This window comes from Haliotis rufescens, unplaced genomic scaffold, assembly GCF_023055435.1.
Source record: "Haliotis rufescens isolate VD_foot unplaced genomic scaffold, xgHalRufe1.0.p SCAF_25, whole genome shotgun sequence".
Taxonomy (NCBI): domain Eukaryota; kingdom Metazoa; phylum Mollusca; class Gastropoda; order Lepetellida; family Haliotidae; genus Haliotis; species Haliotis rufescens.
In genome coordinates this window covers 5,934,265-5,995,212 of record NW_025963946.1, presented here as the reverse complement: position 1 = coordinate 5,995,212, position 60,948 = coordinate 5,934,265, and the positions used below count along the sequence as shown (strand labels likewise).

General features: G+C 40.1%; 2 protein-coding genes across 3 annotated transcripts; both read right to left on the bottom strand.

Moving 5' to 3' along the window:
• Positions 1–3,346: 3,346 nt before the first annotated feature.
• LOC124123171 lies at positions 3,347–13,507 on the bottom strand. Of its 2 annotated transcripts, XM_046486446.2 has the most exons (7): positions 13,416–13,507; positions 12,784–12,949; positions 12,281–12,369; positions 11,608–11,682; positions 6,640–6,833; positions 5,255–5,318; positions 3,347–3,901 (listed from the first exon to the last, which is right to left on the bottom strand). In XM_046486446.2, the coding sequence occupies exons 3-7, from the start codon at positions 12,360–12,362 to the stop codon at positions 3,816–3,818; spliced, it is 501 nt and encodes a 166-aa protein (XP_046342402.2). In that variant the 5' UTR covers positions 12,363–12,369; positions 12,784–12,949; positions 13,416–13,507; the 3' UTR covers positions 3,347–3,815. The 2 variants fall into 2 exon arrangements, with proteins under 2 accessions (XP_046342402.2, XP_048258128.1); XM_048402171.1 differs by lacking the exon at positions 12,784–12,949.
• Positions 13,508–27,327: 13,820 nt separating this feature from the next.
• LOC124123168 lies at positions 27,328–42,047 on the bottom strand. Its single transcript, XM_048402289.1, has 6 exons — positions 41,953–42,047; positions 36,202–36,433; positions 34,530–34,646; positions 30,906–31,126; positions 28,458–28,521; positions 27,328–27,692 (listed from the first exon to the last, which is right to left on the bottom strand). Exons 2-6 carry the CDS (start codon positions 36,410–36,412, stop codon positions 27,547–27,549), a joined length of 759 nt encoding a protein of 252 aa, XP_048258246.1. The 5' UTR covers positions 36,413–36,433; positions 41,953–42,047; the 3' UTR covers positions 27,328–27,546.
• Between the last annotated feature and the right edge of the window lie 18,901 nt (positions 42,048–60,948).

Sequence of the window (60,948 nt, the reverse complement as noted above, 5' to 3'; positions counted from 1 at the left end):
CTACCATCTGGATAGAATAGCCTACAATAGAGGCTGGTACTTTGATCCCTACCATCTAGGTAGCATAGCCTACAATAGAGGCTGGTACTTTGATCCCTACCATCCGGGTAGAATAGCCTACAATAGGGTCTGGTAGCATTGATCCCTACCATCTGGGTAGCATAGCGCACAATAGGGGCTGGTAGCTTTGATCCCTACCATCTAGGTAGCATAGCCCACAATAGGGGCTGGAACTGGTAGCTTTGATCCCTACCATCTGGGTAGCATAGCCCACAATAGGGGCTGGTAGCTTTGATCCCTACCATCTTGGTAGCATAGCCCACAATAGGGGCTGGAACTGGTAGCTTTGATCCCTACCATCAGGGTAGCATAGCCTACAATGGGGTCTGGTACTTTGATCCCTACCATCTAGGTAACATAGCCCACAATAGAGGCTGACCTTTTTTTTCATCCAAGGAATAATACAAAGAATTTTTAATATCTTGAAAAAGTGTGTACAAAATAATGATTCTTCTCCAATCAATAATATCACATTTTAACAAAACAAAATACTCAAAATAGTTGCATATGGTTTCATTCATGATGGACATCATGAGCATTGATCCAGGCAATTGGGACAACATGTATCAACCACGACAGCAGTTGGGATAAGATGACATGCATCAACCAAGCTTGTGACCCTGACCACCCGATCCCGTAAGTCGTCTCTTACGACATGCTGAAGCCTATATACATGATCTATAAAACCTGCTGAAAAATAACAATAAATAATAAAGGAATGAAGATGCACAACAGGGATAGAGCATCAATATTGCAGAAAACATAAAATGTGTTCAGAACACTCTTACTAAATGTAAAATGTCATTATGATGTCGTTGAGCAATGGCAAAAATCGTCACAGCACCAGTGAGAATATGGCATTCAAACAGCTGATTCACGCATGTTTTACATCTGCATCACCTCCAACTAAAGCACATTTTGGAACCTCACCATATGTAAACAATACTGAATTGACGCTGATGTTGGTGTTGATACATCTTGAAAGCAGACATGGATAAAATGTGATATCTTTCTTAAAAAAATGTTTGATTTGTTAAACATGATGTTCTCTTGGGTCTTTGATAGGCATTTAGAAGTTGGGAGAACGTAAAGCCATGAGACATTATACTCAACCATAGGTGAGGTGAAATGGGGTTTAACGTCGCGTCCAAGATTATTGCACTTATATAGCGACGTGTATACTCAACCATAATAGGTTTAACATAAGGACAGTATTAACATGATCAAAACATAAATTAAGTAAGTAAGAACTATTTACAAATTAAAACAAGATCACAGAGCTCCAGATGTAGACAGAAATTGAGAGGATGTGAGAGTGAATGAGTATCTATGTCAATGTTCATTTTCTTTTTTAGATTAGCATGTTGATCGAATGGATGGATGGTTGAATGTTTGTTTGTTTGTTGTTTAACGACCGTACTCAGCAATATTCCAGCTATATGACGACAGTCTGTAAATAATCCAGTCTGGACCAGACAATCCAGTGATTGACATCATGAGCATCGATCTACGAAATTGGGAACGATGACATGCATCAACTAAGTCAGCGAGCCTGACCACCCAATCCCGTTAGTCGCCTCTTAAAATAAGCATGGTCGCCTTTTACGGCAAGTATAGTCACCTTTTACGGCAAGTATAGTCACCTTTTACGGCAAGCATAGTCACCTTTTACGGCAAGTATAGTCACCTTTTACGGCAAGTATAGTCACCTTTTACAGCAAGTATAGTCACCTTTTACGGCAAGCATGGGAGTGATTACTGAACTGACCTGAACTCAGGCCACCATCGGCAGCAATAGAGGTACTGCACTGATACATCAATATATCATTAATAAATACATCACTATATACAATTATACAATATATATCAACAGATTTACCGAGCAGTGGCTTCACTAAACAAAGATACAGGACAGGGTTCAGTTACAAGACATACTGATAGGGTTCAATAGCAGCATAATAATTTTACAACATTTGGACAATTTTCTAAGTGTTCCAAATCTTTTACTATTAAAAACCAAATTCCATTTTGTACATATTTGGTGAAAAATATTTTCTTATTAGGCTTAAAAAAATAAAAGAATTGGTTCTCAGGCAAAGACTTTTGAAAAGATAGTGAACTGTCAACCTAGGAATGGGCCTCCCTGAAAACAAGCATACAAACTCCTATTGCTGCCATTACCATACCACGAGATGCACAGTAAAGGGAAGTAACTGTGTGCTATATTGGATCGCATTGTTTTTAAGTATTCAGGTTTTTTATTTTTTGAAAATGGAAATAAATATGAAACGTGGCACACTATCTGATGATGAGGGCGGTGCCTGAGATCCAAGAATATTTTTGTTTGAGCTGTTTCCACTTTTGAAATAGTGGACAGATAAATTGATACTGGAACTCATTACCAAAATCAAATGATTCACAAAATGAACATTTTCTTTCAGGTAAAGGTATTTTTTTCTTCATGACTGTGATTGGAGATTCTGAATTTAATAAGTCTCGACAAATATTTACTTCCATATTCAAATAATTTTCGAAATTCAGGGATTCATTTTTAGCTATGGTATACGTGACTCCTTTGTAAGATTTATCTTGTGTGTCTTTCCAGCATTGTAAATTGATATAATTTAATTTCTTAACAATTTTTTAAAATGATAATACATTGATTTGATTGCTTGCTCCACCAGATTCTGTTTTGTAATAGTGAATTCTGCAGGGTGACGCCTAGGTATTCATAGGACACAACATTTTTCAAAGCATCTAAGCCAATTCCATGGTATGGTGGTGAACACGTTTTGACCCTCAAAAATCATTACTTTTGTTTTTGAAACATTAACCTGAAGCTTCCATCTGTCACAATACTTATACAAAGAGTCTAACATGGTTCGCAAGTCCTGTATATTTGTAGCCATGAGATGGAGATTATATTTTCAATTCTATCACTGAATTCATTTGGTCTTAACTGGACGCCTTTACATAAGTTGTACAAAAGAGCTTCTTCCAAATCATTTAATAATATAACAAACAAAAGGGGAGACAGGTTCTCTCCCTGTCTAACACCATTGTTTACAAGAGAGGTGAGGTGAAACTGGGTTTAACGTCGCGTCCAAGATTATTGCACTTATATAGCGACGTGCATGCATCTGTGTGTGTGTGTGTGGCTGCATGTACTAGTCCCGACTGATGCCGATTTATAGTGCTAGCTCACTGAGATACCATGCCGCAGTTTAACATGAATACCCCACTCCGACTGTGACACTGAGCTGACCAGTCTTTATCTAAGCCCCTTAATGCCGAGCGCCAGACAGGGTAACAACAAGTACCATCTTTTAATGTCTTTGGTATGACGTGGCCGAGGATCGAACCCCGGACCTTCCGCTTTTCGGGTGGACGCTCTACCACAAGACCACCGAGGCAGCCTTTTCAAGAGAAGAAGCATCTTAAACTATCATGACACAAAACATGACATGACAAGGTGCTGGCTATTGTGACACAAGCAACAGGGAAGACAAGATGGTTGATGATGTGATTATGGCACAGTGGGGTTAAGTCTCTGTGCTTGTTTCTTTGGATTTCTATAGTCTCTTCAAGTGTCCTCCTTTTCCAGTGGTTGACCTTGGTGTCGAGAATGTTGGTTTCTTGCGAGGAAATAACATGGTTAGGATTGTTGATGAGGTGTTCCAAAACAGCAGACAGTGAGTGGTCCCGTGTTCTTTTATTTAGGCATTATTCCTGTTGTTCAGATTCATTTGGTTTTGCTACTGTCCATCAAACTGAACCTGGTCAGACTGGCCATCCTCTTCCCGAGCTTTGTCCATTTCCTCAGTGTAATCAGCTGGTCGCCCTGTAATCAATGAACACATAGTTTTTCGTGTACCAAGGAAAAGCTGCATAATAACAGGTTTGAAAAATATCCATGTTTGTCAGTTAAAAAACCCATAAGAATTTGGAACTCTGTTTTAAGTTCGTAAGTTAATAAAAATAATGCCGGCTGAGTGAGTGAGTATGGTTTTACGCCGCTTTTAGCAATATTCCAGCAATATCATGACAGGGGAGACCGGAAATGGGCTTCACAAGTTGTACCCATGTGGGGAATCGAACCCGAGTCTTGTGCGTGACTAGCCAACGCTTTAACCACTAGGCTATCCCATCGCCCCTCTTGTTGTCTGGAATACAAGTACAAAATTAGTCTGTCAAGTCCTTGCACAGAGTAGCATTTCTCATGTTCTAACTTCCCTGTGTTGTGTTCTATATGCCCGTTTTACCAACTTGCACTTTTTATGTTGGTACTTGATAACACATCGTTTCACAATTTCTCCATTTTCACCCTTTCTCTCACCCCTATCAACTTCTCGAGTTATTTCTTAAAAATAGATAAAGTTGAAACTTGGTGTGATGTCTTCCAACAGCTGATATTTTTCACGTGCTGAAACATACTTTATTACTTGCCCGTGAAAAGATCACCCGTTTAATAAACATACAGCTTTACTACACATTGTGTAATACCAAAACGCGTGCTTATGTACTCTCGGAACACGCTACACGAACAAATATTGAAAGCTCTCAACATCCCTTGGCTTATTCAACGACATTGCGAGAGCAGAGATGATAGATCACTGAGAGGAGCTTATGCACACACGATGACCCCAGCAACCTTGTTGCTAGGTTGACGTCACATGGCATTGTTTCGCCGAAGGATCTTGCAACAAAATTCCACAAATTACGTCATCGGTATTGTGACGTGAATGTAAACTTTCAGGTGCAAGGCCCCGTTCCACAAGGTGATCGTACGGTTGCGCAATGACAGTCGTTGGTCTAAGTTAAAGTATATGAGTTGCGATAACCTTACGCTAAGATAATTTTTGTTGAACGGACGCCTGAATTCTAAAGGTGGACCGTTTGATGGTATTAAATTCATACGTTTCAACTTTTGACGTATTTGAAGTATTACTGTGTTAAACTCAGTTGGATTATGCCGTGGATCGTGTAGGTGTCAGCCCATTCACACTCAACAGTATAATTCTAAAAACATTATAAATGGCAAGTAATAAATAAAATACTATACTCGCTCCCGTGTAAAACCAATTTTATGAAACTTGTGAATCGTTGTGGTATCTGACTCGCTTTCACTCGTTTCATAAAATTGGTATTACACGCGAGCTCGTTTAGTATTCTATATGTATCACTGCCAACCTACCTTCAATGGAGTACGCTCCTGCCTGCATCTGTCCGGGGCTGCCATAGCCCGAGTCCTGCTGGCCCTACAACCACAAATGCCAACACTATCTTACATTCTATTTGTTGAACCCTAGGTTAAGAAATAAAAAACATAATTTTCAAAGAAATTAAAAACCTTGGGTCAATTATAAACAGATATGTTCAGCTGTATCCCACCCCCCTTGCTTGTACATTAAAAAAACTAAAATTTCAACAAACCCACATCAATGAGAACAAGGAGACAAAGTCATCTTTTTCATCTTCACAGGTCACTTGCGTAGGTACAACATAAAGGCTTCCTCTGTGAGGTGGGAACACTTAGAACATGGATTGTCTAGACTAGTCAGGTGATCAGGTTGTGGAGGCTCAAAATACAGGCTTATAGTGCCTAACCCACTTGTTTGGGGGGTGACATGGTGATGCTGGGATGTGTTTGTGTGAATTATTTTTAGGAGCTGGAAACTTTGTTCAAACACGTATTCACATAGGGAATGAAAGATAGAGTGAGTGAGTTGTGTTTAACGCCGCTTTTAACAGTATTCCAGTTATATCACGGCGTGTCAGCTTAATGTGGGAGGAAAGCCCGAAGTGATGCAGGTCTCAGACGGTTACCACTTCGTGAAACCCACGAGCACGGGTATGGTGCTGACAAACCTAGAAACATAATCGGGGCGGACCGGGATTCGAACCCACAATCATAGGTTTCTGGCGTGCCCAAGGGACGCAACTCTGCACAGCGAATAGCGGCGCCTTAGACGACTGGGCCACCCGTGCCCCCGGGAATGATAGAAGAAGGATGAATAGCATAGTGTGAGATAGGATAAGATTAAAAATCATATATGTTTTAGCCTCCATCTTCTCCTCTCCCACTATTTTCATTGGTTCAGACACTGATTTCTAAAAATTCATGACACATATGTATTGTTGTGTAATATTCCAAAGACATTATAGAAAAAAACATCACCACTTTTCCAAATTTCTGAAAGGAGCAATTTGTTGTCAAACCTACTACTGATTTTTGACAAACTTGGGTCCAATTCCACAAAGAAATCTTAACAGTATGACGATAACAAATCTTTGTTTAAGGATGCAAGGCAGTTAGGATACTTGTAGTGGCTGACTGTTCGCACGGATCTCTTTGCAAGCAATGAGCATGTGTTAAGTTCCTAATAACACCACCACACAACACCTGCTCTACCTGTTCCTTGAATTTAGATTATTAAAAATATAACTTTGGTTCTTAAATATGGTCCCTATTCCATGAAGCAGTCGAAACCCAGAACTATGGCACATCTCTGTTTTAAGTTTGTGAGAGTTACCGCAGTGCTTAAATTTCTTGGAACCGGGCACTGCACCAAAACATACCTCTGTATGAGGGACGGGCACTTCTGGATCCCCGGCAGCTGTGGGCGATGCTGCAGGTGCAGCCTGAACTAATACAGCTGCGGAGCAGGGGTCAACTTCGGCAACTGTGCCAAATTCCTCAGGGTCGGTTTGAGTAGCACGGTCTTGGGATGCCATCAATGGTCCATGTGGCCGCCTCTGTCTCCTTCTGGACCCTGACAATACAAGGAGAGGGGGGCACAGTTAGAACAGAAGTCCAATACCTTCGCAAGCTGTCAGTTTAATTCAACAGTAGGTGATTAACAAATTAAACCACACAAGCCTGAAAAACTCAAATCTGGACCAGGAAAACCAGTGACACGAAATGGAGAAAACATGGAATTTTATTGGAGAAAAATTGGTTGTCAGGTCATTTTCACATGTCACCAGGGATCAAAGACATGTCATCAGGTCGTAGACTCATGTCACCAGGGCTCAAAGACATGTCATCAGGTCAAAGTCATATGTCACCAGGGCTCAAAGACATGTCATCAGGTCGTAGTCACATGCCACCAGGGCTCAAAGACATGTCATCAGGTCGTAGTCACATGTCACCAGGGCTGAAAGACATGTCAACAGGTCGTAGTCACATGTCACCAGGGCTCAAAGACATGTCAACAGGTCGTAGTCACATGTCACCAGGGCTAAAAGACATGTCATCAGGTCATAGTCACATGTCACCAGGGCACAGTGACATGCCATCAGATCCTAGTCACATGTCACCAGGGCGCAGGTGCAGTGACAAGCCATCAGATCGTAGTCACATGTCACCAGGGCACAGTGACATGCCATCAGATCGTAGTCACATGTCACCAGGGCACAGTGACATGCCATCAGATCCTAGTCACATGTCACCAGGGCACAGGTGCAGTGACATGCCATCAGATCGTAGTCACATGTCACCGAGGCACAGGTGCAGTGACATGCCATCAGATCCTAGTCACATGTCACCAGGGCACAGGTGCAGTGACATGCCATCAGATCGTAGTCACATGTCACCAGGGCACAGTGACATGCCATCAGGTCATAGTCACATGTCACCAGGGCGCAGGTGCAGTGACAAGCCATCAGATCGTAGTCACATGTCACAAGGAAACAGATGCAGTGACATGCCATCAGATCGTAGTCACATGTCACCAGGGCGCAGTGCAGTGACATGCCATCAGATCATAGTCACATGTCACCAGGGCACACTGACATTCCATCAGATCGTAGTCAAATGTCACCAGGGCACAGGTGCAGTGACATGCCATCAGATCGTAGTCACATGTCACCAGGGCGCAGTGCAGTGACATGCCATCAGATCGTAGTCACATGTCACCAGGGCGCAGGTGCAGTGACATGCCATCAGATCGTAGTCACATGTCACCAGGGCACAGTGACATGCCATCAGATCGTAGTCACATGTCACCAGGGCACAGTGACATGCCATCAGATCGTAGTCACATGTCACCAGGGCACAGTGACATGCCATCAGATCGTAGTCACATGTCACCAGGGCGCAAGTGCAGTGACATGCCATCAGATCGTAGTCACATGTCACCAGGGCGCAAGTGCAGTGACATGCCATCAGATCGTAGTCACATGTCACCAGGGCACAGGTGCAGTGACATGCCATCAGATCGTAGTCACATGTCACCAGGGCACAGGTGCAGTGACATTCCATCAGATCGTAGTCACATGTCACCAGGGCACAGGTGCAGTGACATGCCATCAGATCGTAGTCACATGTCACCAGGGCGCAGGTGCAGTAACATGCCATCAGGTCATAGTCACATGTCACCAGGGCACAGGTGCAGTGACATGCCATCAGGTCATAGTGACATGTCACCAGGGCACAGGTGCAGTGACATGCCATCAGATCGTAGTCACATGTCACCAGGGCACAGGTGCAGTGACATTCCATCAGATCGTAGTCACATGTCACCAGGGCACAGTGACATGCCATCAGATCGTAGTCACATGACACCAGGGCACAGTGACATGCCATCAGATCGTAGTCACATGTCACCAGGGCGCAGTGACATGCCATCAGATAGTAGTCACACGTCACCAGGGCGCAGGTGCAGTGACATGCCATCAGATCGTAGTCACATGTCACCAGGGCGCAGGTGCAGTAACATGCCATCAGGTCATAGTCACATGTCACCAGGGCACAGGTGCAGTGACATGCCATCAGATCGTAGTCACATGTCACCAGGGCGCAGGTGCAGTAACATGCCATCAGGTCATAGTCACATGTCACCAGGGCGCAGGTGCAGTAACATGCCATCAGGTCATAGTCACATGTCACCAGGGCACAGGTGCAGTGACATGCCATCAGGTCATAGTGACATGTCACCAGGGCACAGGTGCAGTGACATGCCATCAGATCGTAGTCACATGTCACCAGGGCACAGGTGCAGTGACATGCCATCAGGTCATAGTCACATGTCACCAGGGCACAGGTGCAGTGACATGCCATCAGGTCATAGTGACATGTCACCAGGGCGCAGGTGCAGTGACATGCCATCAGATCGTAGTCACATGTCACCAGGGCACAAGTGCAGTGACATGCCATCAGATCGTAGTCACATGACACCAGGGCACAGTGACATGCCATCAGATCGTAGTCACATGACACCAGGGCACAGTGACATGCCATCAGATCGTAGTCACATGTCACCAGGGCGCAGTGACATGCCATCAGATAGTAGTCACACGTCACCAGGACACAGGTGCAGTGACATGCCATCAGATCGTAGTCACATGTCACCAGGGCACAGGTGCAGTGACATGCCATCAGATCGTAGTCACATGTCACCAGGGCACAGGTGCAGTGACATGCCATCAGATCGTAGTCACATGTCACCAGGACACAGATGCAGTGAAATGTCATCAGATCGTAGTCACATGTCACCAGGGCACAGGTGCAGTGACATGCCATCAGATCCTAGTCACATGTCACCGAGGCACAGGTGCAGTGACATGCCATCAGATCGTAGTCACATGTCACCAGGGCGCAGGTGCAGTGACATGCCATCAGATCGTAGTCACATGTCACCAGGGCACAGGTGCAGTGACATGCCATCAGATCCTAGTCACATGTCACCAGGGCGCAGGTGCAGTGACATGCCATCAGATCGTAGTCACATGTCACCAGGGCACACTGACATTCCATCAGGTCAAAGTCACATGTCACCAGGGCGCAGATGCAGTGACATGCCATCAGATCCTAGTCACATGTCACCAGGGCACAGGTGCAGTGACATGCCATCAGATCGTAGTCACATGTCACCAGGGCACACTGACATTCCATCAGGTCAAAGTCACATGTCACCAGGGCGCAGATGCAGTGACATGCCATCAGATCCTAGTCACATGTCACCAGGGCACAGGTGCAGTGACACGCCATCAGATCGTAGTCACATGTCATAAGGGCACAGTGACATGCCATCAGATCGTAGTCACATGACACCAGGGCACAGTGACATGCCATCAGGTTGTAGTCACATGTCACCAGGGCACAATGACATGCCATCAGGTTGTAGTCACATGTCACCAGGGCACAGTGACATGCCATCAGGTTGTAGTCACATGTCACCAGGGCACAGTGACATGCCATCAGGTTGTAGTCACATGTCACCAGGGCACAGTGACATGCCATCAGGTCGTAGTCACATGTCACCAGGGCACAGTGACATGCCATCAGGTTGTAGTCACATGTCACCAGGGCACAGTGACATGCCATCAGGTTGTAGTCACATGTCACCAGGGCACAGTGACATGCCATCAGGTCGTAGTCACATGTCACCAGGGCACAGTGACATGCCATCAGGTTGTAGTCACATGTCACCAGGGCACAGTGACATGCCATCAGGTCGTAGTCACATGTCACCAGGGCGCAGTGACATGCCATCAGGTTGTAGTCACATGTCACCAGGGCACAATGACATGCCATCAGGTCGTAGTCACATGTCACCAGGGCACAGTGACATGCCATCAGGTTGTAGTCACATGTCACCAGGGCACAGTGACATGCCATCAGTGCTCATCGCTGTCCCACCAGAGCACAGTGACATGCCAGACGCTGGATGTTGAAAGTAACATCCCTCAAAATTGGTGTTAATCTGCCGGCACAAGACTACTAAATGTTGAGCCCCGTTACGAACTTGTACCAAATTTCAATACTCTTGGAACAAAAATGGTTCAATAGTGGCTGCCATTTTGAAAATCTGATTTAAACCTCTTGAACAAATTTGGGTTTCATTTATGTGGTAACGACTATGTGAAGTTTCACATTCAGTGGTACAGTGCTTTCTGAGGAGGTGGCGTTACGATGAACAATGCACAAACATGCTACAACATAAACTCACTAGACTTTCAGTCAGGAGAGGTAATAGTGGGTTGGTTTGTTATTTAACGCTGCACTCAGCAATATTCCAGCTATATGATGGCGGTCTGTAAATAGACGAGTCTGGACCAGTCAATCCAGTGATTGATATGAGCACCCATCCATGCAATTCTAAAATATTCAAAAATAAAAAAACGTATGAAAAGTACCTGGTCATAATTCTTTCAACATCATGTTCAAAGCAATGATGTCATCTCTGAAGTAACTTAGTTGGATCTACATATTCACACAAAGTTCAGTCACAAGTTTCTTTCATTTTTTTAAATGTTTCATTGCTAAGTCTAAAATATGTATTTAACCTTGAAGCAAAGTGAAATGTTATTTCCTTGCACTGAAAATAGACAAGGCGAAACACTGATGGTAACAGACAGGCTGACTTCATTCAAAAAATATATTTATATGAATATCGACAATGTTTTGTTCAACAACAAAGATTTAAAAGGTACTCTATTTGCTGGTCCACAGGGACTAACAGTCAGATGAATTACCGGTCCAGGCCTAATTTTACCAGTAGAAAACTGGTAATTACCGGTAAACAGGAACACTGGGTGAGTTACCTTGATATCCATGGAGTTGCTGGACCGTTGGCCATCCATGCACTATCACCAGCTCTACATGTATGTACCAGAAAACTGCAACAAAATGTGTCCTTTACTATACAGTCAAGTCCCGTTAATCCGACATGGTTGGTTGCATATGATTATGTCGGATTAACGAGTATGTCGAAATTAAGTAATATCAACGTTCATCATAAAAAATCGGACAACTTCATGATAGCTAATGATACAAACACATAATAAAAAAATGAAAAATGAAATATTCATATTGTTATGTTACATTGTTAGCGGAATATGTTTTCTAAACATGCAACCTCTGAAGCTTAACACAAAGCAACTGTTACTGACTGAATGACTGATTCAAAATACTTTAAAAAGCATCGTCTGGAATGGAAGTCACCAGTTTGAAACTGGTGAGTAAAAGCTCAAGAAAGCTGCTATCTTATTGGCTAATGTCCACTTCTTCTTAGTCGTTTCATTGGTCAGTCATAGTTCGCGAAAGGTCGCTCTGACCTGATCTGTAATGGGATGTCCTCAGCGGTAGCGAGAACTTATATCTGATTTTAATGAGATAGAGGTAATCTAAGCATGTGATTAATCCTGTTTTGTTTACATATAGCATTAATTGTTTATTTTAAGCAAGTTATATTTACACAATAAATACAGGTCTTACTGGTGATTTCCTGTTGATCGTCTCTCCACAGTACGAGAGAGAGTGTTACACCAAAAGTTTGGGTTTCAAAAGGCACAGGCATGATGAATCTGAAACACAAAAGATAGTGTTAAAAGATGTATGTGCTGCAGCTCAGAGGCGGACGCATTGTAAATAGGATTCAAACCTTTTGCATGAATTATCATTGCCCGTAAAAGGCGACTTTGCTTGTCGTAAAATGCGACTAACGGTATCAGGTGGTCAGGCTCGCTGACTTGATTGATGCATGTCATCGATCCCAAATGTGTGGATCGATATTCATGATATTAATCACTGGATTGTCTGCCATTCTGCAGGTGGTGCTTCTCTATCTGCAGTCTGTCATCAAGTTGTCTGTACTTTAGCTTTCTTGGACGAATTTTCCCACCAGACTCTAGCTGATGGATGGTCGACTCGACGTACGCTTGTTCGGCTTTGAAAAATGATACACTCTTGAAGATGTTTGGATGAGGCGCACCAAATACCTTCGCAATCTTGCTGTGCCACCCCTCCACGTAATTTGTCGTTCTAGGTCTGTGTTGTGTTGTGGTGGTTCTACCCAGTAGTCGGTGACGTAATCTGCAAACTTCAGGACTCGGTCATCCCCCAGAGGGGCGTATTCAAGGGCACTCAGCCACACAATATGCTGGACTGGAACAAGTGGAAGGGAAACAGCTCGATTCACGAAACGATAAACATTCCGATCAAATCAATTATGGGAGCAAATTTCATATAATTATTAAGTAGTGGACACATTTCACAAGAGTGAACACTTGTGAGAACATTTGACTTATCACCGCAGTGCCCACTGTACAGGTGAGAACATTTTAGCTGATACGGTCCCCCACTTAATCCCTAATCCCCCCACTGTCTTCCCCATGTTGTTTTAGGACCAAAAACCAAAAGTGGGCAGAGTGGGGGGACACCGTTGGATCGTGAAGCGAGAGTCACCAGAGCGTGCGGCACGGTAACGGTGTAACGAGACAGCAGTGGCACTATGGTAGTCCACTGACAATACAAGTTTTGAAATAAAACTCTTCTTTGTCACAATTTCTAACATGAGTGGTCGCATCTCTGAAATTCACCGAATGTCGATCGTTGATGTGATATGGCTTACCGTTCTTCAAATGATTACTTTCTACCAAGAGATAACGATGAACAACACGCTCAATGCTCCTAGCCCGACATTACAACATTCAGGTCTCCCGGACTGTGGCGGATACCATACTAGCCTAACGACTACTCTTTACTCTGTCAATGGTTCGGAAACCGTGACACTGGACTAATAATCATTCGTCCAAAAAACGCACGAAGCATGCCGTAAACACGTGTAACATCTTGTCGAAATAACAGAAATGATTCTACCATATCCCACATTATACAAATAACTCCTCAATTTGTAACATTTTTAATATATATTCCGTTTTGAATACAATCCAATTAACCTTCTCATGTGAAATAAGACAAAACCTCTCAAGTAGCCGTTTTCATTTGCGAAATTAAAAATATAGGTCATTTGTGAGTATTTGTAGAGCGCAACACGGTATAATGAATATAACTGGAAGTCTAAAAAAGTGATAAATATATTCACGTCATGTTTTTATTATAAACCAACTGACGTAACACCAACACCTGTAGGTAGTGGTCCAATAAGTAGTACTGGTTGTACTCGGGAACCCAAGCTCCTTCACTGTGAGGAGTTTGCTCGGGAACGGAAATGTTTTTCTCGGAAGCACGTGTGTAGAAGGTTCTAGAACCACACCGCGATGTTATGTTACTAAATATAGACCGAGCACACCATTAGACCGACCCTCAGCGTCATGAATTCTCTTCTCCCGATCATATTAATGCTAGGCTCCGCCTCCATCCAAGGCCTCGCCCCCAACGTGAAAGCGTAATGCGGACACCCATTTTGCCAACAGAGAGCGCTGGCATAACCAGTGACAGATTGGCGGACACCATTCAGACAAATTAGAAGGTCACTTCTCCATAAACCACAGCAATAGGCTCAAAAGCAAATATAACATATTTGATACATGTATTATAAAATATTGACAACAAGATAGCTATAATTGCAGCAATGGCTGGTGATTCAGCGGTCTGTTTCAACATGTTGATAATTTTATTTAGTACAGAGACTATATATATATACCGGTATATGGTCTCCTATTAGTAGTTAAATTTTATCATAGAGTATGACATCGCTCAGTATATATTTGCTGTGAGATGGAAGTTGTTTAAGAAATATATAGTGATTACCAAGAAATATATAGTGATTACCTTTCGGACCTGTTAACTTATCGATTCTCCATTTTTGATAAAATATATTTTTAGCACTCTTTCAACAGCTATGACAATCCATTCGTTATGGAGATATAGAGGTACGAGCCGCAAATATTTAGTAACTGCTCTGTACAGATAAGCCATGGGTTAACAGTCGAGTTTGCGTTCTATCATGAACTTGTAAATTACGTTTGAAATGTTTTTTCTAGTTCAACGACGACTGTGACTTCAGTAACGTCTCCTGAGCACTGCGCGTCGTTATTGTATGTGAGTGAGTGAGAACTTCTTTTGCAATATTATCCCAGTACTTGGCCATTTTCTTTGAAATTTGATTAATTAAAGATACTCTCCTCAGTTCACCATAATATACAATGACGTTTGGGTGAGGTGATATGAAATTGGGTTTAACGTCGCGTCCAAGATTATTGCACTCATACAGCGACGTGTATGGACGTGTGTGTGTGGCTGCTTGTACTAGTCCGACTGACGATTCATAGTGCTAGCTCACTGAGATACCATGCCGCAGTTTAACATGAATACCCCACTCAGACACAGTATACTGACTCCGAGCCGACCAGTCCTTGTTTTACCCCCTAATGCCGAGCGCCAGACATGCAGGGTAACAACAAGTACCATATTTTAAAGTATTTTGGTATGACGCGGCCGGGGATCGAACCCCGGACCTTCCGCTCCGGGCGGACGCTCTACCACAAGACCACGGAGGCGGTCTCCATGAAGTTTGGGGTTGAGAGAGAGAGAGAGAGAGAGAGAGAGAGAGAGAGAGAGAGAGAGAGAGATTCTTTCTCCTTCTTATACTACTTATAGGACTTTGGGGACGTAATAGCTCATACGTATACTAGCATAAAAAGCCTCCGCTTGAATTCATTAAAATTTATTTATTTTCCTTCAAACTTGTGACGATTTGGACTTTAACGGAACCCTGAGAACATATATACTACAGGAATCTGAATTTCTGATTTAAACATGAAACGTGTATGCCTTTTTTCACTTTCAAACACACTTCTTCCACAATAAATATATATATATATATTTACTAACACCCTCTCTCTATATATTTATACATATCGGTTCATAAAGATAATATGGGATTAAAACAATGACATTGTAGGCCTTTTCACTGTAAAACACATCTCTATATCACGTATGTAAATATGGTGTATTTATATAGAGAGAGTGAGTGAGTGAGTATGGTTTTACGCCGCTTTTAGCAATATTCCGCAATATCACGGCAGGGGGACACCAGAAATGGGCTTCATACATTGTACCCATGTCGGGAATCGAACCCGGGTCTTCGGCGTGACGAGCGAACGCTTTTTAACCACTAGGCTACCCGACCGCCCTTTATATAGAGAGATCATCGAGTGTTTGGTAACACAAAAAAACACAGATTCATTGTACTTGTGTATAGAGGGGATTTTGTTAGTTAAAGGCGTTCAGCCTCCTTTAGAAGTTCAGATACCCGGGCACATACATACAGTAAATACCCGAGAAGATCCGGGGTAGAATAGGTCTTCAGCAACCATGCTTGCCGTTAAAGGCGACTATGTCGTAATTTTAAGAAGCGACCAACGGGATCGGGTGATCAGGCTCGCTGACTCGGTTGATGCATGTCATCGAGGGGGGGGGGGGGGGGGGGGGGGCAAATACGGTTATTCATTTCTTGTTAAAGTTAACTTTCACAAGGAAAAATGTTTTCTATAAAAGAATCTAGCCCCCCCCCCCCCCCCCCCCCCCCCCCCCCCCCCCCCGGCTGGGCTACGGCACTGGATTGACAATACATGATACTCATCCTTAATTAGAGTTAAACCTTTGGAGTGGCAATACAAACACACACGTTCTTCATATGGGATTTTAGAATGTCTTCCAGTTTCAACTGCAAGTTTAAAGTTGTTACACCTGAACATACATATTAATCGTTTATAATAAGCAGAGATTTCACATGATAATAAGTATTTTTCGACATTAAGGAGAGATTTGTACTGTGAGTAATATTTGCATTTAGATGAGAGCTTTTGTTCGTCTATTGTGTCAGTTACAATATTCCAGCTATATCACTACTAACTGTAAACAATGGAGCCTGCCCCGGCACACGGCACACCAGCTTGGTTGAAAGTATGAGAACGAACTACCCACGTTCGTCAGCTTGTAGTCTGTCTTACAGACCCTGATACAAATATATATCAAAAATAGCCCATGCAAGTCTATAATGTTTGGCAAGTCTAGATCACTGCAGTATCACTGAAGAGAGTCACTGGGCTCCTTTTTATTATATTTTTATTAAGATAACTGAACAACTGTTTTTTTTATGTACGATATGTTCATTTCAGAGACTAAATGTTAGTCTAGTCAGCTTGGTTAATGCATGTCTGCGAATCCTACAGTTGCATCGGCCAATGCTCAGGATATCAATTACTTTGTTTGTTTGTTTGTTGTTTAACGCCACAGTGAGCAACACTCCAGCTATATGACGGCGGTCTGTCAATAATCAAGTCTGGACCAGACAATCCAGTGATCGATATCATTGGCACCGATCCACGCAATTGGGATGCGATGACATGCATCAACCAAGTCAGCGAGCCTGACCACCCGATCCCGTTAGTCGCCTCTTACCACAAGCATAATGTCAGTTACTGGATTGTCTGGTCCAGACTCGATTATTTACAGACCGCCGTCATATAGCTGGTATATCGCGGGGTTACCCAACAACTATACCAAAAAAGACCCTAAATCTGTATGTAAGGCAATACATTTTGACAAATAGGCTGGAGATTTAGGTTTACAGGAAAGCGAGCGTTTCGCGTGTTCTGTGTCATCAGACATGTTCACATCGATCTGATGCAAAAAAAACACAAACTAGTACAGTAAAGTACGGTTATAACGAACTCAAAGGGACTACAAATTTTAGTTCGTTTTAACCGTAGTTCGTTATAAGCATATATACAGCATAACTACAGCAAATAGTCGGGACCAAAAAAGTAGTTCGTTATATCCGTCAGTTCGTTATAAGCGTGTTCGTTATAACCGTAGTTTACTGTATATATATAACGAAAATATTATGTGTGCTACACAAAACGCGTGTGACTTGAAGTTTGACATCAATTACAATTTAATGACTTTGAAATTGATTCCTATAATGAGACCAGTGGGTTGTCAATAGCTGTCACTCAAGTGTCACCTGTGTCACCGGGATAGAGCATCGATTGCAATATGGGAGAAGCACTTGAATGTTGGCGTGGTAGGATGTTTTATTCTCAATAGACGCAACACACGACTTATTATATCGGGATCATATTTGTCAAGAAATTTGAAGAGATTGCTCATTGTGAAGTGAGAGAGTGGGTGAGTGGTTATACGCCGGTTTTAGCAATATCACGGCGGGGACACCAGAAATCGGCTTCACACATTGTACCTATGTTGGGAATCGAACCCGGGTCTTCGGCGTGACGAGCAAACGCTTTAACCACTAGGCTACCCGACCGCCCCTCATTGTGAAGCTTTTGCGCTACACATGGCTGGAAGTTTGTTTATTTGTTGTTTAACGCTGCACTCAGCAATATTCCAGCTATATGACGACCGTATGTAAATCATCGAGTCTGGGCCGGACAATCCAGTGATAGGCATCATGAGCATTACAATAACTTCAGCTTCCAATTGTGGTTGGTTTGTTGTTTTACGCCGCACTCAGCAATATTCAAGCTATATGAATGCGGTCTGAAAATAATCGAGTCTTGACCAGACAATCCAGTGATTAATATCATGAGCATCGATCCACGCAATTGGGATCGATGACATGCATCAACCAAGTCAGCGAGCCTGACCAACCGATCCCGTTAGTCGCCTCTTACGACAAACATAGTGTCCTTTTACGGCAAGCATGGGTTGCTGAAGACCTATTCTACCCGGATCTTCATGGGTAGCTTCCAGTGGTGAACAGCACACAAGTAAATTTATTAGGCAACATGTTCAAGGGACATAACTCAATGTTAAACCATGTTTAAGTGAACAGCAACAGCTCCATTCTGCTTAGTTTCTGAGACTGTAAAACATTTACAAGGTCTTGTTTACATTTATAAGGTGCAGCAATATTCGGTAAATCCATAATTCGCAACAACTGATATTTTAACATTTGAATAAAATATGATACTCATCTTAAATTTCACAACCATTACCTTTTTTACATACACAATCAGACACCTGTTTAATATATGATCTTCTGAGAGGGGTTTATTTTTTAACCAGCAAAGGCATCCCAAACAAACGTACCCGCCTCTTACGTACCCATGTCGGGAATCGGGGAATCGAACCGTGTCTGACAAGTGAACGCTTTAACCACTGGGCTACCCGACCGCCCTCATTAAAATGAAACGATACATCTACATTGGTGCAGCCGTGCTTTGCAAGTTTTCATGCTACGATTAGATACAAGAGAATTTTTTTTTTATATCGATACAAAATGATACAATCGCTAAAATAAATTACTTTCTACTCGTTTAATAACCTCAGTGTTTAGTCAGTCAAATATCGCAACGTGTTGTAATTAGCGTTTCATGTTCACTACTAAAAATAGCCCCAACAATCAAGTATCAATAACTAGCATTTCCTTTTGAACCTGCTCAAGCAGTTTACGCGATGTGACCTAAATATGCGTTTTGCAATGCGTATCATAACCTGTGTTATACAGTGGTAGCTGTTTATCTGTTTGGAGATATTTTACCTGGGCTTCAATTAATTAATGCTATTCATTGTTTTAGTATTAACCCAGTCTATATCCATTTTTTTCTGAAATTCCACTTTTGTTAGATCCAAGGTGTCAGCCACCATGTGGAGCACATGTTTGATCCTGATCCAAGTGAACCAGATTTTTTAGCCTTGTAAATTGACTTTGTGTACCAGACCCAGCTTGTTTCAACTGTTATTAAACGTACCCATGAACCACGCAACAACCTGTGTATCATGATACACATCGTATCATGACCTGTGTATCATGATACACATCTTATCATGACCTGTGTATCATGATACACATCGTATCATGACCTGTGTATCATGATACACATCGTATCATGACCTGTGTATCATGATACACATCGTATCATTACTTGCGTATCATGATACACATCTTATCATGATACACATCGTATCATTACTTGTGAATCATGATACACATCTTATCATGATACACATCGTATCATTACTTGTGTATCATGATACACATCTTATCATGACCTGTGTATTATGATACACATCGTATCATTACTTGTGTATCATGATACACATCTTATCATGACCTGTGTATCATGATACACATCGTATTATGACCTGTGTATCATGATACACATCGTATCATTACTTGTGAATCATGATACACATCTTATCATGACCTGTGTATCATGATACACATCTTATCATGACCTGTGTATCATGATACACATCTTATCATGACCTGTGTATCATGATACACATCGTATCATTACTTGTGTATCATGATACACATCTTATCATTACTTGTGAATCATGATACACATCTTATCATGACCTGTGTATCATGATACACATCGTATCATTACTTGTGAATCATGATACACATCTTATCATGACCTGTGTATCATGATACACATCATTTTATGACCTGTGTATCATGATACACATCATATCATTACTTGTGAATCATGATACACATCTTATCATGACCTGTGTATCATGATACACATCGTATCATGACCTGTGTATCATGATACACATCGTATCATGACCTGTGTATCATGATACACATCTTATCATGACCTGTGTATCATGATACACATCTTATCATGACCTGTGTATCATGATACACATCTTATCATGACCTGTGTATCATGATACACATCGTATCATTACTTGTGTATCATGATACACATCTTATCATTACTTGTGAATCATGATACACATCTTATCATGACCTGTGTATCATGATACACATCGTATTATGACCTGTGTATCATGATACACATCGTATCATTACTTGTGAATCATGATACACATCTTATCATGACCTGTGTATCATGATACACATCTTATCGTGACCTCGCTGTATCGGTTCACCCCAGAAGATCATGTGTGATCTCAGTGGGTAGTGGAACCCTATACCACTAGGCCATTTTGGCCCATTAGGGCAAATATTGGCATGATCCCAAGTCAATGAATAACACAATGCAATTACATGTATGTCCAATTTTATTTTGAATAATAATGTGAAAAAACAAATTCATCAAATGTGGCAGAGTAACAATCAGTTTGTCATATTTAATTTCATTAAGGGATCCACTATGTAATCTTTGGAGGGTGTTGCTGGGATTCTTGTCAGAGATAATTTTTTCTGTAACTGAAATAGACTCCTATCTTTCCCGCAACACAATTTCCTCAGGACATTATGCATGTCAAGTGGAAATGTTAGGCTAAAAAAATATACCGTATTCGACGTAATAAGCACCCAGGGCGCTCTCAAAATTAGAAATAGGGGGCAGGAAAAAGCTACACTAGTTTGAACAAAACCCTCCCCCTACCCATCCACCCCAAAAAATCATTGCCTGAGAACCAATTCTTTTATCTTGTTAAGCCTTAATAAAAAGAAATTCAATCCTAGCACCCACCTCCGCAGAATATCAGGTTTACATATAAAAATATACAAATATTCTCAACTGCCAGATTATTTATTACAGATTTGACAGACAAATACTTTCTCAGACTATGAAGTAATAACAAGTTGCTTCTCACACGTAACAAGAATTGGTCCCCTAAACAACATTTTTTTATGAGCAAGAATACTTATGAATAAAAAAAATATGTCTTATTTTGCAAAACTATTTCAACCTTAGTTTTAAAAAACACAACTTAACAGGAATGAAATTGATCCGAATCCATCCTAACAAATAGAAACAAGACACAAATACTGGTTATTATAAAATGTAACAAGACATGCATGGATATATGACGATGATAGCACTACACATTAAAAAGTTGTAATTAAGGAATAAAAATGGAATTCAAATGAATAAAAGCATATGAGTTATTTAAAATAGTGGCCTTACTTAATAGAAACAGGATTTAAAGACAAATGCTTAAGATGCTAACATGCCTTGTATAAAAGTCAAACAGTGGTTGGAATAGTGAGTGAGTTGGGTTCAACGCTGCTTTTACCAGTATTCCAGTTATATCACGGTGTGTCAGCTTAATGTGGGAGGAAAGCCCAAAGTGATGCAGGTCTCAGACGTTTACCACTTCGGTGAAATCCACGAGCACGGGTAAGGTGCTGACAAACCTAGAAACATAATCGGGGCGAACTGGGATTTGAACCCACAATCATAGGTTTCTGGCGTGCCCAAGGGACGCAACTCTGCACAGCAAATCGCGGCGCCTTAGATGACTGGGTCACCCGTGCCCCCCCTGGTGGGAATAAAAGGAATAAGAGGCCCTGATGGTTTTGAATTTTAGCAAACCTTCATCATGACCAGAACAGAGAAATATGAAGGTTTTGTTTGTTTGTTGTTTAACGCCGCACTCAGCAATATTCAAGCAATATGACGGCGGTCTGTAAAAATCGACTCTGGACCAGACAATCGAGTGATTGATGTCATGGGCATCGATGCACGCAATTGGGAAACGATGACATGCATCAACCAAGTCAATTAACCTGACCACCCGATGCCGTTCGTCGCCTCTTACAACTAGCCTTGTAATAGGGTAGGTGTTGACATATGAATAGTATTTGACACTGCCATGTATAGTCTCATTTAAAAATATAACAAGAGTTTGCCACTAACGTGGCTATATCCCCCGCCCCTCTTGCAGAATTTATGACATAATTAAATCTAAACAAACCCTAACCTTTTTTAACCGAGGTGGAACTTGTCATGGAAATTGTGAAAAAAAAAGAGTTTGGAACCTAAGTCCATCTTGCTGCCATTGAAAGGTAAAAAAATAAAAATTTCTAAAATTTCTAAATAACAAAAGGCACCAGTTCAGCATGTACCTGACAGAGCTGCAAAGTTTGATGAAACAATATTGAACGGTTTATGAGTTATGCTCCGGAAATGAACCCTACCCTCACAGAACCTAAGTCCATCTTGTTGCCATGGAAACGTAAAAAATAAAAATTTCTAAAATATCTCAATAGCAAAAGGCACCAGTTCAGCATGTACCTGACAGACCAGCAAAGTTTGATGAAAAAATATTGAACGGTTTATGAGTTATGCTCCGGAAACGAACCCTACCCTCACAGAACCTAAGTCCATCTTGTTGCCATGGAAACGTAAAGAATAAAAAATTCGAAAATTTCTAAATAGCAAAAGGCACCAGTTCAGCATGTACCTGACAGACCGGTAAAGTTTCATGAAAAAATATTGAACGGTTTATGAGTTATGCTCCGGAAACAAAACGTGACGGACGGAGACCGTTTCTATATCCCCCGCCCAACGAAGTTGAATAAAAATATTTCTTCCATAAGTAGATATCCTCTAAGTGTTATAACAGTGTAAAAATAGCTCAGTGTTCCTATCAAAAGTTGAGTGGTATAAACAGATACTGTAAAAAATATACACCATAGAACAATAACAGTTGGTTGGTTGGTTTGTTGTTTAACGCCGCACTCAGCAAAATTCCAGCTATATGACGGTGGTCTGTAAATAATCTAGTCTGGACCAGACAATCCAGTGATTAATATCATGAGCATCGATCCACGCAATTGGGAAACGATGACATGCATCAACCAAGTCAATGAGTATATATCATACAATGTGTGAAGCCCATTTCTGGTGTCCCCCGCCGTGATATTGCTGGATTATTGCTAAAAGCGGCGTAAAACCATACCCACTCACTCCTGTATTCAACTGAATTTCATCTTGTCTCATATAAACGTATCAAACATCATTTGTAAATTCTTACAATAACAGAATGTATGTGCAGATTTCAAATATCATATCAAAAGACTAAATTTGATTTAAAATGTTATAAAATCTAAGTAGAAGAAAAATTTCATTCAAGTATAGTATGAGTAAACCCATAATTTTGTTTTCAAAACTGAACAATTCTTTAAAATCTAATTATATTCAACACATTCATGCAACAAACAAATAATCTGACCCACATTCTGAACATGTTTTTTCACAAACTTAAAAAGCAAGAAACAAAACCTGGCCTAAACATACAAACAGAGCTAGTGATCCCTCGCTACAACGCTACCTTCGGGGTCCAAATAATTGATGAGCGTTATAGATGAACAGCGGTTTAACAAAGGTCAAGTCGTAGGTGGTAGATGACCAACGAAACAGTACATGCTCTGCCTACCTAACACGATCTATGTTGCACATTTCAGAGTTTAAAAAAAGATTAGAATAGTAGTTGTTTATGATTCATAGTCTAAAACAAGATTTATCGAGTGTTATGTGCTTTAAATGAAACATATGGTATCCCTCCTTCTAATTCAGGTGAATAAACAGGTATAACAAACTTGGTCAATAAAAGTATGAAATTTGATATAAAACATCACTAGACATGTATTTCCTGCTCTTCAAGGCATTGTTTTACATGCAGAGATTAAGATTACCGTGTGTACTTTCTCGTAAACTAAACTTGAAATAGAATTCAGCTGTGCACATGTTTCTTAACAATCTACAGGTGATTCAGTGAAAAAGTACCCAATGATACAACTTCAAGGAATTTTGAACCAATGGTCCGAAGAAATTGTATCTGAAATTATTATTTTATCAGGAAAAATATATTCCAATGTCATCTTATTTTAGTTGCTGTAACCAAGTTAGCGCTATATTGAGGAGCGCTATAGCAAGGGACCACTGTATAACTCATATAGGTCTATTGAAGGGAGCAGTATGTATTTCAATGTAGGACAGAAAACCTATATTTTCAGAGACGGAGCGTTAGTCTACCTGTGATGGAGATGCTGTTCAATTTCAAGGTCAAATGATGATGACAAGAACCGGGGAATTGCGTTAGATCAGTGCCCCTTTGTGCTGGAAGATTTTGTCGAATTGAAAACATTTGAAAGATCCTACCTTTAACTGCTCCCTTAAACCTTTCAAACAGATAATTCAAAAAGCTGCTACAAGTCATGTTCCCAAGGCAAGTGAGTTAACGATGATAAAAGTCCAGTTTTCACCCTTGCCGAACTAGGCTGGTATTATGGAGTTACATTTTGGCTGGACTATTGAGTCTATGCATAGTCCAATCAAAATCGTGCAACCGATATCGAAATCCGGTTTGTAAACTGTCATGCAGATTTCCGTCGATTGCAGGATTCGCAAAGCATGTGCACCGCCAACTCGTTGTCAATAGATATTTTCTAAATCTTTTCATGTTTTTAATGAAGGTGCTCACATGATTTGATGCACTTCGCGATGTAAGACTCATTTTATCACAATATAGATCTTGTTTATCAATCAGATCGTCTTGACTGAGTGCCACCATTTTGTTTGAAGCAAATGCAAGTGATACGAGAGGTGGAATCTGATTGGTCCATAGGTGAGTCATAGAAGGGACATAACTCATAATAGCAACTGGTGGCGCTACGATCGAGCCCAGGAATTCCAACCTAGTTCGGCAAGGGTGGTAACTGGACTTTTAAGGTCAGTTAACTCCCTTGCCTCGGGAAGATGGCTACAAGTAAACAACTAATTTCTGACAGGCACTGGACATAACTTTTTGAACTACTATTTCTACAGACTGAGGGATAAGGGGTGTGGAAATATCAAAATTATGAAGTCAACTAGGGCTGGGACGAGTCCAAATTTACTACCCGGGTACCTATCCACCTATTACCCGACCCTACCCGGGTACCCACTGTAGGTCTCAAGAAAAAGGTACAAAATGTCTGATTGGGAAACGTTTGACCGTACTCCTGTCAAAATAAATTTAGATGCACCCATCTCCCTACTACCCAACCCTACCCGGGTACCCACTGTAGGTCTCAAAAGAGAGGTACAAAATGTCTGATTGGGAAACGTTTGACCGTACTCCTGTCAAAATAAATTTAGATGCACCCGTCTCCCTACTACCCGACCCTACCCGGGTACCCACTGTAGGTCTCAAAAGAGAGGTACAAAATGTCTGATTGGGAAACGTTTGACCGTACTCCTGTCAAAATAAATTTAGATGCACCCGTCTCCCTACTACCCGACCCTACCCGGGTACCCACTGTAGGTCTCAAAAGAGAGGTACAAAATGTCTGATTGGGAAACGTTTGACCGTACTCCTGTCAAAATAAATTTAGATGCACCCGTCTCCCTACTACCCGACCCTACCCGGGTACCCACTGTAGGTCTCAAAAGAGAGGTACAAAATGTCTGATTGGGAAACGTTTGACCGTACTCCTGTCAAAATAAATTTAGATGCACCCGTCTCCCTACTACCCGACCCTACCCGGGTACCCACTGTAGGTCTCAAGAAAAAGGTACAAAATGTCTGATTGGGAAACGTTTGACCGTACTCCTGTCAAAATAAATTTAGATGCACCCGTCTCCCTACTACCCGACCCTACCCGGGTACCCACTGTAGGTCTCAAGAAAAAGGTACAAAATGTCTGATTGGGAAACGTTTGACCGTACTCCTGTCAAAATAAATTTAGATGCACCCGTCTCCCTACTACCCGACCCTACCCGGGTACCCACTGTAGGTCTCAAGAAAAAGGTACAAAATGTCTGATTGGGAAACGTTTGACCGTACTCCTGTCAAAATAAATTTAGATGCACCCGTCTCCCTACTACCCGACCCTACCCAGGTACCCACTGTAGGTCTCAAGAAAAAGGTACAAAATGTCTGATTGGGAAACGTTTGACCGTACTCCTGTCAAAATAAATTTAGATGCATGTATAATCCGATCTTGTCATGCATACACAGAAGTTGACTGAAGTTATATAACTATGCAAACATATAAAGTCAAAAGGAATGTGTGTATAGTCAGAAAGAAATTTGTCACTTATAGAGGAACCATAGAGTTCTAAATATTTTTGGCCATTAAACAATATAATCACGTGACTAACCACGGGTCCGGGTAGTCCAGTGGGTACCCGGGTCCTACTCAGTACCCACCCGACCCGGGTACCCGAGTTACCCGTCCAAGCCCTAAAGTCTACTTGTCCCAACTATTGACCAAAGATGATTTTATCACAAAACTGGTCCTTTACCAAGTTTTGTTTTCACACTGTTTGGTTTTTGTATGCACATGGCTTATGCAACCACGAACAATGGATTTGTCCATAAAGCCGAACATGTGATCAAATGAAAACAAGGGTTTTGAGCAGCCATTCTCATCTGCTGTGACTTTAACAATATGTTCATTTGACCAGTCACACTCAATCTCATTAAAATCAGACCTCTGTTCTCGCTACCGCTAAACAAAGATCTTAGGACATCCCATTAGGGGTCACGTCAAAACGACCTTTCATCCGACCATTCAGAGCATCGCCTACCAGATTATGAAAGTGACAGTCGGAATGTGATTTCTGATCATGCAACCTCGAAAACTTTAACTCCGAACGATAGTTACGGGTTTAACGACTGAATTCATACAATCTAGACCATCTATTAGCCATTCCAGAATGTTCTTTTGTTCAGGTTTCAAATTTGTAATCGAGAATTTGTCAAAATATGTTTCCAAGCGTAGTCGCCAATTTGAAATTAGTGCCGTAAAGCACGAGAAAGCTGCCTTCTGATTGGTCATTCCATTGGTCGGTCAAAGTTCGCACAAGATCGGTCTGACGTGACCCGTAATGGGATGTCCTCAGATCTTTGTTTAGCTGTAGCGAGAACTAAGATCTGATTTTAATGAGATTGAGTCACACTGGGATTGTTTACACTGTATCAGAGCTGTATTTAGCATTTACTATTTTCCACACCCCTGTGGACAACGGCTCACGTCCTCCAGCCCATTTAATGTTTCTAACGGATAACCAGCGTTATCCATGCTCCTCATTTTCGTCATCTGCCCCGTCTTCATCAGAGCTGTGGGCGGGGGCGCTGCCATCATTGTTGTGGGCGGGGTTGTTATCAGCTCTGTTCTTGGGGACTGCTTGAATTCTGTCACCAGGGCGCCTTCGGAGCGCTGAAATCACAGTGGAATCATGATCACTTGTGCCTTCTTGAAGAACGGTGTGGTGAGGTGAGGTGAGGTGAGGTGAAATGTGTGTGTGGTGAGGCGAGGTGAGGTGATGGGGTTCAACGTCGCGTCCATGATTATTGCACTCATATAGTGACGTGCATGCATGCCAAGTAGTTGGTATTGTCAACCCAACATTGAGGCAGGTTTGTGAATACACCACAGGTCACGAATGTTCACATCTCTTTCGGACTATTCACGCATTCCTTCTGACTTATATATATGGTGAGGTGAGGTGAAATTGGGTTAAACGTCGCGTCCAAGATTATTGCACTTATATAGCGACATGCATGTACGTGTGTGTGTGTGTGTGGCTGCTTGAACTAGTCCGGACTGATGTTGATTTATAGTGCTAGCACACTGAGATACCATGCCACAGTTCAACATGAATACCCCACTCAGACACAGTACACTGACTCGGAGCCGTCCAGTCCTTGTTTTAGCCCCTAAATGCCGAGTGTCAACAAGTACCATCTTTTTACGTCTTTTGGTTTGATGCGGCCGGGGATTAAACCTTCCGCTCTTCGGGCGGACGCTTCCACAAGACCACGGAGGCGGTCTGACGAAGAATGGCATCAACATGGAGTAGTGGTCTGATTTGAATGAGACAGGCAAAATCCCTGTGATTTTCAAATACACATTTCTAATCTTCAAAAGCCTCTGATACGCCACATTTTTGTCCTGTATAAATATGTTTCCCACATGACTTACGTTCAGCCGAGTGATCTCCATCTTGACTCTGCATCCCATTGCTGCTGTATCCAGAGTCTTGTCCCTGCAACAGAACGGTACTCCCGCTAGCAATGTTATACAGTCGTGCCCCGCTTATACGGACTTCAGATATCCGGAAACCTCGGTTCCCGGACGATTTTCATTCAAAACGAAATAATGACTATATAAATTTACCCGTATATACGGAAATTCAGTTTCCGGAATGGGACGGTCATTTTCATACACAAAACACTGAAATGCACACAAGGTGTCTCACTTAGCCGGACAATACACTTCCGCTGGTGGTAATCCTTTGACTCGTGAGAAGTCAAAGTTACGTTTGAGACGAGCTTGTTTATTGTACATGTAATTCCCAAGCACAAGTTCGTGGCTTGTATAGAGACCTTGATTACCTATTACGAGAACACAGGCGATCTGGACAATTTGGAATTACTGTTTAAAATTCAAAATGTGGTAAAGTTCGAACTTCCATGACAGACTTCCAGTAAGAAACTGGTTTCAGTTATACGGAAATTCGTTTATACGGACGAATTGTGAAGTGACGCAAGTGTCCGTATAAACGAGGCACGACTGTACAAACAGCTGCTTACATTTGTATACTTATCCTGCATTGCTCCTTAATGCATTCACTGCTTACCTTACGACAACAAAAAGGACAGCGCAACACCGATGGTCCTGGGTGAAGAAATAAAGTTGCTGTTCTGAAGTCCCACTTTTACTGACCAACGCCGCTGTCCTGTGACCTTGATGACACCTAAGGTCACCTTCTTCACATCACTGCTTGTCGTAAGGTAACAGTGAATGCATTAAGGAACAATGCAGGATAAGTAAAAAATTATATCACTACCCGAGATGCCCAAATTAATATTAACAGTGTTAATTGGGTTTAAAATTTGTAACTTTCAAAAACAATATCAGTAATCATGATTGGTATCACCCATTGTATGATTTGGATAAAATAACTTGGCTTTAGAACTGAATTGAGCCATTTGTCAATAGCCCTCTAACAATACACATTAATATGTGAGTGAGTTAGTTGGGTTTAACGCCGCTTTCAACATTATTCTAGTTATATCACGGCGTGTCAGTTAATGTGGGAGGAAAGCCTGAAGTGATGCAGGTCTCTGACGTTTACCGCTTCGGTGAAACCCACGAGCACGGGTATGGTGTTGACAAACCTAGAAACATAATCGGGGCGAACTGGGATTCGAACCCACAATCATAGGTTTCTGGCGTGCCCAAAGGACGCAACTCTGCACAGCGAATCACGGCTCCTTAGACGACAGGGCCACCTGTGCCCCCTGTCACTACCTGGGATGCCAACCCAAAATTAATATTTTCAGTGATAATTCGGGTCTAAAATTTTCAAAATCAATATCAGTAATCATGATTGGCATCACCCATTGTAAGGTTTGGAAAAAAACACCTTGGCTTCAAAACTGAACTTAGCCGTTTATCAATGGCCCTCTAACAAAACATGTTAATATGTATTGTAAAATATGAGGTGAGGTGAAATGGGGTTTAACGTCGCGTCCAAGATTACTGCACTTATATAGCGACCTGCATGCACGTGTGTGTGTGTGTGTTTGTGTGTGGCTGCTTGTACTAGTCCGGACTGATGCCGATTTAAAGTGATAGCCCACGGAGATACCATGCCGCAGTTTAACATGAATACCCCACTCAGACACAGTATACTGACTCCAAGCCGACCGGTCCTTGTTTTAGCCCCTTAATGCTGAGCGCCAGACAAGGTAACAACAAGTACCATCTTTTAACGTCTTTTGGTATGACGCGGCCGGGGATCGAACCCCGGACCTTCCGGACGGACGCTCTACCACAAGACCATGGAGGTGGTCTGTAAAATATGAGGAAACTCCAGGCATTTCAACAAACACTACTGACCAGAAGGATGACAAATCATTCAAAAACATTCGCACGAACGCATCACTTGTTAAGGTGTGATGTTCTGGACAGCAGCATGTGGCGCACGGGCGGCATGCGCAAACGTGTGCGGAGGGGAACTCTGTCCCTAGGCTTGTCACTTTACAGTCATGCTTTGGTAGAGAGCAGCCATGTTGCCAGTGGCTGCCTCTGACAGTGTCAAATCAGGGCACAATTGTAGTATTTATCAAGTCAAATGAGGACTTTAATAAAACCAATTAAGGGTATTTCATAATCAAATAAGGACTAAAACATTGTCAAATAAAGACTAAAACATAGTCAAACAAGGACTAAAACAAATAAGGACAAATCATGGTAAGAATTTAGAAATTGTTTCTGAAATTGTGGGTTAACTCAAATATGGTGTAAATTTGAGTTTCAGTTATTAGACAGACATTAACTTTAAGTTTTGTTAAGTTATTTTAAAGACTTCCACTGCGTATCAACTACAATCTTTGTTTGATGTGCATGTATGATATAACATACCATTGTCTGCGGGGTTTGTTCATCAGATCCTTCAGCAATTCCGGAAGCTGCAGTTGTAGCTGTTGCAGCTGTTGCAGCTGCAGTCTGCGAAGAAACAGCTTTAGGGCAGGTGGTCTGGACAGCTGGCACTTCCTCTGCAATGGTGCCGAACTGGTCCGGAGCTGTCTGTGTGGCCATGTCTTGTGCCGAGGCCAACTGATGGCGTGACCTTGGAGTACACCCTGAAGACAGAGATTCACAAGGTCATATGTGGGTACTCACTTAATAATAGGGCTACTCGAATTTGAGGGAACAGGTACTTCCTAAATATGTCCAACTCTGGATAAACTCCAAGAATTATATACAGTCAAGTCCCGTTAATCCGACATCGTTGGTTGCATATGATTATGTCGGATTAACGAGAATTCCGGATAAACGAAATTAAGTAGTATCAACGTTTGTGATCGAAAAACTACACGATAGGTAACGATACAAACACGTAATAAAAAAGAAAAATGAAATATTCATATTGTTTTATTACATTGTTAGCGGGATATGTTTTCTAATCATGCAACCTTTAAAGCTTAGCACAAAACAACTGTTACGGACTGTATGACTTATTCAAAATACTTTAAAAAGGATAGTCTGGAATGGAAGTCGCAAGTTTGAAACTGGTACCGCAAAGCTTAAGAAAGCTGCTTTTTTAGTGGCTAACGTTGACTTCCTGTTAGGCATTTCATTGGTCGGTCATAGTTCGCGAAAGGTTGTTCTGTTGTGACCTGAAACGGGATGTCCTCGGCAAGAGAACTTGTATCTGATTTTAATGAGCATGAGGTAATCTAAGCATGTGATTAATCCTGTATTTAAAGCATTAATTGTTTATTGTTAAGCAAGTTTATCACTGCATCCGTTGTAATATGCAGCTACCAGCCGACTCGTCTCGCATCAAAACATTGCCTCCTCGTGGGTAGATGACCACGGAGTACACTGATCACTGTGTCAGAGTAACGAGACTGATTAATGAGTGATTTTGGTAATTCGTTGCAAATTTGGTGTGTCGGAGTCGGAGTGCGAGACTGTCCGATTAAGGGGTCTAAATAGCACTGATTTAATCGGTTCCCATCATTAGTGTCGGATAAAGCCGATTGTCGGATTAACGAGTGTCGGATTAACGAGACTTGACTGTAGCTGCAACCTATGTGTTACAAGAAGCTTTGCAAGATATGTATTTCTCACACTCAAGAAAAGGAACACTCTTCTTAAGGATGTGCCTGTTATGTAGCACTATGCCATTATAACAATGTGAGACTGGTTGTTGCCAGTGTGTGTAACATGTGTTGGGACCCGATCCACGGGGCGTCCGTAGGTTATGACCGGCCTCAGTAACCCTCTGTGCATCATTGTCAGCACTCCGATGAGTGTTGACCACTTGTACGTGGCTTGCGGGCACTTTGTTAATCGGTTCCCTGATGTAATAGTCAGCGCTCTCTGTACAGGCGACCTGATCAATCCAGTGTACCTTGTATAATGGGCCGGTGGCCCCTTTATGGAATAAACTCATTCACTCATTCATTCAATAGGGCTCTCACGGGCAGACAAAAATGGACTTGAGTACTCGTATAGAGCTGGGATGATACACCAAGAGTGCGATCCGATACGTATCACGATACCTTGCTCACGATCTGATACATATCACGATACTTGTATGTGCTTGTATCTGTAGTGCGTAACCAATATTTTTCAAAGACAGGATATTCAAATACCTGGAACACTGATGATTTACAGTTGGTAGTGTCAAGTATGGCGCAATGGATGAAAATATTTACTTTTTCACTACTAATTTTCACTGGTGTTTGGTGCAACATTTATAAAAGATTATATTTAAGGTAAGAATCGAAACTTTTTACTTAGTGTGCAACTGTGGTCGATAATCGGGAAGTGACATATCGTGATCCACTGATGCATCTGTGTATCGACCCACCACTACATGTGTACCATGTCAACAAACCCAATGAGAACCCACGACCCAGTTTCTTTGGCCATATATCACACAATCGATATTTTGTTATTTCTATCTCCGCTTTATTATGGTATTTGATTAACCTACAAAACTGGGGGTACAGGTGGTCCAATTATCCAAATAATTAATTCCAGGAAAGTACATCTTCCTGAGGCAAGGGAGTTAACTGACCGTAACATTCCAGTTTACCCTTGCCAAACTAGGCTGGAGTTTCTTGGCTCGATCATAGTGCCACCAGTGGCTGTTATGAGTTATGTCCCTTCTATGTCCCTTCTATTGACCAATCAGATTCCACCTTTCTTATCACTTGCATTTGCTTCAAATAAAATGATGTTGCCCAGTGAAGACGATCTGATCAATAATCAACATCTATTTTGTAATAGAACGGGTCTTACTTTGCGAAGTGCATCAAATCACGAAAGCACCTTGAATAAAAAACATGAAAAGACTTTGAAAATATCTGTTGACACGGAGTTGACACATGCTTACGCGTTTTTGATAGGGCTACATAGACTCCAGCCAAAATATACCTCCATAATTCCAGCGTAGTTTGGCAAGGGTTTGAAACTAGACTTTTATAGTCAGTTAACTCCCTTGCCCCAGGAAAATGTGTAAAATAATGAAACGGTGTAGTGGACTGTACATCTTCCCGAGGCAAGAGAGTTAACTGACTATAAAAGTCCAGTTTCCACCCTTGCCGAACTGGGCTGGAATTACTGGACTCGATCGTAGCGCCACCAGTGGCTATTACCAGTTATGTCCCTTCAAAGCCTCTCCTATGGATCAATCAGATTCCTCCTCTCGTATCACATGCGTTTGCTTCACACAAAATGGTGGCGCCCAGTCAGGACGATCTGATTGATTATCAAGATCTATATTGTGATAAAACGGGTCTTACATCGCAAAAAGCATCAGTTCACGTGAGCACCTTGATTAAAAACATGAAAAGATTTGGAAAATATCTGCTGACAACGAGTTGGCGGTGCACATGCTTTGCAAATCCTGCAATCGATCAAAGTCTGAACGACAGGTTACGAACCGGATTTTGATTTCGGTGCACGATTTTGATTGGACTATGCATAGACTCGTTAGTCCAGCCAAAATATAACTCCATAATACCAGCCTAGTTCGGCAAGGGTGGAAACTGGACTTTTATAGTCAGTTAACTCTCTTGCCTTGGGAAGATGTGGACTGTACTGAAAATCTAATTACTGTCAAACTTTGACAAATACTTCATAACCCACTTCATTATGCCTAGACCCCCCAAAATCATTCCTGAATGTCTTCTCAAGACCCAGGTAAATCCAAGGAAACCCATTGCTGAAGTTCCAAATTCCAAAAGTGACCTTGCAAATTTCTGGATCCACATCTGTGTATGTTATCCTCTTGTAAGAGGCGACTAACGGGATCAGGTGGTCAGGCTCGCTGACTTGGTTGATGCATGTCATCGTATCCCAATTGGTCCAGACACGATTATTTATAGACAGCCGCCATATATCTGGAATATTTCTGAGTGCGGCGTTAAAAAACAAACATACAAACAAATATTATCTTCTATATCTCTAGGGCTCGCTCGTTTGGTACCGAGGTCATAAATTTAGACTCGTCCCACCCCAAGTTCATACCATGCTGTTGTTGTAGACTGCGCCAAGGACTCTGCATCTGGCTATGCGTTCTTCTCAACAGGTCGGGATACTCCTGCCACATGAGTCTATCCACGAGTGGTGTTGTCACATCCAGGTCTGTAAGAGAAGTGCCATTGTATAACCTCAAGGTCAAGGACAAGTTCTTTTGGATCAACATCTTCTCACAACTGAGGCAACATTGGACTCTGAAACTTTTAACACTTGCTTGGAGCTGCATGTGTGTGTTAATGTAAGGTAGGATTATATCCTACCCAAATATTATCCCAGGGGAAGTTTTACTCTAGAGTATAGTATCCTACCTTAGTGTGGGAAATCTGGGATAGGTTATGTCCAAAAATTAAGGGTAATTAATTCATCCCAGTGAAAATAGGAAAATGTATACATGTAAATGTATAATTTTCAATAACGTGAATCAGTGTTTATTATCCCATGACAGACTTCCTTTGCACGTGCATTGCATGCTGTCATGACATTCATGCTGTCAGCTTGTCACACGACGTCATGACTTTGAGGTTTGACATCGACATTGTCAGTTGATTTGGTCAACCATGGATGGAACAGAGTATTCCAAAGTATTCAATTACTTAAAGGACAAAACATATCCAGAAAAGTTGCACTTTAACCAAAAAGAGAGCTTTGAGGCAAACATGTCAACATTTCTGTTGGAAAAAGATATTATCAAATAAAATGTTGTGTTTGTTTGAATTGATTGTTCAGATGTAAAAATTCACTAGTGAATCCGATCTTAGGATAAATAAAACTAGCAACAGGTTAAAATATTCTAGTGTTATGTATGTTGATACTTACATTTTCATCATGTTTGGTTGGGGGGGAAGGGGGGGTGAATGTGGGGGTAAATATATGTTGATAGGATTAAACACACTGGTATGGGTTCAAATTCACTAGTTAGTTAGAATCATCCTGACGCTAGAGAATTTCATCCCCCGGATAAAAGACAGGGTAGGATAATATTCACTCTTACATGAATTCATGTCAGATATTCTGCTGGGAATCCTTCCCTTGTCTCACCTAGAACGAAGAAGCCTCCATGCTGTTAGGTAATTTCAAGGGACGTAACAAAAAGTTATGATTGAATAAGAAAAATGATAAAATGATAAAGAAAATTCTGGTAGTTGTGTGCCGAAAAATTTAACCAATACTTTTTAACTTTTTTTCTTTTTGAAGTACATAAACGGCTAAAAGTTTTGTTATTTTGCAAACTTTGCATTTATGCATATTACAACATAACTTAAATGATACTCATTGAAACAGTTATTGCGAGGTACATTTTGGGGTGTCGTTTGACTATGCACCTGTGGAATGGGTTGAGTGAGTGAGTGGGTGAGTGAGTATGGTTTTATGCCGCTTTTAGCAATATTCCAGCAATATCACAGCAGGGTCACCAGAAATGGGCTTCACACATTGTACCCATGTCGGGAATCGAACCTGGGTCTTCGGTGTGACGAGCGAACGCTTTAACCACTAGGCTACCCGACCGGACCGCCCCCGAATGGGTTGAGAGCATTGAGAGCCTTAACTGTAACAATTCAGACAAAACTATACTATATCACACTTCACAGGGTAAAGCAAACTTTATTTCTTAAATTGAGCATGAGTAACCATGGACAGAATCCAGCTACAATTCACCAACCCGTGCACTGCTGCGGGACCATCCGAGAACTACCCAGATGAACCTCTTCATCTGTGTGGCTGGCCTGTCCCAGCTGATGAAGAGCCTGGTGAAGGACGTGGCGAATGTGCTGCTGTAGTGTGTTCAAAAGATCTTCAAACTGTTGAAGAATTAACACTACAACGATATAAACTACAGCTGCTGAGGACAGTCTCCCATCCAGATTTGGCATGGTGAAGATTCAAGACCAATTCTGAAACAATACAATGTGTAACAATCCTTAATGTTTGTTTGTTTGTTGTTAAAGCCGCACTCAGTAATTTTCCAGCTATATGACGTATATGTCTGTAAATAATCGAGTCTGGACCAGACAGTCCAGTGATTGACATCATGATCATCGATCCATGCAATTGGGATACGATGACATGCATCAACCAAGTCAGCGAGCCTGACCACCCGATCCCGTTAGTAGCCTATTACGACAAGCATAGTCGCCTTTTACGGCAAGCATGGGTTGCTGAAGACCTATTCTACCCCGGAATCTTCACGGCTCTCATCAACAGGAGGGACATAACTCGTAATAACCACTGGTGGCGCTACAATCGAGCAGAAATTCCAGCCTAGTTCGGCAAGGTTGGAAACTGGACTTTTATAGTCAGTTAACTCCCTTGCCTCGGTACAATGCACAGCAATAGAACAGAAGGATATGATATTTGGCTTTAAAACTACATTGAACAGTATTTCTGTTTGTAATTGTTGAGGAACTTAAAACTTAACACTTTGGTGAAACCAAACAGAGGATAGTGGTGCTAAAATAGGCCAGGGTCAAAATCAGGGCAATTCAGGAATTTGAACCCACAAGAATGTGATCCAGGCATGTTAAAGGACCCAATTTTTTAAAAAGAGGGTGGGTGAAATGGGGTTTAACGTCACGTCCAAGATTATTGCACTTATAGCGACGTGCATGTACGTGTGTGTGTTTGTGTGGCTGCTTGTACTAGTCCGGACTGATGCCGATTTATAGTGCTAGCTCACTGAGATACCATGCCGCAGTTTAACATGAATACCCCACTCAGACACAGTATACTGACTCCGAGCCGACCAGTCCTTGTTTTAGCCCCTTAATGCCAAGCGCCAGACAGGGTAAAAACAAGTACCATCTTTTAACTTCTTTTGGTATGACGCGGCTGGGGATCCAACCCCGGACCTTCCACTCTACCATTAGACCACAGAGACGGTCCTTTTTAAAAGGAGATATCAGGAGCATTAAATATGAAATGTGAGTTTGGTAATTTATATGCTTAATGTTTAGAAACTGGTAGTTATTCATTAAATATACATTTATAAATAAGGTATTAAAAAAACAACAACATTGCAATGTTCAAAATATTAAACCATATTAATACATTGTCACATGAACCAAATAGTTATCTATATTGAAACAATGTTTAATCTAAATGCCATGTAAACTATGACTCAATTTGAAGTGTCTATGTATCAATGTAAACAAACCTTAAACCCGGTAATCCAACTGTTAAAACAATATCCTGTATTCCACATCACACTATAAGCAATGTCATTCAAACACTAATTACATCCCGTGAACTGCTGGTGTCAAGACAAGAGTTCTACTCACTCATGTCATCACTGATCACACCTGCAAGTCCAGACAGACGCCACCCACGCAACTTGGTGTCTTTTCTCTTTGCGACTGCGTCAAAGGCTGACGACACGAGCCAGCGTGCACGTATTGTTTTAGCGAAAGTACTCTACTGAGCGCTACTAAGCGGTGCTATTTGGTGTGTGATTGGATTAATGTAAGGTTGGAGTAAGGTGAGGATTCTCCTGTAAACCTGACAGAGGACATTTTCTTTAGATAGAAATCCACTGATGCTTGAGTGGAGGGGGTGTCACATTCATATTGAGTCACATTTTTGGCTTTGGTCCAGAGGTCGCATTCTTTTGGAGACGCATTAATTTCATGATTTACAGTATATCGTAGGTCAATAAAGTGCAACATTTCAAATGATGTAGGGTCTATTCTCTGATCAGGTTTCAAAAGTAGTCATTTCCAAGATATGAAAATTGGTTATTTTGAACATCTATGTACAGCAGCCAATATTTTTTGGGGGGTAAATATTTTTTAAAACAATGTTGGTTCAAAGTGAAGACTATAAATGAGTGACATAGTTGTTTGGGGTAGGATTTGTAAAAAAATTCAATTGCTGCATTAACTGGAATATTCCCTGATCTGCCGTTATCCTCTGAACATATAGCTCTATTAACAAACAGCACATAATGCCTTTCTTAAACATCAATATACATGTATTTGGACAACAACAGACACAAGTTCTAATAATCACTGCACTGTCAGACCACTAATTACTTCACTATCAGACCACTAATCACTGCACTATCAGACCACTAATCACTGCACTATCAGACCACTAATTACTGCACTATTAGACCACTAATCACTGCACTATCAGACCACTAATTACTGCACTATCAGACCACTAATCTCTGCACTATCAGACCACTAATAACTGCACTATCAGACCACTAATCACTGCACTATCAGACCACTTATTACTGCACTATCAGACCACAGACCACTTATTACTGCACTATCAGACCACTAATTACTGCACTATCAGACCACTAATTACTGCACTATCAGACCACTAATTACTGCACTATCAGACCTCTAATCACTGCACTGTCAGACCACTAATCACTGCACTATCAGACCACTAATCACTGCACTATCAGACCACTAATTACTGCACTATCAGACCACTAATCACTCCACTATCAGACCACTAATCACTGCACTATCAGACCACTAATCACTAATCACTGCACTATCAGACCACTAATTACTGATAATGAAAAACACACATGGGGATATAGCCCCCTTGGCAACATAAGCTGGTCATATTTAATGAGGTAACTAAATGGATTGGCTGATCAGGCCCAGAGACATGGCTGCTTGCATGTCATCTTCATTCGTCACCACTTGCCCCTTTCCGTAACCTGCAAGAATCACTGTATTGTCTGGTCCAGACTCCATTATTTACAGACCGCCACCATATAGCTGGAATATTGCGGAGTGCGGCCTTAAACAACAAACAAACACCAAACTATATGAGATGTGAGATGATGATAATTTAGTAAACATATAAAGATGCTCTGAATATAATGATCTGTTTGGTTCATTCTATTCCAACACTCAGGTCAAAGGAAGAGTTTAATGAGGGTGCCAACTCTATTTTGGTACGCAGGATGCTGAGCCCTATTTAGGGTACCTTATTATGGATGAGGCAGTGCACTATGCTGGATACCAAGAAATGTTTATCTGTAAGCAGATGCCAATATTTTAATGCGAAAATTTATTTTTCATTTTTGTTTCTTACAAAGAGTAACAAAACAAGCTCCATGTCAGAATGATGTGATCTGATTGGTCCATGTGATTCTGATAAAATACTGTATAACCCGTCTGTGAGGGTAATGAATTTCTCAGCTGGGGAATAAATCTCTTATACCCCGCCATGAAGAATACAGCCTGCATGTGGATTTCTTATCGGCGGAATAAATTCCTTGTACCCCGCTGACAAAACACAAGCTAACCTCAGCTCAATCGAACAGCTGTTTTCTATCAATTTTGAATTTGTGTTCTTTTCAATGTCACATTAAAACATGTCGGTAAGATGAAATTGTTGTAGCAAAATCACGAGGGGTATATGGGTTTATGCGTCCTGCGTTAGGTTTTATACCATGAGCCGGAGGTATATTACTTATATTATTTAGTTCAACCTAATGAGAACACATGGTCATGGATTCTATGTGAAATCTTAGTCTAACGTACTTGTAACACTTGTGTACACCTCTTAGCGCTAAGGACCGCCTCTGTGGTCTAGTGGTAGAGCGTCCGCCCAGAGAGCGGAAAATCCGGGGTTCGATCCCCAGCCGTTTCATACCAAAAGACGTAAAAAGATGGTACTTGTTGTTACCCTGTCTGGCGCTCGGCATTAAGGGGCTAAAACAAGGACTGGTCGGCTCGGAGTCAGTATACTGTGTCTGAGTGGGGTATTCATGTTAATCTGCGGCATGGTATCTCAGTGAGCTAGCACTATAAATCGGCGTCAGATCCCGACTAGTACAAGCAGCCACACAAACACATAAGTGCAATAATCTTGGACGCGACGTTAAACCCAATTTCACCTCACCTCACCTCTTAGCACTAAGGTGATCATAACTGCCATACCTAAACATAGACTTACGAGAGTCAAAAGTGCTAAGGCAGGGCCCACTTGCACAAAGCGATCTTAGCGCTATGACTATTGTAAGCCTCTGTTAAGGTATGGGAGTTATGATTATCTTAGCGCTAAGATCGCTTTGTGCACGTGGGCCCAATAGGACTGAAGAGTACTCAAATGGGATGCCAAGACAAATTAATTGGTATGCTGGATTGCTCAAGGGAGGCATTTGGCATCCTCATCAGCAGTGCAGTCAACTACGGCGGGGATGGGGAACTCGGGTTAGGTGGGTCCTGAGGAACCAGGTACCCACAGGACGACCGGTACCCAGACCCGTGGTGAGTCATATGATATATTATTTAATGACAATTACAATAAATCTCTATTGTTACACTACAAGACGCAAATGTTCGCATTCATTCTGACTTTTATATGCTTGAGAGTGAGTGAGTGAGTGAGTGAGTGAGTGAGTGAGTGAGTGAGTGAGTTGTGTTTGACGCCGCTTTTAACATTTTTCCAGTTATATCTTTGTGTGTGAGTTTAAGTGATGCAGGTCTCAGATGTTTACCACTTCGGGGAAACCCACGAGCACGGGTGTGGTGCGGACGAACCTAGAAACATAATTGGGGCGAACCGGGATTCGAACCCACAATCATAGGTTTCTGGCGTGCCCAAGGGACGCAACTCTGCACAGCGAATCACGGCGCCTCAGACGACTGGGCCACCCGTGCCCCCTTATGTTTCAGCAAAGTAAAAGCTTCAATCAACTTCAGTGTATGAATGATCAGATCGTTTTTTACCTGTATCTAAATAGTTTTTGTCATGGCTCTGGCGAAACAATTCCCAATTGGACATTTTTTACCTGAAAATCTACAGCAGGGTCAGGTACCCGGGTAATATCACAACCGTCTGTAGCTCTTAGTGCTGGGACGAGTCCAAATTTACTTCCCGGGTACCCAACCCCCAATTACCAAACCCGACCCTACCCGCTGTAGGGCTCAAGAGATAGGTACAAAATGTCTGATTGGGAAACGTTTGACCGTACTCCTGTACACGTATTAACCAATCTGGTCACGCATACAATGAAGTTGACGGAAGTTGTGTCATTATGCAAACATATAAAGTCTGAAAGTGTGTGTATAGTCAGAAAGAAAGGTGAACATAATTTTTGCCAATAAACAATATCATCACGTGACTAACGACGGGTCTGGGTAGTCCTGGGGGTACCCAGGTCCTACTCAGTACCCACCCGAGTTACCCGTCCGAACCCTAGTAGCTCTAGTTCACTTTCGGCATTGGTAGACCTAAATGTTTTCTTACAAATGGGAGGATACCCTGCGATATAATCAAAATGTAATTAAGTTGGAATATTGCCAACTGTGTCGTCGTTACACAAGAGATGTGCCATGTTACTGTTAGATTTGATCAGATCCACCAATCCGCCCTATCCCAGTGTCCCAGAGCTGATCTAACTGTCCTGTATAATACACAAATATATACGAATATGCTTTACCTTTTTTCCGATCGAAAAAACCCAACAGACTTGAAGATATGTTATTATATCCAAGCATGCGAGGCACTTCCGCTTAAGTAATGGCCGAGCTCAAAGCGATGTATACATAATAGACTGTAATACGTTCCTAATCCGTAATATTGACATGTCAAAACCGCAGTGATCTTTTAATAAAAACGGCTGAATTATCTGATCAATTGATAATAAAATCTATAAAGTGCCTACTCGTTAACACATATGTTCTCAAAATATTTAAAAGGGTGCTAAACTGTTTATCTTGTCGCCATTCTGTGCGATGCTTATCTAATATGATATGTGGGCGTATCTCGCTGATAATACTACACTTGGTTCTGTACATATACAATATTAAACGAGCTCCAATTTTATGAAACGAGTGAAACTTTTTGGTATCTGACTCGCTTTCGCTCGTCAGATACCACAACTATTCACGAGTTTCATATAATTGGTTTTACACGGGAGCGAGTTTAGTATTTTATATATTACTTGCCATTGATACCGTTTTTAGAATTATACTGTTGAGTGTGAATAGGCTGACACCCATACGATCCACGGCATAATCCAATTGAGTTAAACAGAATAATACTTCAAACACGTCAAAACGTATAAATTTAATACCATACAACGGTCCACCTTTAGAATTCAAGCGTCCGTTCCACAAAATTACCGTAGCGTTAAGGTTATCGCAAATCACATACTCTCCACACGCAATGTCGTTGAGTAAGCCAAGGGATGTTGAGAGCTTTCAATATTTGTTCGAGAAACGTGTTCTGAGAGTACATAAGCACGCCTTTTTATATCACACAATGTGTAATACAGCTGTATGTTATAGTTACAACACACCAAGACACACCCTCGGTCCTTTTGTCTGTCAATCAAATGCCATGCCAAACCGTGCTCTTACTGCCCAAACAACGAGTAGGTGGGTGTGTTGTAAGTGACTTGTAGCACGGGTTGCGACGGTCATTCCAAAATTGCGCGAGTTTGTGTAAAATTTAGTGACGTATAATATGACGTTAAATATGACGTCACATGCTTTCTGCCTTCGAAACGTTTTTAACTTTTAATCTAATTGTTAAATCAAGTGTAACCTTTGGAATTTTCAAAGGCACATTAGAATTTCAACTATTAATTATCCGAATTTAGCAAAATGCGTTCTGTGTCCAGTTGTTTTTATGTTGGACAGTTACATTGTAATCTTTTAATTAAGTTATAAACATTTCTATTGTTTTTTGGTTTATTTAGGTTATTACTCTTGAACACTGTACAACACTAAAGAAACATTGTCGTAAGTTTGAAATTTCTCAAGCCAGTAGGCGGGGCTTGCTGATCTTGGCATCAGCCAATGGTAATAATCTTTAACAAACCGTGCTCTTACTACCATGATACAGCACGGGTAAGATCAAAGGTACCGCTCGCAACCCGTGCTACAAGTTTATTAAACGGGTGATGTCTTCACGGGCAAGTAATAATAATGTATTTCCGTCACTTGCGCATGTAATATGTAAAAATAATGACACACTGTTTGAAGAAATAATCTCAATGTGGTAACTCTGTAGGTGGTGATTATCAGATATATCGCTTAGCGCTGACGTCACTCGACAAATTAATGATGTCACCCAACAATGGGTGACGTCATGTATTGTGAACACCAAGTACAGAAAAGTCGCTGAAAGATAATAGGCTAGTATTTGACCATGCCTTATATATAAGGTTTTTGTTCGTTGTTTAACGCCGCACTCAGCAATATTCCAGCTATATGACCGGGATCTGTAGAATCAAAAGTGTTGATCATCAATATTAATAGTTATTTCGGACATGACTTGTGTTTTTTTCAGTAGGTTATTTTGTACATTCAACGCGCGTGTGATTTGGTAGATTTTCGTTAAACAAATTGATAAACAAAAATCACCCTTTTGTTGATCAGGCCGACGTTTGCTCATAATAGACCATTCGACATGGGCAAGTTATATCTAGGTGATTTATTTATGAGCTAAAGTTTAACTGCACACCTAGGTCATGTATTTTATAACCCGACACGGGGCGGTCGCGTAGCCTTGTGATTAAAGCGTTCGGTCGACCCGGGTTCGATTCCCGACATAGGAACAATGTGTGAAGCCCATTTCTTGTGTCCTCCGCCGTGATATTGCTGGAATATTGCTAAAAGCGGCGTAAAACCATACTCACTCACTCATTATAACCCGACACAGCGAAATGCTCGTGCGACAGGTTCAAAATACGCATTTTACGTGCCCCAAATGGGAACGATTAACTCTAAGTGTTTTCACCGCTAAATGTACAGTCCTTGAATATATACAGTTGGTTCTAAGTGATGAGACATCTGTCCAATCGGAAAAAATGGGCCCGACACAACCAGCTATATACCTTATCATATAAAAAAAACTCTCTATAATCCGACATCTTTCTATTCCGAATTCTGAAGCTGTTTTTTGTGGTCCATGAGCATCTCCGCTCTGTGTATTCCTACATCAACACAACAACAACCTACTATAAACAATCAGTTGTGGTCGCAAGCGACGATGTTTACTTGAAGATAAGTACATGTACGTAGCATAAAACCTTCTATGAACCAGAGATACCAGTGTATAGTTTCCTAATGAACACTCAATCAAGGCTTACCGAGTATTAATCCATCAGTGTTTAATTTACTGTTGATTGATCAGGTGTGAACTATGTATTTGACACCAGAGATTAATCTACCAATTAATGAACCGTTTACTTTTCTTGCTTGGTTCAACACGAAGGTTAATCCTTAACTGTCTTAATTGATAGGAAGACGCGGGTTCGATTCCCGACATGGGTACAATGTGTGAAGCCCATTTCTGGTGTCCCCCGCCGTGATATTGCTGAAATATTGCTAAAAGCGGCGTAAAACCTGTCACTCTCTTAGTCGATGGGCTGGATTTCAGACTGAGTGAAGCATGTCAGTTCACATTACGATAAATAGCAAATCTTTGCCAGCACGTGGCATGTAATCTAATTATGTCAGGCCCCCGTGCACAGCGCGCATGGCGTGATCTGTGTTCCATGCTATTCAGCGATCAGATGGCGAAACTCCCAAAATACCTTCATGCCAAAATCACATTCGTCACCATTCGCCCCTTTCCGTAACCTGCAAGAAGACTCGTCCCACTATCGATGAATGTTATGTGCGATAATTCCGCACGACCCAATGTGCTTTAAATTGCATCTGAAATATATATATATATATCTTAAATTTAACCGAGTTTTTTTTTTATTTATCGCAATGGTAAATCTAAATTTTAAAATTTATCATCATTTACAAATTCGATGAATATGAGATTAATTTAACACAAAAATGTTTCTATGTAAATAATTCCTGAAAATCCGGTTTTATATGAGGAAAAGATTGTAATAGTATTAAGGGAACAATGATACCATTATACAGATAATATCGCACTGTGTGCCATTCAACGTGACTTTTAGTGCCTCAAGTCAACAATGGCAGTTACGGATGGCTGATTGCAGAGATATTTGACTTATACCACCGCTGACACGTTGCTGAGTGGGGCGTTAAACAACGAACAAACACTCCAAGGTAAGACGTAACGTTTTTGTGCCGTTTTGACAAATAATAAGATGTTCAGTTTGCATGTTGTTGCGTTTTGCTGAAGTTTAAATACCTAGTTTAAAGGTGTCGAGTGATTGTTTCGTATCCACAAGAAAACATTTGACGACTTTCTAAATGGCATTGTGTGTTCAAAGACTATTTACCTTACAACTTGAGTATACACGGTTAATACAAGAGCAAACGCTGAAAGTACAGGGGGCACGGGTGGCCCAGTCGACTAAAGGGGCATTCACACGGTACAACTAGTTGTATACAACTTGTTGTATGCAATTAGTTGCACAAACTGAAGTTGTATACAACTCGGCATTCACACGGCGGCGAGTCTCGCGAGATCTCTGACAAAAAGCTTGTGATTCACTACATTATCGCTGGAATCTTGGTTGCCGAGTTAATGTTCAGACGCATATAGCTTTGAAAAATCAACGCTGTGCGAGAATTGCGGTCGCGCGGTACTGGACCAACCTCTGACTTTGCAATTTAACAGACTTGTATATTATTGAACTTTTAACCCCATGATGGAGAATTAAATGTATGACGTGACACATTCGATACGAAAACGTACTTGTTTTATGTGTCGAAAACAATTTTTCCGTTACATGACGTCAAAACACGAGGGCCACGCCCACATGTACAACGATAAAAAAAACCCCGCAATTCCTAGTCATTGCAAAACTCAGTATCCGTCATGTCCGTGGTGAGCATCTGCTTTGGCTCAGGACAATATATTCTTGTATCTTTTTGTTTATGTGTATCTACAAAGTTCCCACACAGCTATCGATTTGAATAACCACATCGGTTCCTTTTCTGGGACATTGAATGATTGTCATCCAAAATGTCCTGAAGACATATTTCAGATTTTGTTATAATATAGAAGAATGAACTATAAAAATCCTGAAAGTGAAGGATAACACGATGAATGTCAATTTCTATGACCAAACAAACAGCTGATTATTATGAGTTTCATAAATTCTATGGCATTTTAGATTATATTAGTAACAGTACTGCATACATGTATCCATTTTGCAGCACTGCATTATTTTGCTGGGTGAAACGATATTGAATAGATATTCAATTATAATTCAAGACTGAAACAGTAAACTACTTCATGAACTGAATGCGTTGTGTACTAGTTCACCCGCACCTCAAAGAAAATAACAAATATATAGAACGATGTTGATGCTGACGTATACTAACATGACATCACTACCAGTAACCTCCCGTCATAACGTAGCGAGTTCGCTGATAGCAGTACGCGGAATGTTTGGAGTAGGTTTTACCGTGATGCTGGGATCACATATATACATACATAAATGAGTCGTGTAAGTTAAGTAATCAGAATCAATCTGAAATCAACAAGTTCTGTTTGTTTTTATGTTTCCATTCTCGCCTTGATACCACGTGGAAAGGCAGACCAATACCGTCGTCAGTGTGCGGGGTTTTGCGTCAATAATGGCGGCACGTTGATCGATTTCTGTTGACTTTTTCCAAATAATTATCTGGACTCTAATTATTAATTCCTCAATTCTTGCAACGATTATCGACCCATGACTATTCGTAATAAACTGAGCTAGACCTAATGTATGCAACAAATTGACGACCGAATCTCTCAGAATAGTAAAATAAAACTAGAAGTTTGCTTTGTTTACATTTTTAAATGAGAAGGCCCACTGGTAGGTTTCAGAGCACAGGGTTTGGTTTCACACTTGAATATTGCGGTTGATTTCATTTGGACCGTTTGTATAAGTGACTTTTGATTCCTAATGGTATGATGAATTCAGAGATGTATGTATGGTAGCTGAGTGTGAAATACATGTGATGTGACAGGCATCTCGCCTGACGCTAAAAGAACCGTGATTTTGCAACGCTATCCAACATGGAGGTTCGGTCTAGAGTTTTTATATTTCGAAAACGAATATAGAGTTATTGGAGTCTTTTCGGAATGATGATTGGTGTTTTGACAGAGGGCAGACACTCAATGGTTTTGTAATGGAACTTCTCATGTAGCTATACGTTATTTGAATAAATAATCACATTTAGAACAGTGAATTGGTAAAATGCGAAAATGGCATTTTTTTTCGCTGTACACTATTTTCAGATGTCGTTAGTGATACATATGCTTTTGCTAAAATAGTTGTTAATGGCATCATATTATAGATACTTTCCCATAGAATTTAAAACTGTGACGTGTATTTGTGTGTATGATGTATTTTAAGTTTTAGAAACGTATTGTGGACCTTATCTCATCTTGGTCTACAGAACAGTGTACAGTCACATGACCTGTCGTTTCCAATAACACCATGAACAGTTTAACCAGGAGAATTAGACCGATGCAAATGTCAAAATATATAATTTGGTACAGTGGTATTCTACGTACCTACTTTTCATAGGTCCTTTATTGAGTGGTGACACTTAGGATACCGAAAAACAGAAGTTACCGACGTGAATCGGAGTCGCCATTTTTGTTTACAAATTGACGTGTACATGTCACGTGATTTTCATACGCGTTTTGATTGGCTGCGTTCATACAACTTGTCGCATGAAAATAGAGCATGTCCTATTTCGTACAACTCGCGTCCAACAAGTTGCATACGTCAAAAGTTGGACCGACTTGCCCGTTCACACGATGCAATGTGTTGCATGCAACAAATTGTATACAACTAGTTGTACCGTGTGAATGCCCCTTAAGGCGCCGCGATTCGCTGTGCAGAGTTGCGTCCCTTGGGCACGCGAGAAACCTATGATCGTGGGTTCGAATCCCAGTTCGCCCCGATTATGTTTCAAGGATTGTCAGCACGTGCTCGTGGGTTTCACCGAAGTGGTAAACGTCTGAGACCTGCAGCACTTCGGGCTTTCCTCCCACATTAAGCAGGCACGCCGTGATATAACTGGAACAACTCACTCACGCACACTCTATGTCGACATTTCAAATCAGCTTTTAAATCCAATCAAAATTCAATGTCATTTGAACGTTGAAGCGACCGCCTCCGCGGTCTGGTGGTGGAGAGTTTACCAGGAGAGCGTGGAGTCGGGGATCGATCCCCGGCCGCGTCATGCCAAAAGACGTTAAACGATGTAATGGTACTTGTTTCCCGGTGAATCGGCTTGATCGGTCAATACTCTAGTCACTGCACACTTCGCTTGGAATGATACGGGTAGTGTGAATGGAAATAAGTTACTTACAGAAAATATAAGTGTAACCTTCTGTTGATTTTTGTGTTATAAATATTATGTAGGAGACCACCGCTGTATTTTAGCCAAGTTTAGATGTGGAATTTTACCTTTGTTTGTTGAGGCAGATAATTATTCCAAGCCTTCTATACCACTCTCGGAGAGGTTATGTAAATATTGCAATTGTGACTTGGTGGAAGATGAATGTCAGTTTTTAGTACAATGCAGTTTTTATGAAGATTTACGGCATGATTTATACTGTGCAGCTGAAGAAAACAAATGAAATGTTTATGTGATATGCAAAGAAGAGAAATTTATTAACTTAATGAATTCAAACGTTTCACAACAATTGCTTGCCGCAGCGCTTTTTAAAATGTTTAAGTTGAGGTGAAATTGGGTTTAACGTCGCGTCCAAGATTATTGCACTTATATAGCGACGTGCACGCACGTGTGTGTTTGTATGGCTGCTTGTACTAGTCCGGACTGATGCCGATTTATTGTGCCAGCTCACTGAGATACCATGCCGCAGTTTAACATGAATACCCCACTCAGACACAGTATACTGACTCCGAGCCGACCAGTCTTTATCTAAGCCCCTTAATGCCGAGCGCCAGACAGGATAACAAGAAGTACCATCTTTTAACGTCTTTTAGTATGACGCGGCCGGGGATCGAACTCCGGACCTTCCGCTCTCCGGGCGGACGTTCTACCACTAGACCACGGAGCGGTCTAAAATGTTTAAGAGACGACAGTCGATCCCATGATTATCAAATTACCTCTCTCTCTCTCTCGTTGTTGAATCGAGGAGTTTGTTATTGTTTCCTGTGAGTCTTCTGATTTCGTAGATTTCCCACCTCCCACATTATATATATTATGTTTATATTTTGTTTATATTGTATATAGTGTCTCAAAAGCCAATGTCTGACTGGACGCACTCCATACACCTTTTATCTTATGTGCATCGATTATATATTGTACATGTTGTGCGTGTGACACTTTAATAAACATTTTACTACTACTACTACTACTACTACTACTACTACTACTACTACTACCACTACTACTACTACAGTACTCACGGAAATGAAAAAATAACAACTGTTTTTTCGACCTCAGATCTTAAATAAATGCAGTTAATATACACAATATGTAAATATTCAAACAACTAAATAGTACTAATTGGGCCGTGGCACAAATACAGCGTATCAAATGTTTTTATGCCTTTTTACACGTAAAAGTGTGTAAAAATGTGAATAAAACAGACTATTGTGAAACAGGGCATAACCAGGTGTAAGTAGATCAAGGTGACCTATGACACAATGACGACAGGTGAGAACAGGTGCATTATGCCTATAGTCTGTTTCTGCTATGTCAATTTGGACTTAGTTTTATTTTTGAATGTTAAAAGAGCCGACAAATTACCTCCTGTAAAGTACATTTTGTATTGTTCACTGAGATCAAACTAGCAAATCCAGACGAGTCCTTTTCGATTTGTTTTGTTATTTCGTATTTACAGCTACGTAACACTTTGTGTCGATTTTTAAATTGAGAAAAACAGGTTTCTTTTCATTTCTTTAGTACTTTACTACTACTACTACTACTACTACTACTACTACTACTACTACTACTACTACTACTACTACTCTAACCCAATTTGACAACCACACCGCCAAGGTTTGGCAGTTCAGATTATTTATATAAACAATGTCAAATCAGGCCAGAAGTGTTGTTTATTTCACGCAGGTGTTCGCCAGAATTGTCACGTGATGTGCTAGTTTCGAATTCAGCCAATAGGGACACACTTCCGTTGCACGAGTTTTTCACGAGCTAAATTCAGACGCTACGTTGGGAGCAGACGTAAGTAAATGTATCAACTGTATTGGTATGGCGCATGTCAGGTTAATTCCGATAAGATGTTTAGAATTCATTTAAAATCGTGATTACAATGCGCTTAAACCTCGATTTCTCACGTTTCTAATATTCATGCACTACGGTGAACGCCGCGTTTTAAAGTTTAGTCCACAAAGAAACTTGTTCACAGTGATTTCCTGCCCTGCCATATTGTTTGAACTTGGCGAGAACGTTGGACAAAACGACAAGGTGAGTGAAATAATGTATACTTACTGATTACTTTTGGTTAACGTATAATGTATAACATATTTTAAAATAGTGTGTGATAATTTACAACGTGTTCGCCACAACAAATAATGTTTAAAACGGTCAAAGAGATGAGGAGTTACCTAACCTAAACCCTGAAAAACGCACGGCAATGAGCGGAGCTAAGCAGACCAACATCATTCGTAACGGTTGGCGGACATGTAAGTTTTGATGCCGCTTCAGATTATCAAATGAAGATATATGTTTCAATTACTTTATCAAAACCCAACATGGACAGGTAATGTTTTAAAAAAATTTAAATCTTTATTCACATTTCAAATAAAATACCCTTTGTAACATCTCAACAATTATCCATTATTCACAATCCACTCCCTTCACATCAAACATTCAAAACCTATTGCAAATATATACAATAATAAAATATGATATCATACTAATATTCTTTGCTAGGATTGAAAAGTCTGTGGAAGGAAGACCAAAATTGAATGAAATCTGTATAATTGCAATTTGAAAATGCAATTAATTTGGTCATATTGTAGTATCTAATAACTTCACGTTGAATATATTTCAACTTTAGCTGAAAACCAATCATGATTGTTTTAAACACAATAATTTTGATGTCATAAAACTACATTGAAAGAGTTGTTATTCTTCCCCTTAAATCTAAATAAAATATTCTCTTTACAGAAATTAAGTCTTCCTTTCACAGATATCGTTAACCAGTTGAGAACAAGCTCTTGAGCAACATAGTTTCTCTATATTTACCACAGAAGTTGGAACTTGGTGAATCTTTGTAACAAATACCATGTAATTACTTATTTAAAGGTAATATGTAGTGGATAATCCTCAACTGAAACCACCAGTTCTACACCCTGGGTACACCTTGTTGCCATCATATTAAATCCAACCCACTGTTAATCGGTAAATACTTTGTAAAGTTTCTACCCACTAAGCATTCCATGACATTTTATAAACGCTTGTTGTAAAAGTGTATTATAGAAGAGTTTACTGCCTTTATTACACCTTGTGAGTAGGTTGAAAAGAGACTCTAGGCATTCTCTTAACATTACAATTGTTTTTTTTTCTGGCAAGTTGCATTATTGATTGAACTATGCCCTGATATGTTAGGAAATCTGTTATTCCATATCTATCAATAAAAGATTCATAAGAATACAGTTCACCTGTTTCATCAAAAAGATCACCAACAAATGTAACTCCTTTACAATACCAAGTTGGATAAAAGATGGACTTTCCTCCTTTCTGAATGTTGTTATTAAACCATAAAGCCTGGTTTACAATGTCAATACTACCACTAATATTACTCTTTGATAAAAAAAAAGAACTGCTCCAGGCTTGTAATACATCTTTCCAAAAGTAGTTGTCTACAGCAGGAATAATCTCATCAGTGACATATTTAGCATCTGCCATCCATAATCTGTTAATGTTTGGGATAGAATTCAATGCAAGTAATACCCATTTGGAGTTACTACAAAGTAATTGTTTCACCCAGGACAGTGTTTGTGAATCTATCATATCTTTAATAACAGGTACGTTGATCCCCCCCAAACTGATATGGCTGTGACATTACATTTCTTTTAACCTTTTCTGGCTTTCATTTCCACACAAAAGAAAAAAAAAAATTGAAAGTTTTCTATTACTTCATCATTAGGGCTAGGTATAGATGTAAACAAATGATATAATTTTGATAACAACAGTGATTTTAAAACTGTATTTCTACATATTGGAGTCAATAATCTTGCTTTCCATAAGTTCATTTCCCTTTCATTTTTTTTCAAATTTATCTGTATAGTTTAAGTCAATAATTTCTTGCAAATCAATAGAAAAATTAATTCCCAATAATTTAAACGTTATAGGAGTCCAGTCAAGATTCCACTCTTTACAGAGCTTATATCGTAATCTCCTTTTTGAACCAATCCATATCAGTTTGGTTTTGTCAGTATTAACTTTTAATATTGAATACCTAGCAAAAACGTTAAGAGTATTTAACACATTTTAGAGTTACTGCTGACGCTAGTTTATACGAGGTATTCAAGAGAGATATTGGGCTCCATTTTTTAGGAAAAGTTTTGAAAAGTTATTTTCCTCAGGAATACATGTTATTAATTCCTGTTTTTGTGTTACCGATAGAGATTCATTTCTGTATGCATGATTAAACAGACTTAAATCAAAATTGGCCAATATCATTCAAAAAAAATAATTTGAAAACTTCTGCTGTGAAACCATCCGGACCAGGATTATTCTCATTTTTTAATTTCTTTTATATTCTTTAATATATTTTTCGTTTCTATTCCAACTTCTATACTATCTAAGTCTTTTTTCAAAATTGAGTAAATCCTTTTCAAGCTGATTTTCCCTTGCCTCTGTAATCTTTTGTTTAGTTGAAGAATCATATATTGTTTCACCCCTTATAGCTAAAGGTATTATTTCCCCAAGCAACTGATCGTTTTACACATATTTTCTATTATTATCATTATTTTTGTCCCCATACTGATTTAATGTATCTTTAATTCTTATTTTTATTTTCTCAACATATTCTTTATCAGGTAATAAAGAATTATTGAATTTCCAGAAGCCTTTTCCTCTTTCACTTTCGTGTATATCCATTGAGAGACAAATGAGAGAATGATCAGAGTCCAGCCCTTGGCGGATGCCACATTCACTGATCGAGTGCACTATATTGTGGTATACAAGAAAAAAATCTAATCTAGCTTGCTTAATAGGGTTAGGCTGTCGCCAGGTGAAACGCCTGTCTAACGGATTTGAATCTTGCCATACATCTTTCAAATCAAACGTTTCCATAATATCTAATACCTGATGCCTTTCTTTGGGATTTTTTAAATGTTTATAATTAAACGTATCCATATTCGTATCCATAATCAAATTCCAGTCCCCACACAAAATGAGTATATTTCCATCTAGTTCTGTAATAACATCTCTTAGTTTTGCTTATCTTCATTCGGGCCATATACAGTATATATCAACAATAGGATAAACAATGTCTTGTATCCTAATATTTAGTGCTAAAACATTTCCTTCCGCATCATCTTTGATTACTTTTAAAAATTTAAATTCAAAATTATTATTAAATATGATAGCTGTGCCTCGTGTATTACTTTTATAAGGACTAAAATAATATTCCCTGTATCCCCATTGCTGCCTTATTAATTGTTCCTGCTCTGCAGTAAAGTGTACATCTTGCAGACAATATGTTTGTGCTTTACACTTTCGCAATAACCTAACTAATGTTTTCCTCTTTAATGGATTATTTAGGCCTCTACAATTATAAGATATAACTTTATCGTTTACATCTACATTTACATCTTGAAAATATACAATATAAACATAAAAATGACTTAACCGGTTTTCCCACACTCAAACAAAACCCATATTCTTTCAAAAATATTTCAATGTACCCACAGGCCTCGTGGAATTAAAATTAAAAAAAACCCATTGCATTAACCTCAAAGGATGTAGTCTCCCTTCTCCCCTGAAGTTGATAACGTAAACTTTCAAAGTCTTGTTCAAAGTCCGAGCTCAATTCTATATCAAGTCAGTTTGAAAGTTTGTCTAACAATTATCCAAGTCAAATTTGGAAGTAAAGATAGAAAGGCACCATTCCCCATCATAAAATCAAATCTACACGACCAGGTAAACCCGCCCCTCCATCCACAATCAGAGTGCAAAGAAATACAATAGAAATAGAAGTCACGTATTTTCTCAGTGTCGTGATACCAATAGATATCTAGGCCTAATTCATTCAAATCCAGTTGGTCACTCGTTTAGTTTTTAAAATCGTTAAATAAAGCTATCAAATGTTATAGTTTCTAAAATAAGTAAAAAATCCTAGTTCAAAATAATTCAAATACGAGTAATACGAACAGGTGTCATAATAGTTCAACAATACATTATCACTGTAAATTCAATATCTGGAAGAGCGTGATAAAAATCTAACACAATAAGCATTTGAGGCGATATTTATATGTAAAAACATCCTTTATATTTAACATCATAGGTAGAATGAAAAATAGTAAACTACTTGCCTTTAGGAATTCCTGTATAATCCTTATTCCATGAAATTCCATGAATAACACAAATCACAACTACCTGTTATTTTACACACAAGCCACACACTTTTGGCAGATAACTTGAGATCGCTATGCGTTCCGAAACTAAAACTTCAAATTAACCGGTCTTTTTCCAATGAAGAAAACAGGACGTACGGTCCGTGAACACTGTCGGAAGAACTCGAACACCGTCAAAACCATTACTAGTGTTTACATATGAGTCCACACACCGATGGTCCCGAATGGGCTTGTAAACTAGTCAATGCACCGTATCATCTGGTCCAATACTGATCCGCTCTGCACTTGAATTTCTTCGGTACTGTAGTGTCAATACTATACCCCGTTCAAGGATCCGGGTCTGGTGTCAACGATTTTGTCATTAACTCTATCAATGTATGTGCATTACGCAGCAAGTTGAAGTTTCCAGAATTTGTGACTTTGGTTACATCATCATCAGTCGTTGGATTGCAAGAAACAAAAACTGACCAATTTGATAATATCCATGTAGGAGGGTACAAACTATTTCTTAAAAACAGATCCAATATAGTGAAGAAATCTGGTGGTTTGGGGGTGTTGGTTTCTAATATAGAGAAGTATGTAACTATACTTCAATCAAGTTGTGATGTTGCGATGTGGATCCGCCTTCAAGAACAGCTGTTCAATTTAAATGCTTGTATTTATTTAGCCACTGAATATATCCCTCCCCCACTCATCATCGAGATTTGCTAAAGATGATCATTTTAATAATTTGATTTCTTATGTAATACATTTTAAAACTCAAGAACTGGTTCACTGAATGATATTTGTGAAATTGACAGCACTGTTGCTAATAACATTGGCCTCGATGATGCTGAGCTCGATGAAACAAATATTATTACAAATGTCCTGACTCATTGTGGCTTTTCCAACGAAAGGACACCAAAATACCCCTCTATTAATGGTTATGGTAAAACCCTGTTAGATTTATGTAAAACAACATCCATGTTTATGTTAAACGGTAGATCATTCTCAGACAAACACATTGGAAATTTTAATTTTGGACTCGTATGGTTGTTTAGTGTATTGTTTCTTGTGAAGTAGCCCCTACTATAAAGTACTTCCACATAGCTGATGTTTCCGGTTGTTATAGCGATGGCCATTGCTCACTTCAGCTCGTGTTGGACACAATACTTAGTAATGATTCTGCCTTACATGATATTGACAACCGACTCAGTAACCCGAGTGTAAAGACTCCCCCACTTCTCGAACAAGAATTCGTGTCAAAGGTCGATCCCACGTCAGTGACGTCACACGAAAGTGCTTTGCGTGCGGCACGTGCAGGCGAGGCCGACTCTGAAGTCTGTGTGAACAAGGTTGTCAACGAACTGTCCCAGTTATTCTGTAACGCAGCAATTTAAACCTTTGGTGTTAAAAGTAAATCCAAAACAAAACGAAAAAGCAAAATGCATCCCGAATGGTATGGTAAAGGCTGTCGAAATATGAAAAGAAAGTTCAAGAATGCTAGACGTACTTATAGACTTACTAAACTTTAAAGTGATCAAACTGTACTGAGAGGTGTTAACAAACAATATAAAAAACAACTGAAAATGATTATAACAATTACGTGAGAAAGACTAAAAACAAATTCAAACAAATGGCGAAAGAAGATTCAAGAAAATTTTGGAAATACTTTAAAAAATATCAAGTGTTTGACAAAATATATCAATTGACCAACTTTATGCTTTTTTTTAAAAGAACTTAACGCAATTGATTTTGATGAAAATGAGTGTACACCAATTATAGATCTGATAATGTAGAACTTACAGGCAAGTCACTGTTGCAGACATATTACTGGCAATCAATTCACTTAAAAAGAGAAAAAAGTGTTGGAATTGATAAGATAGGAAACGAGTACTAGTATCGGATATCGAGAAAAAACGTAATGAACAATGTTTATCACGAACTGGTTAATTAAATTCTTGAAAGTGGAAAAATTTCAAAATCATGGCTGGTTGGTATGATCAGACCTATTTATATAAAAAGCAAGGTGACCCCTCCAAACCTGAAAAGTATCGCTCAATTAGCATATTATCGTGTCTTGATAAATTATTTACCGCAGTTTTGAACAATCGCTTGACATCTTTTACAAATGATAATTGTATTATTTCAGAAATACAAGCTGGCTTCAGGAAAGGTTAAGTACTGTTGACCACATTTTTGTACGCTATGGTTGAATAGATATTTTAAGGGCGAATAAAAAGAAATTGTACTGTGCATTTGTGGATTTCCAAAAGGCCTTTGACAACATGTGGCGAATCGGATTGTGGCAAAAGCTCATATCATGGCATCTCTGGAAGAATATTTAATCCTGTTTACAATATGTATTCAAATATACAACTTGTGTTGTTCATGACGAAGAAATATCAGGATATTGTACTTGTAACAAGGGTGTTCGGCAGGGTGAAAATGTGTCATAATTACTATTTGTAATATATTTAAATGATGTTGAAACCTTTTTGAGAGTCCACAACTGTAAAGGTGTGCCCCTTGAAACTTCTGTTGGGTTTTGCAACCAATGTTATTATTGTTCGCAGGCGATACTGTATTATTTTCGGAAAAAACTATTTGACTTACAAAATAGTCTAAACGTCTTCGTAAAATACTGTGAAGAATGCAAACTGAAGGTTATTCTAAATAAAACTGGCACCTACAAAATAAGTAAACTTGACTTTAAATTTAGAAACAAATAATCGAAATAACAGACTGTTATACTTATTTAGAAATTACTTTCACTAAAAACATATCTTTTACAAAAGTCATCAAAAAGTTGAGAAAATAATCTTCAAAAGCCTCGTTTGCTTTATTTTCCAAAGCCAGAAATGTATGTCTCCCAACAGAATGTTTACTGATAGCTTTTGACCACATAGTAGCACCTATAGCAATCAGGGCTAGACATGCAATTTTTGTCAAGTGTGGCACAAGGTATAAATTTAGGTGTGCCTTGGGAAATCATGGGGTGCCCAGCCAATTATTTGTTACATTTCAGAATTAATTTTTTTAACAACCATTAAATTGTTTGTTGTTTATTTGTGTCTCTCTGTCAGTAGTTCAATCAAAATGTTAATAAAATCATGTAATTGTAAGTAAGTGAGATACATGTATCTGTGATCTTAATAGTAAGTGATTTATTCAAGTTAACATGAGTTACAAACTTACTTTACTGACTTCCATTTAATGACTATGACAGACAAGCACAGTCTGAAGTAAAATCCACTAACCTATTTCTGTTATATTTTCATCGTTTACGTAATTGGAAAATCATTTTAAAAAGAATATAATAAATAGTTTCTGTCATCACCCATTTCCCGATAACAGCGGCTGACCGCTCAGTAACATGAAGAAATACCCCCGTTCTCTCTCGAGGCTTCGTATGAATAACACGTTCGTCGAAGAATGGCATATGACACATCGCTGGAAAGCTTTTTCCTTCATCTAGACGCTCGTAACATCGCCTGTTTTTTTCCCGTAGTTATAACAAGAGATTTCATTGGATTAAAATTGGTTTCTAATGACGCTTTCTTGCCGAAATCTGCTACAAGTTTCGTGATTGGTCAATTTTGAGCATGTGACATAAGGCAGCCAATCAAATTACAGCTGTGATACCACGCTCATGTTTGATAAATTCAAAAGTTGGCGAAAGATGTTTGTTAAATCATGTTATTCTGAACGTTTTAAGCAGGAAATCACGATGTATATTAAAAATATGGAACATCGTGAATGTACCGTGCTAGGTTACGAGCTGTGACAAAATAATTTCATGCATATATTTTTACATTAAACATCGTGTCCGAGCCGAGAATTCACAAGGCGACGAAAGCCGAGATGTCATTTTACTTACAGTACACGCGATCGCACGAAAGGATGGAAATAATAACTAAGATGTAATTACTTTTAGATATTTTTTTGTTGATTTTATTTATTACTTTGTATAATATTTTTAAAGATTTGTTTAAAACGTCTTTATTTTGCTCTTTGACATGTTCGATGTGTACCCGTTGTCGAAATGTGTGTCGGAGAATTTTATTTTCAATAACATCGCGGGAGATAGTGAATAATTTTTTAATTTATCAATAAAAAATGATAAATGGAAATGGAATTTGTATTTCAGACATTGTAAAATGTGATAGATTTAATAACTGAATGATATTACATGTAGGTCCATAAAAATATATACTATTTTGACGTGCCTTCGGCTTGGCCGGATATCCGGCCTACGGTGTCTGGGGACTCGATGCTTCTTGGCCGGAAAACCGGCTTACGGTGTTGAAAGAGTTAATTTATTGCTGACGAGATTTATATTTATCATTAAAATATGCCTTACATGGCAAAGGTAGGTTATTAATTTCTATTTTCCAAGCGTGCCATCGAGGCACGAAGATCATGATTTAGCCGTGCCATTTTCATTTTAGGCGTGCGATGGCACGCAAAATTCGAGCCCTGGGTTCTGCCAGTCTCACCATACAACATGTATGATGAAGTACTTCTTATTAAATGGAGTATATACTTTAGGAACATTTTATGAACTCCTTCGACGCAAGTGAGGTCACTGAAACCCCCACACCTTGCAACCATACATTGGCAATAAGTATCAAGAAGCGAATGGATGCATTCTGGTACGAAACTATATCCTGCACGAATAATAACAAGCTTACCGTAATTATCTATAACATACTTTACCAGATGTATATCACAAACAATTACCATTCTAAATGGATCAGGATATATTGGATCGTTCAGGTTAAACTTGTTGAACTTGTTACCATTGACTAAGTTTAGAAACAGCAATCACTCCAGATCTCTACCTGTTGAGACGGGACGATGGATAGATTTACCCTACGTTGATAGGATCTGTCCACGTTGTAATACTTCTGTCGGTGACGAGTTTCACTACTTGTTTAAGTGTACACATATAGAAACTGATCGTCAGCGCTATCTGAAAAAGAACTATTATGTCGAGCCCAATCATCATAAACTTCAACAACTATTTACTACTCCTAAAGTCTCAGTGCTAAGAAACCTCAGCAGATTTGTCTCCTGTAGAGTTAAAAACATTCAGTGTATATTCTCATACTTATAATCATGCGAATATCCTCTGTTATAAAATGACTTTCTTGCATTTATGTCCATGTACCACTGTGAGTGGTTAGTTATTGAATAAACTATGTCTATGGTAGCGATGGGTCTGTCTGTTTTCATATGCCTTATTGGCAAGGCCGCGTCTCTGTTTTTTTAACGCAACTGGCAGGTCTGTGCGAATGGAGACCTTCTTTCTGTTTAATAAAGCTGACATCTTGAAACTTGCCTAACGCATCATTTGTCTATCAGCCATCAAATCAAACTTCATAACAATCGACTTGGGCCTGTCAGCTGATTGCGGTGTACTAGCCAGACGGGGTAGCCTGTGTATCGCGGCAAAATGCATGGCCTGTGCCCCGGAAAATGCATCCTAAAACTTTTTGAGAATAATATGATGTGTGAAATGTTTAAACCTTGCAATTAGTGGGTTGAATAAGCGACTACATATATGCATCACTATGTATTTTGTGTATGTGTGCGGGAAGGGGTGTAAAAGGTGTTGGTGTGTGTGAGTGTCGGGATATGCAGATGTGTGGGTACAGCTGTAGATGGGATTGACTATACGCGGGTGGGTGTTTTGGTATGGGAGTTACGACGTGCGTGCGTGCTAGTAATAATGGTGTGTGTGTATATCCTGATTTTATGGTCTCTTACAGCCCCCCTGTATCTCCAGGCTCGCATTTCGATAAACGTTAGTGTATGTGTACGGAAATGCAGCCCTTTACATCGAGGAATACCGCTGCTGATCTGCCACAAAAGAATTCATTGTCGCAAGGGGCCTTTTAGTTAAAAAATATATTTAGGCTCAGAGTTTTGATTTTAATAAAATACATTATTTTATCAGAATATCTAATTTCGGCCCCTTAGCAACCTTTAACA

Coding starts and splice junctions, on each gene's coding strand:
- LOC124123171 (XM_046486446.2), bottom strand. CDS start 12,362: ATGCCTGTGCCTTTTGAAACCCAAACTTTTGGTGTAACACTCTCTCTC. Junction 11,683..12,280: donor CGATCAACAGGAAATCACCA/GTAAGACCTGTA, acceptor ATTTTGTTGCAG/TTTTCTGGTACATACATGTA. Junction 6,834..11,607: donor GCAACTCCATGGATATCAAG/GTAACTCACCCA, acceptor TTGTATTGTCAG/GGTCCAGAAGGAGACAGAGG.
- LOC124123168 (XM_048402289.1), bottom strand. CDS start 36,412: ATGCCAAATCTGGATGGGAGACTGTCCTCAGCAGCTGTAGTTTATATC. Junction 28,522..30,905: donor AACAAACCCCGCAGACAATG/GTATGTTATATC, acceptor GTTCTGTTGCAG/GGACAAGACTCTGGATACAG. Junction 27,693..28,457: donor TGGAGATCACTCGGCTGAAC/GTAAGTCATGTG, acceptor CTGTGATTTCAG/CGCTCCGAAGGCGCCCTGGT.